At 44.5% G+C, this 71,700-nt stretch overlaps 3 protein-coding genes across 4 annotated transcripts; 2 read left to right on the forward strand and 1 right to left on the reverse strand.

The window, feature by feature from the left end:
- Positions 1-11,398: 11,398 nt before the first annotated feature.
- On the reverse strand, positions 11,399-12,035 carry LOC109941984 (uncharacterized). The gene is made up of 2 exons (XM_020543291.2): positions 11,743-12,035; positions 11,399-11,659 (listed from the first exon to the last, which is right to left on the reverse strand). Exons 1-2 carry the CDS (start codon positions 12,016-12,018, stop codon positions 11,399-11,401), a joined length of 537 nt encoding a protein of 178 aa, XP_020398880.1. The 5' UTR covers positions 12,019-12,035.
- Positions 12,036-14,883: 2,848 nt separating this feature from the next.
- LOC100286283 (uncharacterized) lies at positions 14,884-16,709 on the forward strand. The gene is made up of 4 exons (NM_001159170.1): positions 14,884-15,623; positions 15,720-15,823; positions 15,905-16,133; positions 16,228-16,709. The coding sequence occupies exons 1-4, from the start codon at positions 15,084-15,086 to the stop codon at positions 16,372-16,374; spliced, it is 1,020 nt and encodes a 339-aa protein (NP_001152642.1). The 5' UTR covers positions 14,884-15,083; the 3' UTR covers positions 16,375-16,709.
- A 1,541-nt stretch (positions 16,710-18,250) lies between these two features.
- LOC100193464 (uncharacterized) lies at positions 18,251-27,318 on the forward strand. Of its 2 annotated transcripts, NM_001138580.2 has the most exons (12): positions 18,278-18,423; positions 18,512-18,625; positions 18,733-18,882; positions 19,291-19,394; positions 19,492-19,555; positions 24,869-24,924; positions 25,176-25,256; positions 25,657-25,722; positions 25,849-25,940; positions 26,022-26,138; positions 26,846-26,989; positions 27,077-27,318. In NM_001138580.2, the coding sequence occupies exons 1-12, from the start codon at positions 18,340-18,342 to the stop codon at positions 27,094-27,096; spliced, it is 1,092 nt and encodes a 363-aa protein (NP_001132052.1). In that variant the 5' UTR covers positions 18,278-18,339; the 3' UTR covers positions 27,097-27,318. The 2 variants fall into 2 exon arrangements, with proteins under 2 accessions (XP_008654371.1, NP_001132052.1); XM_008656149.3 differs by lacking the exon at positions 25,176-25,256 and having other exon boundaries at positions 18,251-18,423; positions 27,077-27,188.
- Positions 27,319-71,700: the final 44,382 nt, after the last annotated feature.

The following is a 71,700-nucleotide window of genomic DNA, read 5'->3' on the forward strand; positions in this document are numbered from 1 at the left end:
TATTTGAGAAAGATAGGATTTGTGGCGCATGCCAAGCAGGAAAGCAACATGGAGTCCCGCATCAATCAAAGAATGTGGTCACAACAAAGAGGCCATTGGAGCTTCTTCACATGGACCTCTTCGGACCTGTGGCTCATTGGTGGTAGTAAGTATGGTTTAGTCATTGTTGATGATTTTTCTCGATTCACCTGGGTTTTCTTTTTAAGTGATAAAGGTGAAACTCAAGAGATATTGAAGAAATTCATGAGGAGAGCTCAAAATGAGTTTGAGCTCAAAATCAAGAAAGTGAGAAGTGATAATGGGACGGAATTCAAGAACACAGATGTCGAAGAATTTTTAGGCGAAGAAGGAATCAAACATGAGTTCTCAGTTCCTTACACTCCACAACAAAATGGTGTTGTGGAGAGAAAGAACCGAACTTTAATTGAAGCAGCTAGAACCATGTTGGATGAGTACAAGACACCTGTCAATTTTTGGGCAGAGGCGGTCAACACCGCCTGTCATGCAATCAACCGTCTCTATCTTCATAAGATCTACAAAAAGACTGCTTATGAGCTTCTCACTGGTAACAAACCTAAAGTTGATTATTTTAGAGTATTTGGTTGTAAGTGTTTTATTCTTAACAAGAAAGTCAAGAGCTCAAAGTTTGCTCCTAGAGTGGACGAGGGTTTCTTGCTTGGTTATGCATCAAATGCGCATGGATATCGCGTTTTCAACAATACCACCGGTCTTGTTGAAATAGCGATAGACGTGACATTTGATGAGTCTAATGGCTCGCAAGGGCATGTTTCTAATGGCACTGCAGGAAATGAAGAACTACCTTGTGAGGCCATAAAGAAACTTGCAATAGGTGAAGTGAGACCTCAAGAAAAGAATGATGAGGAAGGAACTTTGTGGATGACCAATGAGGTTGTTGATGTGAGTGCAAAGGTGGTGGGTGACAAATCCTCCACCCAAGCAAACCCATCAACCTCAAGTCATCCAAGTCTTGAAGAAAATCATCAATTCCAAAGGATGCCAACTATGGTAGAAGATGAACACGAAAGTGTGGATGGTGAAGTGCCTCTTGATCAAGTGAATGATAAGGAGGAGCAAATATAAAGACAACCATCAGTGCCTCATCCTAGAGTCCATCATACCATTCAAAGGGACCATCTGGTGGACATCATCCTGGGTAGCATCAGGAGAGGGGTAACAACTCGATCTCGTTTAGCTAATTTTTGTGAATTTTACTCGTTTGTTTCCTCTCTTGAGCCACTTAAGGTTGAAGAAGCATTGGGTGATCCGGATTGGATAATCGCCATGCAAGAGGAGTTGAACAACTTCACCCGGAATGAAGTCTGGTCCTTAGTCCAAAGACCCAAAAAAATGTGATTGGGACTAAATGGGTCTTTAGGAACAAACAAGATGAACATGGCGTAGTTACAAGAAACAAAGCACGGTTGGTTGCCCAAGGCTACACTCAAGTGGAAGGACTTGATTTTGGTGAAACATATGCGCCGATAGCAAGGTTAGAGTCAATTAGAATATTAATTGCCTATGCTACTAACCATGATTTCAAGCTATATCAAATGGATGTCAAGAGCGCATTTCTAAATGGACCACTACAAGAGAGGGTCTATGTGGAGCAACCACCGGGCTTTGAAGATCCAAAGAAGCCAAACCATGTTTATTTACTTCACAAAGCACTCTACGGGCTTAAACAAGCCCCTAGAGCCTGGTATGACTGCCTTAAAGATTTTTTTAATTAAGAATGGGTTTACAATAGGAAAAGCTGACTCTACATTATTTACTCGCAAAGTTGACAATGAATTATTTGTGTGCCAAATATATGTTGATGACATTATATTTGGTAGTACTAATGAAAAATTTTGTGAGGAGTTTAGCAAAGTAATGACAAACAGGTTTGAGATGTCTATGATGGGCGAGCTTAAATACTTCCTGGGATTTCAAGTCAAACAGCTCAAGGAGATATCGAATTGTTTCATGTGAGCACCGAAAATCAACTAGCCGATATCTTCACAAAACCCCTCGATGAGACTAGGTTTTGCTTTCTTAGGAGTGAATTAAATATCTTGGATTCTCGTAACTTAACTTGAAAAAGGACACACAGATTGTTTGATTCACTACTCTTGATTGATGATTTTAAAGCTTTGTGATGATCTTTCAAAACTTGGTGGAAATGTTAAAATTCGAATGAATTTTAGTGCTAAGATTTTTTTTTAAAAAAACTTTTCACTTGAAGCTCAACTGGCTTGGCTTTCTGAACTTTCTAGTTCAACTGGAGGAGGCCAGCTGAACTTCGGAGCTGAACTTCAGCTCGGCTGCTTTTAACCAGATTTTACCAGGACCATCCTGGTCAAAACCGGTTGAACCGGCATTGAAGACCGGTTGAACCGGTCTCTGACCGGTCTGTCCGCGCAGGTCTGTCCGCGCAGGCCTGTCCGCGCAGGCCTGTCAGCTGCAGCTTTTTCAGTTGCACAGTATTTGTCTTTGTTTTTTCCGCGCAGCAAGCCATGCAGATTTATTATTTTCTTCTCTGGCCGGTCAGAGCCGAGCAGCAGCGTCAGGCGCGCGGAATATTTTTTTGAACCGGTCGCATCCTGCAGGGCGCGCAAATTTTTTATTTAGGGCTGTCCGGTCACAGCCAGGCATGCAGTGTCACGGCGCCATGCAGAATTTTTTTTGGTCACAACCATGCTCTAGTGTCAGGGCGCGTAGTTTTTGGTTTGCCCGGTCGCATCCGGTCTGCTGCAGGGCGCGCAGAAATTGTCTTTTGGCCTGTCCGGTCGCTGTTCACTCACCTGTGTCAGCCCACGCAACAACTTTTTTTGTGACCGATCGCATCTGCACAAAGCTTTGTCAGCCCGAGCAGCAAGAATTTTTTTTTGTTTTTCTGTTCAATCACTTCCGCGCAGAAGTGGCAGGGCGGCAGGGCGCTCAGAAATTTGTTTTCTTTTGGCCTGTCCGGTCGCCTCCACGCAGCAGTCTGCTCGCACAAAATTATTTTTATTGGGGCCACGTAGCTTTTTCTTTTGCCGTCCGGTTCCATCTGCGCAGAACTTTTTGACTTATGTGGCGCATGGAATCTCTGCAGTACACTTTTTCAAAATCCTGCGTCAGAAATTTGAATTTTTTGAATTTTTGGCGTTTTCCCTCTGCCGTTTCTGGCTCTCTGACCGCACTGGTCAGAACCAGTTGAACTGGCCTATGGGGGGCGGTTGAACCGGTCCTGAGGACCAGCTCAACTGCCTATATATATTTGACACTCCCCTTCTCTTCTCTCACTCAAACCACTCTCGCCTTAGTCTCTTCGCAACATTTAGAGCCTTCCCTCTCACTCACCTAAACCGGTTCACATTTCCAAAACCTCTTCAATCATGGTGCGTCGTCGCAACCCTTCCGTGATTGAGTTTAGCAGCGACTCGGACAAGATTCAGGAGGAATCTCTCGTCCCCTCTCCTCTGCCTCGTCGCTCCCTCTCTAAGAGAGGACGTGGCTCTGGTAGGATGGATGGAGAGGGTTCTTCCATGCCCTCGCAGCTGACTAGCGGGAGACGCCAAAAGGTTGGCGCCTCTCGACCTCGTCGTAGCACGTCTTCCTCTGGGTATGCTCCCTGCCAGGAGGAGGATGGGGCTTTCGACGACTTCATCGACCTTCCGGCGCCAGATGCTCTCTACGTCACCGGACTGCACATGCATCCGGCGAACGTCACCCGCGGTCCACATGAACCTCCTGTCGACTTCTCTCTGAAGGGAATAGACACCCTTCAGCGCCTGAGGTTCACCAACCCTACTCTCACTCCTCGTCATCCTGGTGTCCAGGACCCTCGGTTCTGGAATCTTTTCCAGGCTGACTTCTACAATTCTGTCATTCTTTCTAAGAAACACCCAGTCGTCAGACATAGGTTTATAGACTGGGAGGGTTGTGAGAATATGGGAGATACTGACATGACGTCAGCTCTCCAAAACTTAGAGAGAAAGGGGTTACAAAACATTATGACCATGGAATACCCCTGGAACGACGAGGTGGTAGCTCAGTTCTATGCCACCCTCTGGATAAAGGAAGTAGATGAGGAAGCTGATGGGTATGATTACCCAGTCATGTATTTCTTCATCAAGGGTAACTGGCACAAAGTCAGTTATCGTCGTTTTGCCCATATTCTAGGCTTCTCTGATGCAGATATTCTGGGCAGCAACATGTGAGTGCATAACATTAGGCTGCCCATGCGGGAAGAGACGAAATTTATTCATGTCTCTACTGAGCGGGAGTTCTGGACGACCGCTAACATGCATAGGTACTACAGGTACCTTAATTCTTTGTCCAGGATGACCGTTCTCCCGATGGGCGGAAATCAAATGAACATCCTTGGGGAGAGTCAAGTCTTCCTCCTCCTCCTTGCTCCAAACAGTCTCGCCCGCATCAATGTGTTTGACATGATCTGGGAAGAGATCGTTCGTGCTTCCTAGTCTCCTCTCAGAGGGTGTCTTCATGCACCCTTTATCATGAAGATGATCGAAGTGGTCACCCAGACCCACTTCGAAAAACCCGTCAAACACTCCCGCTACGTACCCTACTGGGTTGATTCCTCCAACCTAGCTGCTCGTACGAAGCGGGCTCCTTCAGGGTCTGGAGGCCCTGCCTCCTCAACTGAGCCACCTCCCCAGCCTCCCCATCATCCATTTTCCTCTCGCCCCGCCGCTGCCTCGCGTCCCTCTCCTGGCCGCGGATCTCCCATGCCACGTGCTCGTGGTCGTGGTCGAGGTCGTGGCCGAGGGATGGGTGCTCGCTTGGTCCATGGGTTTGCGGCGTTTTTCTCCATGTGCCGCAACATTTCTGCTGATGTCCATGAGGTGGCACGGCGTCAGCGGGAGACTGACGACAATCTTCGTCGTCAAGCTTCCACCATGGGTATGCCATTTGTCCCTCGCTCGCCTGACGTGCCTCTCCATCCTCCTCCCCCGGAGATCAATGAGTGGCACCAGCAGGCCTACGGGGTGCCATTTATGTCTGCAGACGATGAAGAAGAAGAAGCCTATGTTGATGATCGCGAGGAGTTTGCCCCGCCTCCCTACCATGGGGATCCGGGTCAATCATCCTCTCACCCTCCGCCTCCCTACCCGGGTCCGGGACCCATTCCTGGTGACCCTAGGCCATCCGGCTCTGGTTACCATCACCACCCTCCACCTCCTCCTGATCATCGTACATCTTCGGCATCTGTTTTTTCTACGGCTGATGAGCCACCTCGGGACTCCACATTTGAGGAGGACGTGATGAGGACCCTCTTCCCTGACTACACTTCATACCCTCCATCATATCCTCCGTCATATCCTCCTCCTGGAGGATATTGATTCATGTATCCTGATCTCCCTCTTCGTTTTTGGTACTTGTTGCCAAAAAGGGGGAGAAAATCCAACTTCTAGTTTGTGGTTCCTTCGGTTTTCTTTTGGATTATTTTTTGTTTTGGCCACTGTTGTGGCTTGTATCCTTTTACCATTGTATGAAATAAAACTGTTGGGTTGTTATTCAAAGTAATATGATGGTCTTCTGGCCATCATCTTTTGCCCTATCAGTTTGTAATGATTACTTTGCTATGAAGTAAAAATGGTGTGTATTTAGAGATAGTCATGTGCATCACAACTCCTATTATGACACTCTTGCACCCCTCAGATGGTTGTATTCAGTATGGTTTTTGTCACTATCTCTAAATGTGTTGCTCACATGACATATTATGTCAAAACATTGGATTCACAATCGTGCACACATTTAGGGGGAGCCATCTACATACAATCATTCAAAAGAATTTTTCTATTGCAAATGTATATCTTTTTGACCTTAATTGTTTTGGCATCAATCACCAAAAAGGGGGGGATTGTAAGTGCAATCAACCCCAAATGAGGGTTTTGGTGATTTAATGACAAAACAGATAAGGGTACTAACAGTTTTTGTTCTCAGTGTATGATTAGAAGGAAACAAGAACTTAAGGAAGCACCAAGGACTTCATGCAACGGACGTATAAAAATTTATGTAAAATCTTGTGTTGCATGATGTAATTCTTCCTTGTTCTTTTCCGCACAGGTATAGGTGTTTGCTATAGCTCAAGTCCTCTAATTCAAAAGCTATTTTTGAAAACCAAAAATCACTTTAACATTATTTGGTTGACCATGGTTAGGGTTGAGAAACCTAGAGTGTTCTTGCTGAAAAGCAGCTGAACTTCTTCAACTGCAGCTGAGCTTTCCAGCTGAACTTAACTTCAGCTGTGATGAGCTTCTTCAGCTGCAGCTGAGCTTTTCAGCTGAGCTGGACTTCAGCTGAGTTGAACTTTCAACTCCAGCTGAACTTCAACTTCAGCTGTAGACCTCTTTGACCATACCTAGCTGAACTTGCCCCCGGGCAGCTGAGCTGGGGTTTTCTCTCCAAAACTCTCTGGTCTAGACCAGCTGAACTGGTCCTGGGGGCAGCTCAACTGGTCTCTGACCCTCTGACTTCTGATCAGCAGTCTGCCAGTCAGACTGGCAGTTAGGTCGCCAGGGGTGTCAGGGGGCGGTTCAACCGCCCTAGGGGGCGGTTCAACCGGTCCTGGCCTGACCCGCATGCAGGTCAGTCTGCCAGTCAGTCTGGCAGTCAGACTGGCAGACAGTCTGCTGACCTGTCAGGGGGCGGTTCAACCGCCCTAGGGGGCGGTTCAACCGGTTTTCAGCGGGGTTTTTGGTCAAACGGCTAGTTTTTGAGCCGTGACTATAAATAGAACCCTCTCTCTCTCTTCTTCAATACGGCTGAACACTCACTCATTTATTGCTCACCTAACTTGAGACAAAGCACTCATCTCTCCATCTCTCTCACACTTAAATCTTCCTCAAGATTCAACCTTGTTGGAGGAGCTCTTGGGTGTGAGGTTTGTGCTTGTGCTCACGATTTGGTTTTCCTCTCCCATCTCTTTTACAAAGACTTGAGCTTGTGCAAACCCCTCTTGTGCTTTCTTGGTGTTCTTGAAACCCTAGGTTTCAAGATCTTTTGAGGTTGCTTGGGAGTCTCCAAAGTTGTGGACGACCCCAAGAAGTTTGTATCACCCGCTCTTTGAGCTAAGATAAGAAGAGATTGCCTTGACCTTTGTGGTCAGCTTTTGGAGGATTAGGGTTGAAAAAGACCCGGCCCTTTGTGGGCTCCTCAACGGGGAGTAGGACACCTTTGTGGTGTGGCCGAACCTCGGATTAAATCTTGTGTCTTGTGTTCTTGCTTGTTTTAACTTGAGATATTTTTACTTGCAAGATTGACATAAAGATTTTTCCGTAGAGTTTATCTAGAAGTGAAATAGCCTTTACATATTCGTCGTTTCATCCTAACTTAGCTATATCTTACTTCTCACAAGAACTCGCGAAATACTTTTTCGAGTAGATTTTTTGTCTAAAGTTTATAAAACAGTTGGATTGGTTCAGAGTGGTTCAACTTGCACTCGTGGCTGTTGAACCGGCCTGCACCAGTCGAACTGTGTATTTAACAATCTTTCGAAGTTTGTTGTGAAAATTTTCAGATTAGCCTATTCACCCCCCCTCTAGGCTACTTTCATTATTGGTTTATTGTGAACCTTTGGCACCTGTAAAACTTATAGTCTAGAGCAAACTAGTTAGTCCAATTATTTGTGTTGGGCAATTCAACCACCAAAATCAATTAGGAAAAGGTGTAAGCCTATTTACCTTTCATATAGCCTAATAACCTACATTGTTTAATCCTAGTTTAGTTTGCTGAACTTTGTTTTCAGAAAATTTGCTCTAAACATTTTAAGATTTATGCTAGTTTGACAAATAAAAAGTAAAAATACTCTCTCAAAAGTCAAAACAAATGCAGAGTTATATTACATAATTTGTATAATTTTACGACTCATAAAATAATATAACAGTGTCTCCAGTCATATCATTTTGAATAAAGTTGTGTAAATCATCAATATTTTTATTTTTCAGATATTATTTAGAAGTTGAAAAATAGCAGACTCAAACTTTTGTATAGGGCCTTCATGTAAATTTTCGCTTGGGGCCCCCAAAATGTCAGGACCGGCCCTGCATGGCACGGTTCGTAGTGGATCGCAAGCTTAGACTGAGGTTATTTGTTCGTTTTCGTCCCTATCGCCATGCATCGTTTCTCCCTCTCCCTTTCTTGTTCGTCTTCTCTATTATCTCTTTAATGAGGGAAACACGATATGTGGGTAAAGATGTGCAACATCAACAGAGTGTAAACTGGTATATCAATTGTGCTCACGACCATGAGCGGTTCGGACCCTCACATTAGTAAATTATGGAATTAAATTTAACACGTCATGCATTGCATTGTGGGAACTGTTATTTGTGATCTCTTATTTAATTGGGTTAGTATTTACTTATACTTAGAAATTGCTCAATTTTTTTTGACCAACTTAATTAAAACAATGCTCAGCCTCGTTCATTTTCTTGGTAAGCCTTACATTGCACTTATTGAGCCCCAACCATAACTAAGCTCATACATATTTTTTCCCACACTTACTGAGCGATGATCGTATGGGAGCTCACCCTTGCTATAATCACACCAGGTCAAGAACAGGTACCACTGGAGGAGGATCACCATGAAGATGAGTTCAGAGGGGTCTAGGCCGTCGTCTCCTAGTCAACTATGGTTGTGGAGGATCGTCGTTGTCATATGGTATAATTTATTTAGTTATTTTGTACAAAAAATGTTACCATATGTGTGAAACTTGATTCTGTTACACATGTGAGATGCATCTGGATTTTCCTTAAATTCGGGTGTGACAGTGCAGTAGATATAGTGCACTGAACAGGTTACACAACGAGTGTTGCAGATAAGTTATATACTCGCCGGACATATCCGGTGAGACACTGGATACGACATCGGACAAGACTTCTAAAGATAGTTGCACATGAGTGTGAGAGGTAGGGATAGAAAAAAATAGCTCATGGCACCAGGGCCGACCCTTAGGGTGTGCATGGTATGCGATCGCTCATGGCCCCCAAAGTACGTAGAGCCCCCATTTATCCATCTTATATCCAAATACATATACGTTACAGATAAATTTCTATTCTCATTCTTTTGTTGTGTCTCTTTGATTTTCTGGCAATCATCTCTTCGAGATCGCGCAACAGTCTGCTTGATGACAAATACTAAAATTGACGTGGGAAGGATGGAAGGTGTTTTACACCTGTGCCTGTCGCGTTGCTTAATTCTAGCCTACCGGAGGGCCGACCCTAAGGCTAGCTCCAACAACGTCCTGTAAACGGTACTGAACCCTACATTTACCGCAAACTTCCTTTATACCTCCAACAAGGTCCGGTATATTGTGCTCTCAATTTTAGCGTTCAGTGATGAAGTGCTAAATGTGGCGGACGAGCTGCATCCTCTATACGCTAGTCAATCATCCTTGTGCGAGCATAGACGGATCCCGAGGAGATTTTTTTCATGGAGAAGTATTACTTTTTATGTTTTTCTGTGGATGCTCCACGCATGTGACAAAAAAACAGTAAAATAAGAAGTGTAAAAGTTTAATTTCAGTACAAACGAACGGAATTTTGTTTGCGTGTACGGTAAGTTGTCAAAAATTGTCATAGTGACCAATGTTAATTACGGTTTTTTAAATAGGTACGGTAAGTGAAATTCAAATTATATGCAAAAGGTAGAACAAATATTGTAGTTTATGGATTCTGTTAACACTGTAGATATAGAGGACCGAATTTAGGGGATGTTGCTGGAGATGAAGAAGATATAGAGAACAGAATCTTTTAGAGAGTACTGTAAAGGACAGAGAATATTCTTTTAGAGAACGGAATTTAGGGGACCTTGCTGGAGATAGCCTAATAACCTACATTGTTTAATCCTAGTTTAGTTTGCTGAACTTTGTTTTCAGAAAATTTGCTCTAAGCATTTTAAGATTTATGCTAGTTTGACAAATTAAAAGTAAAAATACTCTCTCAAAAGTCAAAACAAATGCAAAGTTATATTACATAATTTGTATAATTTTACGACTCATAAAATAATGTAACAGTGTCTCCAGTCATATCATTTTGAATAAAGTTGTGTAAATCATCAAGTTTTTTTATTTTTCAGATATTATTTAGAAGTTGAAAAAATAGCAGATTCAAACTTTTGTATAGGGCCTTCATGTAAATTTTCACTTGGGCCCCCGAAATGTCAGAACCGGCCCTGCATGCCACGGTTCGTAGTGGATCGCAAGCTTAGACTGAGCCAAACCTGTTTCTCAAGATTGCCACATGGTTGAGCTAAGCGGAGCTAGCTCGATGCCGATTGCAAGCTGAGCTCAGATTGGTCCAACAGAGGCCAAGTACCTAAGGGCGTGATTGGTTGCCGGATGAAGCCAACCTGGCTCGGCCCCCAGATCCAGGCTCATGGGAGCCTGGTTCCAGTGGTGCAAGGGGGGCGTGATTGGTTGCCGGATAAGCAGAACCAGGCTCAACCCAGCAGTTGATTGGTTGCACAGTTGCATTAGCAAATTCAAACACACAGATGCAAGTAGAGTGATTGGTTGCAGCTGCTTACAAGTGGTATGGTCACCACTGCATACAAGTGGTGAGGTTACCCAAACCAAATGATCAACAAGAGCACAACTATCAGTACAAACTGAGAGAGAATCAAACCATCTTTCCAACTGAAACCAACACGATCAGTCTTAATGACTGATTGTTTAAAAGCAGCAACAGCTTCATCTTTTGAGGAGTAGCTTTTGTAGCATGCTCCTTTGAAACCATGAACTTGAGCATGACAAGAATCCCAGGAATCAAACACACCAACTTTTCTTCCATGGTGAACAACATACCACTTCATGTTGGCTATATAGGAAGAAACAAACATCATTGACATTGCACATTTGCTCAGATCATAAGTAGTATAATGCAGCAAGTCATTGGCATATGGGCATTTGCTCAGATTAAAGAAGCAAGAAAAGCATTCAGAATAGTTCATCATGAAGACAGAAGCCAAATGGTTCATACAGGAAATGGTTCATACAACAAGCCAAAGTGCAAGTCAGCAGGATCAGGTGATCAACTGCACAAAAGAATGCTGGTTAGGAAGCTACCAGTCAGCACTACTTCCTACTTACTCAAAAGAACTAACCAGCCTCAACTCAGAACACTCTAAGTGTAGTAATGTTTGCCCAAGAAAGTCCTCATCCAGAGGACTCTATGTGAGTCAGTCATGTGCACAAATGCAGTGCCATGGTTCTTGTGATCCAGCAGATGTGAGTATGCAACAATCAAAGCTTCTTCAGTGAAGCCAGGCATAAACATAACAGCAGCATAGAGGTCAGGATGCACATCTTGTTGCTTGGTCTCCCTAATTGCTTCAGCCACATTGTTAACAGCAGCTGTCATACCACCAAAGACATGGACATCATCATCAGTTAGCACTGACCTCTTCCTTTTTTCCCAGACCCACTTCCAGAACCACCACTAACAGGCACCTCCTTCTTGCTGCCATCCTCTGCCCCCTTAACATTCTCATCAGACTTAAATGAGCTCTCAGCAAAGTCTGAAGGAGAACCCAGTGGCTCACTGGAGCCCATGGCAAACTTGCCAGTGGCCAGGCCATTGCCAAAGATGACCTCCATTTGCTTGTAGTTCTCTATTGGTTTATTAAGTAGTTCAGCATCCTTAGGGTGAGCCTAGATGGTTATGCAAGAAATGAAGTCAGAATTGTAAAGGAGGTTAGAATGAAATGCAAGTCAGGAACTTAAACCTAACAAACCTTAACATGGCCATTATAGTGTTCTTCTTCTAGGGTGATCATATGGTTGTCCTCATCAAACAGAGCCCCACTAAGCTCTCTAAGTTTGATGATCCTAACCCATCTCTGCCTCCACTTGCGCAGGTGATTATACACCTGAGTACCAGTGACATCATGCCCACTGAACTCCTTGAGGTCCTTTGCAACCTGATTAAGGTGCACCTCCTTGAACCCTTTGTCAGTCCTAATCCCAGTTGAAATCAGCTGACAGAAACGCTTAAGAACAAAAGCAGACATCACATTTGTCCATCTCATGGACTGCCTGGAGGCTGCAGGGTTTGGAACAGACTCAGTACCATCAGCCTGAGTCTCAGGGAGCAACTGGGTCATTTTGTCAGTGTAGGACACAACTAAATCATAGACATCTTGCTCAGTATCCATGTCCTAGTGCAAAAATAGCAAAGACAACTCATATATATGAAGAATAAAGCAATCATCATAGCAAATGCCCATGCCTCATGCAGAAAATGTATCATCACAGCAAATGTACAATGTCTCAGCAATGCCTCATACAGTTAAAAAAAGTGTCATCACAGCTTATGCTACCAAATGCCTCATACAACTTAAAAAAAGTATCATCATAGCTTATGCTACCAAATGCCTCATACAACTTAAAAGGGGGTTCTTCTCATGCGCAACATGTTAACACACTCCACATCATTGAAGTTGTAAATTCTATTCAAGTTTCTGTGCCTCTCTTCATCCATTGCACTCATTGGGGCATAAGTGATCCTAGGTCGTGCCATTTGACACTGGACAAGTCTAGAAACAAAATATGCATACACAGCAGCAACAAGTCCAGCTGCCCTCACTATTAACATGCGCCTCTCATCATCATCATCCATCTCTAGATGCAAAGGAACAGAGCCAAGTATCACATAACAGCTCACCAGCAGTAACATGATGCAGTACTAGATCATAGGCATGGCAACAAAATAAGCTCAGATCTAGGGACCAAATCATAGGCATGGCAACAATAAGCTCAGATTAAATGCTATAAAATCACAGGCATGGCAACTTAAGCTCAGACCATTCAAGAAATGAAGGGGGAAAGGGGAGGGGAAGGAATGGCGTCTGTTATACCGAACAGCAACAGGAAGAAGGACGAAGCACCGAGAGGAAGCAGCTACAAGGCGTGAGGAAGCAGCAATCCGAATGCCCTGTCAAGAAATCAAAAGGGGATTAGAAACCCTAGGTCGCGAAATAGAACAAAAAACGAAGCTCCAAACCTACAAAGCACGAATCCACCACGGATCTGAACAAAGAAGAAGAAATAGGGGGAGGATGGGAGGAACTCGGCACCAGTCACCGGCGGCGACAACAGAGCAGGGCGCGCGGAGGAAGGGGAAGGAGGTGGCGGTATATAACAGCGGTCACGGCGGGAAGGAGGGAGGTAACCACAGCTTTCGCGCCATCTCCCGCCATCTCCCGCGCTCACGCGCGCGCTCGCGCGCGCTCGCCCCCGCGTCCCCGCGCTGCACGCCGCCAGCCTGCATCCGGAGAAACGGCCGATTCGGCCGCATGGGGAGAGCCAGGATCGCGGCTAGGGTTTGCATCGGGAGAGCCAGGCCGGGAGGGAGGAAAACGCAACCGAACAAGTGGGCTTGTATCCCGGGAGCCTGGCCCAGGGTGGATTCGGGCAACCAATCACGCCCTAAGACATAGTCTAACTGGCATCGTGGTTGTTGTGTGTTTCTAGCTAGCCTCTAACCAACCAGTACACGTGAAATTATTGACGTACTCAGACGTGCGATCCGCGAACTTCGTCTGATGAACGCTCGGATAGATATATATATTTTATATGTTTTCGAATATTTGTTGTCCACTAGTTTATTTTTTAACTAAAATATAATGAATAATATTTTTGAATATTTGTTGTCCGCTAATTTATTTTTCAACTAAAATGTGATAAATAAAAAAAAAGAATAGACAAGATAATACAAAGTGAATAAACTAAAGCGAGGTAGCATTGGGCGTGTTCGGCAGGCTGCAAGCCGACACTGTTGCAGCTGTTTGGACTGCTGCAGCTGCAATCCATAGAGAGAAAAATACTGTAGAAGCCGCAGCCGCAGCCGGATTGCAGCCGCAGCAAGCCGCAGCGAACAAGCCGATTGTCGTGCTGCTGCGTGCGTGGGATGTCTCCTGTCTGTCCATACCAAATTACTAATATCTGAAATAAAAAATTATATATGTTGATAAGAAAAAAGGAAAAAAACTATAGTAAAATGTACTCTATGTTGAAATGTGATGCCTAGCCTCGACGACGTTCTTTCCGTGCGTGTCGTCGCTGTGGGGGCACTGCCGATGCGCGTAGATGTTCTTCTCGGGCAGTGGGTGGAGCACGGCGCTCGCCGGAGAAAACATGTTTGAGCCGTGCGTCACGCGGCGACCATGGCCCCTGGCCCTGGGAGTATGTAGTAGTATGCTTACTTGCTACGGAAACGAGCCGGTAGCCCGCCCGTGCCAGTCACGGGACTAGGGATAGCAGTGGGTAAGGTATCCAGTGGGCACATGAAGTCATACCCATATTCACTAGAAAAAAATTAATTTATACTCATACCCACTACCCATCATGATTATAAAATTACGCCATATCCATACCCATTATGGGTAGCGGGTACCCATCGGGTACCCATACCCATTAACATTACAATAAACATGATCATTTGAATCGCAAAAATAAGTACCAGTATAATAAATGTATCGAACCCAACATAATTTTATCACAGATTCAACAATATTCAACATTAAATGGCAATATCATGCCTTCAAATCACACAAAACATAGCATTGATTTTACAAAACTGTGGACAAAACATAGCATTCATTTTATATGAGACATATAAATCCGGACCCACGTGTCATATATTAGCGGGTTCCTTATCAGGTAGCGGGTATGGGGCAACAGAGAAAATAACCACACTCACCGTACCAGATAGGCATAATAAATGACCCAATAAAATACACATGGGTATCAAAATCCGCTATACCCGTGCCATAATATGATTTTTACCCATCGAGTTTCGAGTTTCGGATACCCATTGCCATCCTTACACGGACCGGGGGGTTTGCCGGGCAGCCGGCGCCGCCGTCACGCCATCCGCGCAGGCCGCGGCCCCTCTCACGCCTAGCAGCCGCTGTAGCTGCAGCAGGCCCGCCCGCCCAGTGACACGCTATTTATTCTACTATATTAGTATTACCAGGCCATCCGCGCCCCATTAGCAACTGCGCGCACCTCCTGACCTCCACTCCAGCCGTCTCCTCCCTCCGCGTCCGGCTCCCGGTTCCGTTCCGCTTCCGCGATGGGGCAGCAAGAGGGCCACAGCAACCCCCACCCCGACGAGGCGGCGCTCCCGACGACCACCGCCGCACCGTCGCCGTCGCCGTCGCCGTCGCCGTCGCCGTCCTCGTCCAGGCTCTACACGGCGTGGCTGGTGGCGTCGTGGTACGCGTCCAACATCGGCGTGCTGCTGCTCAACAAGTACCTGCTCTCCGTGTACGGCTTCCGCTTCCCGCTGCTGCTGACCGCGTGCCACATGTCCGCCTGCGCCGTCCTCTCCACGCTCGCCCAGCACGCCTCGCCCCGCCCCCGCAGCAGCTCCTCCCCGCGCTCCCACCGCCAGCTCGCTCGCGTCGCGCTCCTCGGCGCCGTCTTCTGCGCGTCCGTCGTCGCCGGGAACGTCTCGCTCCGCCACCTCCCCGTCTCCTTCAACCAGGCCGTCGGCGCCACCACGCCTTTCTTCACCGCGCTCCTCGCCTACGCCGTCGCCGCCCGCCGCGAGGCCTGCGCCACCTACGCCGCGCTCGTCCCCGTCGTCGCCGGCGTCGCCATCGCCACCGGGGTGAGGACGCTAGGCTAGTAGCAACGCGGCGGATGGGGATTAGAGTTCCTGTCGACACTGCCTCCCGATAAATTTACCTTTTTTTTCGCAATGCAGGGCGAGCCGAGCTTCCACCTCTTCGGATTCGTCATGTGCGTGGCCGCCACGGTGGGGCGCGCGCTCAAGACCGTGCTGCAGGGCATCCTGCTATCGTCCGAGGAGTGAGCACGAGCAATTTCCGTTCCCCCTTCGCTCCCCATTGTCGCTCCACTAGCCGCTGGAAACATTCCCATCCCGCGCAGGGAGAAGATGGACTCCATGGACCTCCTCCGCTACATGGCGCCGGTGGCCGTGCTGCTGCTGGTACCGGCGACGCTGGCCATGGAGCGGGACGCGTTCGGCGTGGTGGCGGGCCTCGCGCGGGAGGACCCCAGCTTCCTCTGGCTCCTGCTCTGCAACTCCTGCCTCGCCTACTTCGTCAACCTCACCAACTTCCTCGTCACAAAGCACACCAGCCCGCTCACTCTCCAGGTACGACGCCGGCCTCCACATGCCGGCCGCCGTCCTGTGACGTACGCACCGATGCCCTTTGACATCCCTCATCCCCCCCGCCCTTCGCACGCAGGTCCTCGGGAACGCCAAAGGCGCCGTCGCCGTCGTCGTCTCCATCCTCATCTTCAGGAACCCCGTCACGGTCGTGGGCATGCTGGGCTACGGGGTCACGGTCGCTGGCGTCGTCTTGTACGGCGAGGCCAAGAAGAGGAGCAAGTGAAGCGACGGACAGGCTCCTGTACCTGTACATTTGCTGTCCGGCCTTGGAATGCAACGCCGGCGGTGATAGCTAGGGAGAAGACAAGCAAGCAAAGCGACAGCTGGGGTGGTTTGTTCGTCGCATCGTTTCAGAAGGAGGTGAACCATACAATACAAGAACTCGTGTCGTAGCACAGAGAGAGAGAGTGTGTGTCGTTTAGCATTTGAACGAGCTTGCCGTCCAAAGCCTACGATTTTAATCCGGCCTGGAGAAGAAGAAAAAAAACGAAGCTAGCTAATTATCAAACCAACACCTAGCATCTGAACATATGTGCAGCAATCCAACTGGGTTTCCATATTTTAATGTTGTCGATGAATTGGTCCTTCCTAAACAACATTTCCGTTTGAACATTTACGAAGAGCCAAAGCCAACGGACTGCATTGTTCACTGAAATGTTTTTTATAGTGTACACTTTCATCCACCTTTTTCCTTAATTACTAAATTAACGGCGTCACCACAAGTTAAGAGTGAGATGCTAAAAGAGATGCCATGAATTATCACATTGTTTTATGTATAAATGTAGTGCCAATTGTGATTATACCCTTCTGGAGCATAACAATTGTGTTTCTACTTTGTGGTTTTACCCTTCTGTTTTGAAAACGAAGCTATCGTTTGTTCCTCTCTCTTCCTCTCTCTGTTAGTGAAAATAATAATTTATGATTAAAAAATAAAAAACAAAGATAAAATCACAATTATAAGTTAAGAGAAGGGTATAATTATAATTAATCTTGAAAATAATTTTGAAAATTTTATGATTAATTATGATTATACCCTCATCGCACCTTGTAATTGTGATTTTGCTCTTTAGTTTTTTTTATCACTAACTCTGATTTTCACCAATGGTGCTAAGCAGTAGGAGCAAACAACGACTTTATTTTCAAAACAAAAGAATAAAATCATAAGTTAAAAAAATGAGGGATAAAATCACAATTGTAAGGTTAAATTAATAATGGTATAATCATAATTGCCTATAAAATGTATGCGTTCACGGAAATGAAGTTATGGCTGTCTCCAGCCATACACGCTAAAGGATCTTGATGCCACTGCCAAACGACTTGTCATTCTTTATTATAGTTTGGTTCTTTATCGTACCAATGTGACCAATGATGCATAGAGAGAGTATAGATTAAAAAGAATGAGATATAAAGGATGAATTTTAAAGAATATTATTGGAGACAGAGAAAATATAGATGACAATATTTTTTTAGAATGTATTGTAAGTGACAGAGAATATCCTTTTAGTGAATGAAATTTAGATGATGTTGCTAGAGATAGTAAACCCAGAGTGCGGTTCATATAGAAAACCGGTTCAACTTAACGTGTCAAATTGGGTTGATCCTTTGCCTTGCAAATGCATTAGAGTTTCCAATGAATCAGATAACGCAAAGATCCATTAATCCTAAGATCATTTCTGAGAGCCTATTAATCGGCACTAAGATTTATCTATATGATGAATAAAGCCATAGCAATATAAGAGCAACTAACTAGTTAACAAAATTGAGTAAAATTTATTTCTGGTCCCTTAACTTGTACGAGTGTGTCAATTTGATCTATAAACTTTTAAAATGTGTCTCTTAAATTCTTAATCGTTGTTTGTCTCTCTCTTAAGTTCAAACGGATTAGAATTTCATATGCAGCCTAATCCTAAACCATTTGGATCTAAAAGAGTTCTGAATAGTGATTAAGACTTTAAAAAATACACTTTAAAAGTTTATGGACGGAGTTGACATGCACGCAAGTTTAGAGGGACCAGAAATATATTTTACTCTAATTTTTTTTGTGTGTGCCGCAAAATAAGGTAAAAATGGCTTGGCGCAGTGGCACAAAAAGCGCGCCAACAAAACATTTCGAATCCTAGCCCCCCTCAACTGCAAAAGCCCCTCGTCGAGTCGTCGCGGCCCTCCTCCATCAATCCATCGTCGATCGATGGCGAACATGCTGGTCTCGGAGATGCGGCTTCCTCTCTACCTCGCCCACCTACTCGCCGCGCGCCGCCTTGACACCGCCAAGGTCAGCGTCCCGATTCCACCGCCTCCGCTAGAACCCCACCTCCCCTAATAACCGCGCGCGCTAGTGCCTGCGCTCTGTTCCTATCCAGGACGTGCTGTCGCTGCCAGAGGTGGAGCTCATGGCCATTCTCGACGCCGGCCTTCCCACCGCACGCGCTGCCATCGCCCACGTCAGCGAGGCCGCCTGCCCGCCCTGCCAGACGGTACCTCTCATCCCCCCTTATGCTCTGCTTGCGACTCGGTGGTCGATTTGGGGTTTAGTTTGATTCTTTGGGTCGGGGTTTACGCTGCATTTACCCGCCCTGCGCAGGCGCTCTCACTTCTGGAGGAGCGCGTGAGGTTAGGAGGCGGCGGCCGGCTGGCCACCATGCTCTGCGGGTTGGACGAGGCATTGGGCGGAGGAATCCCCACGGGGAAGCTCACTGAGGTCGTTGGGCCCTCGGGGATCGGCAAAACGCAGGTGAACTGCTGTCGGAGGTCCAAAGCTTAATTTGCGCATCCCGTAGTATTAGTGGTGCTGTGGGTGCCCGTATTTACAGTGTTCAGCGTACACAAGTGCGCACCAGGTGTTTGTGAATATGTAAATGCTATGCATCTCCATGAGTTTGGTATGCAATACGGAACCAGAAGGAAATGTACCTTGTGTATATGCTTATGTGATGCTGCATCATGCACCTGCTTGTGTTGTGATTTCTTTTCCAATGATCTTGGACATTTTGATCGAATCTACCGATCAATCACCATTTCTTCGAGCCAAATGGTTATCGAGCCAGAACATTTTGGGCTAAATTTATTGGGATTACCTCATTCTGTTGCTTGCCTTGTATGTTTTTTTTTAAATTTGTTGTTATGGTTTTGCGCATCGCAGTTCTGCCTGAAGCTTGCGTTGTTAGCAGCATTGCCGGAATATTATGGAGGTTTAGACGGTCGAGTTGTGTATATTGACACGGAATTCAAGTTCTCTCCAAGGAGGTTGCTGAAGCTAATGGCTACTGTTTACTACTTCCAAGTATCTTATTTAATATTTTTCTTTATTTGAACTTCTAATGTTGCCATTGATATGTTGCAGGATGATTGAGATTGGTCAGAAAAGCTTTCCTCAAATATTTCGACAAGAAGGCTTGGCGCAGAAGGTTCTCATCCTCCACATTTTAATACTTGGTGTTGACACCTTTTCGGAGGCGCCAATCACTCAAAAGAACCAGCGGCGGTGCTCTCTGGTCAGGCGCGGACGGTCCGCGGCTTGGGGCCGGACGGTCCGCGACCTGGCGCGACGTGGCGGTGCTCTCTGGTCAGACGCGGACGGTCCGCGGCACAGGGCCGGACGGTCCGCGACCTGGTGCAGGAGCTCGGGTTCCCTGCCTGACGGCCGGACGGTCCGCGCTCTAGGGCCGGACGGTCCGCGCGTGCGCAGGGGCGGCGGAAGATCGCCGGCGGCGCCTGGATCTCGCTCCCGGGAGGGACCCCGTCGGGGAGGAGAGATCCTAGGAGTTGTCTAGGCTCGGGCCGACCGACCTAGACTCCTCTAATCGACGTAGAGTCGAGGAGAGGCAGAGAATTTGGGGATTGGAATACTAAACTAGGGCTAAACTAGAACTAGACTAGAACTACTCCTAATTGTGCTGAAAATAAATGCGAGATAGAAGTTGTATTGGTTCGATTATTGGGGGTTCAATCGGCCGTAGCCCTTCATCTATATAAAGGGGGAGGTCTGGATCCGCTTCCAACTGATTTCCGAGTTAATCCCGCGGTTTTAGGTAACAAATCCCGCGAGAAACTAGGAACCCTAACTGACTCTGCGCACGCGCGGACCGTCCGCGCCACCACCGCGGACGGTCCGGACCGCGGACCGTCCGGCCTCCGGGCTGGACCGTCCGCACGGTCATTTTGGGTTCCAACATATGCCCCCCTGCCTTTTGGTGAAGGTTGACGAACCAAAAGCATATGAACTAAACCTGATGTAAGTCACCGACTTTTCGATATGGAGATTATTCAATAAAGCACCAATATAAAGGCCGTTTCGGATTGTATCTTTCTCGGCCATGACCATTTGATCAATGGATCAAAAGGAATAGAATGGAGGTGCCCCCCAGTCTGGATAGACGAAGGGACTATACATGTACCATGGATTCATCATCGTGCCATTCCATGTTTGAACAGGATAATATACCGACGATGAGTAAATAGGTGGAAAGTACCCTGGTCTCATAGAATGAATAGGCGATGCTTGTTGTGTCGCCTTTCGGGCCGTTTTGTTTAACTTTTGTTTTAGCAGGTGGCCGGGGTTTCTTTGTTGACCGATCACGTGGAACAGTCTTTTTGCTAGCATTTTTGGAGAGCAACTGATCAAAAGTCGGATCGGCTTTGATCAGCCGATTATATGTGCTTTGACATTGCGTCTTTTTCCTTGCTTTGTGTAGAGGTTGACGCCTTTGGTCATAGGGGGACTGTCCGGCTGAGTTAGCCGGACCGTTTGTCTGAGCACCGGATCGTCCGCACGTAGGTGCCGGACCATCTACGATGCTCGGGCTAGGCTGATGTGTTTGGTTCATTAACTGTGCCTGCCCCCCAGTGTCTTTGGACTTTTTAGCCTTCTCGTCCGAAGCCTTTCGAGCAATCTCCTTTTGTGATATATCTGACATGCGGGGATCGCCAATGACGATACCCTTGCCTTTGCCTTTATCGGCCATTTCGGGCCGAACCAAGACCTTTTTGCATGTGAGTTCTATTGTATTAACAGGAAAGGGTTGTGTGTCTACTTGCATCTCCTGAAAAGCCAATCGACCCTCATTTATGGCCGATTGTATCTGTCGACGAAAAACATTACAATCATTGGTGGCATGAGAAAAGGAATTATGCCACTTACAATAAGCACGCCTCTTTAATTCATCAGGAGGAGGAATAGTATGAGTTAATTTAATGTTGCCGTTTTTCAGTAACTCGTCAAATATTTTATCGCATTTGGCAACATTAAACGTAAACTTAACTTCTTCTTGTCGATTCTTTCGAATCGACTGTAAAGCAGAACACGGTGAAGGTTTAGCCTGCCCTGGCCAAACCAGTTCGGCGGTGTATACATCCGTGGATTCATCGTTCGAGTTATCGTATCCCACTAGATGCATCTTATGGCTAGCCGATTTTGATGTTTTCTTACTTCGGCTTTCACATGTCATAGCCCGCTGGTGCAAGTGCACTAGCGAAAAGAATTGTGTGCCATTTAATTTTTCTTTTAAGTAGGGTCGCAACCCATTGAAAGCTAGCCCTGTTAGTTGTTTTTCTGCGACATGAATCTGAAAGCATCGGTTTCTAGTGTCCCGGAATCTCCGGATATAGTCATTAACCGATTCTTCAGGCCCCTGTCGGACTGAGACTAAGTCAGCCAATTCTAATTCATGTTCTCCTGAGAAGAAGTGTTCATGAAATTTTTGCTCTAATTCTTCCCAAGAATTAATAGAGTTTGGTGGCAAAGCTGCGTACCATGCAAATGCAGTATCAGTAAGGGACAACGAAAATAAGCGAACGCGGTAGGCTTCCCCATCAGCCAATTCTCCTAAGTGTGCTATGAATTGGCTAATATGTTCGTGTGTGCTTTTCCCACCTTCACCAGAAAACTTAGAGAAGTCTGGTATTCTAGTTCCCTGTGGATATGGCACGGTGTCGAATCGGTGGCTATAAGGCTTCCGATACGATTGCCCCGTACCTGACAAACTAACACCGAGTTTGTCCCTGAACATCCCGGCTACCTCGTCTCTGATCCTCTCCGCCATATCTGGCGACCATCCATTGAGTTTGTGGGTGGAAACCTCAGGTTGCCTGACATCACTCTGTCGGCTTTCCTCCCAGGGATGTTTGAGGTGTGCGCTAGGTGTCCTATTAATGTCACCAACTCCTGCCCTATACCTCTCAGGCTCTCTTGTGGCCGAACAGTATTCAGCCCTATGTCCATGAGGTGGTATGGCATGATTATAATGTGTTACTGGTGGGGCACCATAATGTTGCTGCGATGAATGCGGAAACTGTGCGTATTGCGCAGCTCTCGGCTCTGCGTATGCATATCCGGACGGTCCGGCGTAAGAGGCCGGATGGTCCGCGACCTGGCCAAATGGTCCGAAGGTATATCCGGATTGTCCAGCCGTATATGGTGCTACATGGGTAGTCTCGTACCCAGACCGTCTGTCGTAGAGAACTGGACGGTCCGCGATCGGGCCGAATGGTCCAGGGCTGTACCCGGACGGATCGGTCATATATGGTGCGACTTGAGTAGTCTGCGCGTGGACTCGTGTAGAGTCGGATGGTCCAGCGTAATACGTCGGCCGGTTCATGCCATATCCGGACGGTCCGGCGTAAGATGGCGGACGGTCCGCAACATATCCGGACGGTCCGGCGTGATGCACCGGACGGTCCGTGATGGGGCCGAAGTGTTCAGGGTTGTACCCTGATGGTCCGGCCATGTACGGTGCGACCTGAGTGTTTTGTGTGCGGGCCTGCATCTGGTCGGACGGCCCGACGAAATACGCCGGACGGTCCGCGGTATGACCGGACTGTCTGAGATGATGCTCGGACGGTCCGGTCGCGTCCAGTACCTGCCGTGTGCCTAGTGGTTGCGGCTGTGATGGTGACACGAAAGCGTGCATCGGCATACCATATGATGGCTGGGTCAAGGGTGACCTGTTTATAGCCGATGTGTTTGACGTGAGTGGCACTGTATTAGACTCTCGTGATGGAAAGTTAGGAGCAGCTGATTTCTCGTATGCACGTAAATGCATTTTAATAGATTCATCTACATATTGCTTTAACTGATCTCCTCGTTGATCCATGAAAGTCGTAAGAGATAGGTCTGGAGTACTTACAACGGGACCCTGAAGTGGCGGTAGGAGAGATTCCATATCGATCTCCCCTTGACGGACGATCTTCTGGTGGCGATCTACCGTGAAGTGTGACAAGTACTTGTCCGCCGCCTCCTTGCGCCTTTCGGAGAGTTTATGCAGCAGTTCCGCCTCTTCCTTGTCGCGTTGTTCGTTCCATTGCCGCATCACCTCCTTCTCATCGCGCATTACGAGGTCTTCAAAGGGCCTTTGGTCATCAGCCGGGAGCGCCTCCATGGCCGGCTTGATGATGTTGGTAGTGGAGATCTTGGTGGGATCCTTAGAACCGGCCATTTATGGGCCGATTTTTAGCAGATCTAGACACCTAGTCCCCAGCGGAGTCGCCAAAAAGTATGTTGACACCTTTTCGGAGGCGCCAATCACTCAAAAGAACCAGCGGCGGTGCTCTCTGGTCAGGCGCGGACGGTCCGCGGCTTGGGGCCGGACGGTCCGCGACCTGGCGCGACGTGGCGGTGCTCTCTGGTCAGACGCGGACGGTCCGCGGCACAGGGCCGGACGGTCCGCGACCTGGTGCAGGAGCTCGGGTTTCCTGCCTGACGGCCGGACGGTCTGCGCTCTAGGGCCGGACGGTCCGCGCGTGCGCAGGGGCGGTGGAAGATCGCCGGCGGCGCCTGGATCTCGCTCCCGGGAGGGACCCCGTCGGGGAGGAGAGATCCTAGGAGTTGTCTAGGCTCGGGCCGGCCGACCTAGACTCCTCTAATCGACGTAGAGTCGAGGAGAGGCAGAGAATTTGGGGATTGGAATACTAAACTAGGGCTAAACTAGAACTAGACTAGAACTACTCCTAATTGTGCTGAAAATAAATGCGAGATAGAAGTTGTATTGGTTCGATTGTTGGGGGTTCAATCGGCCGTAGCCCTTCATCTATATAAAGGGGGAGGTCTGGATCCGCTTCCAACTGATTTCCGAGTTAATCCCGCGGTTTTAGGTAACAAATCCCGCGAGAAACTAGGAACCCTAACTGACTCTGCGCACGCGCGGACCGTCCGCGCCACCACCGCGGACGGTCCGGACCGCGGACCGTCCGGCCTCCGGGCCGGACCGTCCGCACGGTCATTTTGGGTTCCAACACTTGGGAACCTTCTTCCTCACCAAGAAACAATGCTAGGGAACCTTGCTGATATTTCTTTCAGTTCTTGTAGTATTGTTCTGTGATAGGGCCTCTAGTTGAGTTGGTTAGGTGGTCTGAGTAGCACTCCTTTGGTCCTAAGTTCGAATCCTAATGTGAGCGAATTTCAGTCTAAGGTTAAAAAATGTCAATTGCTGGTTCCCCTGGTTGTGTGCACATGAGATGGACTGACCTATGGAGGGCGGATCATTGTGCAGGGTCTGAGAGGGCTCAAAGAACAAGTAAAGATCCGATCTATAGGGGGTAGACCCTCATGCTGCATGGGGGCCAGCTTTTGTGACCTTTTTTCATTCGGGGCTCCGATTGAGCTTTTTCTTAATATAACACTGTGGGGGCGGTCTTTTCCCTATTGTCTGAGTATTTTTTGTAGTACTGTTCTCATAATCCTGAAATGTCTTGCTTGTCGTTTCATATTCTTTGCTTTTTTGCAGATGGCAGGGAGGATCCTAGTAATGCGACCAACATCTTTAGCTGATTTCACCAAGAGGTATAACTGTTCTTGGTATCAGAGAACTTCATTACCAGCTCTTTGGACTGACATTTCGAGTATTTTACTTAGGCGCATGAAGGACCGAAATTCCTTAAGCTATCTTTGATATTCTAGTACCATGTTGTCGAGTGTTGAAAATTTGGCTTCTGCTCAATCTCGTGCCATTATAGTTTAGATCTTGCGCTTTAGGTTTATGCTCCTGACTAAACTTGAACAGCCCCCCACCCTCCTTTACTGTCTTTCTACAGTTTGGAAGAGATGAAGGTGACTCTTCTCCAGCATGATGTGAAGTTACTCATTGTTGATAGTGTGGCTGCTCTTATGTCGATGTAAGGGACATGGAATTCCTTAGTCTAGTTTTCAATAATTTGCTGTATATTTTAAAAGTTTGAAGTGTATCCTTGTAGACACTGTTCTACATATATATAAGTATAGTCTAGTTTTCAATAACTTGCTGTATATCTTTTGCTGGCAATCAGATCGTCAAAGTATCCAATTTCAGATTGAAGTATCAAGTATGTTTGACTATTGTTGTAGAACAAGAGCCATGGCCACTATGTATACGGACTAGTTTCTGTGCCATCTCACTGCCAGCTACACCTCCAATGCTTGCAATGTTTTGGAGCATTTCACATGTGTAGGCTTTAGGTTTTTGCATAAGCTGTTCCTGAATATTTTTGCTACCGGTTGATGGAAAACTAATCTTCTATTACATCCTGTCTGTAACAGGGAAAATGAGAAGGCTACAGCAGGTTTCAGGCAACACCCTTTAAGATGGAGCCTTTCTTTTCTTAAGTATGTCTCCCAGTCTCTTAATGCTCACATAACTTTCTCTAGATTGTTCTAGACTACTACTAGTTCACCAATATTCATCATGCTGAAATACCTTTTGTTTCCTCTCTTTCTCTTTTCATTGTGCAGGTCTATAGCAGAGTTCTCAAGAATTCCAGTTGTGGTTACAAACCAAGTACGCAGCCAGAGTAATGATGATGGTTACCATTTTTCCTTTGAAGGTTTGGACTTTCTTCCTTCAACAGCTATGTTTTAGATAATTTGTCGAACTAAACTAAAGTATCTGTCAAAATCATCTGCAGTGGACAGAAAGGATGGTAGTAACTGTGCTGAAAGGTTTGATTCTCATCTTGTTGCTGCACTAGGGATTCAGTGGGCTCATGCTGTAACTGTCCGTCTAGTCTTTGAATCCCATTCAGGTCTGTCCTGATATTTTTCTAAGCACAGAAGGGGCTTATGTTCTCTTTTCATCTGCCATTGATAGATCGCAAGTTCGCAACACTCATACCTGGATTTTGGAATTTATATCACATCAGTACCTATTATTAAGATCACATGAATGCTTGAATCCGTAGTTATGATTGCATCACGTAAGTTTTACCTTAGAATCTGACTTCTGTTTTGATGTTTGATTGAAGAGTGCAGAAGCACAACTAAATGCGAGCGGCATTTAAAAACACATCATTTTTTTTTATCTTGCAACATAGCACTACAGCAGTGAGTAACATTTAGTGCTGCGTCATTTATATGGCAACTTTGGCATCACTTGGTAAAAGTTGGCAGGATTTGAATAGCAATGAAAGAAAAATACAAGTATGTTTAGGACTAGTTTGGCAACTATATTTTTCCAAGAGATTCCCATTTTCCCAAGAGAAAATAAATTAATTTTCCTTGAGAAAATAGAAAATCCTTTGGAAAAATGGGGTTGCCAAACTAGCCCTTAGGAGGCTTGCTCTGACAGTAAAATATTTATATGAGTTGCTGAAGATGTGCATTTTGGCTTATTAAAATACTCCCTTTTTGCTATCATGTTTAGTCACTTGCTATTTTACTAACCAAATAGCAATTTCACATTTATCCATTGTATTATTTTAGACGAAATAATTATAAATTGCATTCTCCATAGGCCACAGGTTCATTAAGGTGGCAAAATCACCTATGTCTCCGGCAGTAGCATTTCCATTCGCTGTTGAGTCATCAGGTATTACATTACTAAGTGACGAGAGCATTGATGTGACAGGTCCTGATATCACCTCAATTCGTTGTCAAGGTACAATCTATGTTTGTTCTGCAGATAATGGGCTTAAGCTTGCAGTCTTCTCTTGTTATTGTCCTTCTAACACAGATATTTCTCCAGGGCAAAACGTTCTGGCCTGATAACAATTTGAATGCTACTGTGGCTACTGAAAAAGTGTAATCTTGCTCTTTGTTGTCTACTGGACAATATGAATATATTTAATTTAATTTCAGCGCACTCTCCTCAAAGTTCAGTAGTAGTCTTGCTTCTGTATCCTGTTTTCTCCACACAGTGTAGCATGTAAAAGATACAAGATCATTTTAGCATTGCTGTGACTATAAAAGGGATTAAGTGCTTTGCAATTGTTTGGTTGGGGCTATTAAGGGGATGAAAATGCTTTTGACTGGAAACTGTGGGGTCAGTTACCCACATGACATATTTTTTTTCATCAAATAAAAGGAAATATACAAGGGAGTTTCATGGGCTGGAGGCCCATTAAAAGCGAAAAAGGAAAGAAGCATCATGAGAAACTACTAAGCCAATTACTAAGAAAATGCACATCTGAAGGTTTTACTCTAAGTAAACCTTAACAAATTCAACTTTGAATTGTCTGTTTCATCTTGAAGGTAATATTGGATCATTACCACTCTGTACGTGCCTAGCCTTAAGTGATAACATAGAAGTTGCCAGTCCTAAATATCTTGACCCTAGGTGCTCTTTTGTGTTGCAATTGTGACCTGTAGGTATAGTTCCATCCTGTATAGTTCTGGTACCAATATGACTAACTACAGTGATGATCTGGTTCGTTATTTTGCACTATGAGATGTATAGGAATAAGGCTCACCTGCGTGGATCAAACTGGCTGATGTCAAATCTGGTTCGTTATTTTGCACTATGAGCTGTATAGGAATAAGGCTCACCTGCGTGGATCAAACTGGTTGATGTCAAATCTGGTTACTGTGGGTGGTATGGTCTCTTTTCTGTTCAGTGAGTGGGAAGGGTATTCCTGCTGCTGCCTGCTTTATTCTGCATTAAAAAAACACGAAAACTATGTCAATCTTCTCAGTTACGTTTCTGTGAAACTTCCCTCCTGCAACCGTCCAACTAATTTGAAAAGATCAACTCTCTTCCTTTGAAAGTCTGCAGGTCTCTATCCTTTGACAACAAGTTCTGCTCGAGTGTAACGATTGAGGGTTCCTTCGTTCCACGAGGGCCGAGGAAGATTGAAGTAGCTGGTATTCGGTTGTTGTTTCTTCCCAAGTACTATCCTTTTGTGATAACCTAGCAAATTGATGCAGTTTCGTGTAACTCATGTAGAAAGGTCAAAGCAACAGTTTTTGTTTTTACTGAATTGATTTATTTTGCCTTTGTATGAACTCTGGACTTGTAGGTTTCTTCGCCCTATCTGTACTTGATGATGACACCTGCCGTTTCCGTCTGCCTCAACAAAACACGCGGTACGGCAACTTTTACTCGCGAGCTCTGAGCTAAATTGATGCAGAAAATATGATTTAGTCTCAATCTGTCCCTGTTTTTGTTACGCGTGCGTGACTCTGGTGCCTGATCCGTTACTGTCATTAGATAATGCATAAAAATCTCATAGAATCCCTGATTGGAGCACGTCGTTTTTAAGTGGAGGTGATGTCTGACCTGCGGGTTTAATTGGGTATGGAGGACTAGTGGACTTTCTAAGAATGGACACCAATCCTCCACGTCCCGCGATAGCGTTTTTTATTTATGCCTCGATAACCTCGTATGGTGTGTGTGCGGCACATCATCACGTTTCCGCTTTCCGTTTTTTCCACCCACGGAAAAGAACAACAGGAATTGCTGTCACACCTTGTGGCACCAGCACCAGATGGTCCAAATCCTTTGAATACTTTGTAGGCTTTTTTTTTTGTTCACTCCAATCTAGGACTTGCTCTTCTCGTCTCTTCGGCCGCCCTTCCTGCGTAGAATGGGCAGACTTGTTCGGTAACAAGAGATAAAATTATACCATAGATTTAATCCGGATCTAGATTAGATGAATCTATATTTTACACCTAATCTCATAGTAGGATTAAATCCATCATTTAATCAATATATCTTTCAAAGCTAATTATTCTTTTGATCCATGAATTCTAATATAAACTTGTGCAATATCGTCATGGATTTGTATCGTAACTAATGAGTTATAGATAGAATCAATACCTTTCATAGTTAAAAAACCTTTCCAAACCCTTGGGTTATAATTAATGAGGAGGCTTTGTTCGGTTATTCCTATCTTATGTAGATTGAATGAGATTGAAAAAAAATTATAAAAGATTTTGATTTTGTTTGGGAATTAAACTCACTCAATCCCATCCAATCCACATGTATTGAGAACAAAACGAACAATCCCTGATGTGTTTAACCGAATAAAATAATTTGAATAGACATGGATTATTTTGGGATATGGATTGTGGTATGAATTTAATTCCAATTTATACTAATCCACAGCTGGATTGGTATAAAACGAACAAGGCCGGCGAAGCAACTGAGCTGACTTGTTAGTAGACAGGAAGAATCACTTTTACGGGCGAGGGCCTCTGCCGGTCGCTCGGCAATTATATAAATAATAAATAGAGATCTATATAAACAAAAAGCTCGATGCTTCCTTTCGTGCGATTTGGACGGAACGCTGTCGAGCAGCAGGGCCACTTTGGTGGGTTTATCCTGATTGGACGAAATGGGTATGTCTCTAGAAGCAACATATTTTGATGCGTGATGGGACTCATCATCGACAGGATTATATATGCACGGGGAACAAGCACACCACACCAGTTGCGACTGCAAAGACCTAATTAACATGCCCTGGAAAAAGATAGCAGGGAAATATCCACCACATATATATTTGTATACTACTATGTTAGTAGTGCGTTTCCTCATTTGGCGATAAGCTATTTTTTTTTAAAATTAAAAAAATAGCAACCTGGCCAGTGCTAGCTATTCTGAGTATATGCATGAGATAAAGCATTTAACTGGGGGGCATCTGAATAAACATGAAGACCGGATTCTGTCTAGAAGCAGCAACTTTAATTGTTCCTACTAAAGGGCAGCTGATTCTCATTGTAATCGCACCGCCGTCTCGTCTAGCTAGCTAGGCCTGGTTATTTGTGTAGATGGAATTAGGTATTTGACCTGGAAGTTGGCCGGGGTTGCTCGAGTCAGCTAACCAGAGTTGCCTATTAGCGAAACCTGATTGATTGGGAGGAAGGAAGCGAAACCTGAACCGATCTGATTGATTGGGAGGAAGGAAGCGACCGGGCTGGGGAGGAACCTAGAATAGAATAGGACGAGTAGGACAATCCCCATCTTCCGTAGTAGTAGCAGTAGGCAATTGAACTCCTTTGGGGCATGTTCGGTTACACCAATGTATAATGGGATTGGAGATTAAATCCCTTCATAGTCACTATGAGGACTAGTTTGGAAACTCGAATTCCCTTCGGGATTGAAGAGAATTGAGAGGAAATTAGTTTATTTCCACCTTAGGGCTTGTTCGTTTTGTTCTCAATCCATGTGGATTGGGTGGGATTGGATAGGTTTCAATCCCAAATAAGTCAAAATCTTTCATAATTTTTTTCAATCCCATCCAATCCACACGGGATAGGAATAACCGAACAAGCCCTTAATCCCCTCCAATCCTGAAGGGGATTTGAGGTTCCCAAAGTAGCCCTGAGGGGATTTAATCTCCTACAATCCCCTTCTGAATTGGTGTAACCGAACAAGCCTTTGGGGAGGGGCTTAGTAATAGCGCACACAGGCAACAGCTAGGATCATATCGTGTAGGGACACAAAGTAACCAGTACCGTATCGCTACGATCAATCCAATTCAGTTCTGGACGATAGGAGCCATCCGTTTTCCTTTTCATTCGTTTCTCCCTCTCCCTTTCTTGTTCGTCTTCTCTATTATCTCTTTAAAGAGGGAGTAATACATTTAAATTCAAAAGAGGTAGTACCTTTAAAAAGAGAGAGTAAGAGTATGTTTGGTAGGACTTTGGCTCTTCTAAAAATGGTTCTGACTCCCGCTCCTCTGCAGAGTAGCAGCTCCACAGGAGTCCGTGCTTTTTAACCAATCATTTGGTGAAACGGTGTGGGCATCTAACCTCTCAGTAGTGCCTTGGTAATTAATGACAAATATGTGTGGACTGACGATTTCTCTGATAAAGTAAGGTTGCAGGTTGGTCCATGTACTACATCTAGTCTTCAAATGCTTGATGTTTTGGACATGATCTTGTATATATACCAAGGAACTATTAAATAGGGTTGTTGTTTCTATAATATTTAAATACAAGATGTTAGCTTAGATGGTTGCAACGCTGGCTGTAAAAATTGACACACTGGGTTTTGAGGTCGAGCTCTAGTGTCTTTTTTTTTTTGCAATCGTTCGGGACTGACTGAGCTCTAGCCTCTAGGTGTGCCTTTTTTTCCCGACCTGATCGATTGCACTCGTAGGTTTTTTCACGGTTTCAATGCATGCACACATGTAGTGGGAAGAGGAAGCGTGTCTCTGAGTAATTTGTCATGCCTAGGAGAATATGTGGACCACCTAGATCAAGGGTATCCTAGTCTAAAATGAGCTTCAAATGCTTAAACATAAAGTATTTACATCCAAAGTGAAGACCCCTTAAAGTATTTGAAGACTGGATGGAATACATGTGAGCTACTTAGAGTCTTGAACGACTTTGGTGGAAACCGTTAATACAACTCAAGGCAAGGTAAACAATGGATTTTTCATTTTGCCGGTGATTAGAGAAGTAAATTGATCATGTCAGTAGGCTACATAGTCCTACTATATCAAGAGGCAAACAAACAACACAAATTATTAGGTGGATTATTATATAATCTTGATAACTAGATATCATTATATGATTATATAATCTATAAGGTGGATTATATAATCCTGGAAGTCAACAAATTGTGTCTTAAGCTAAGGCCGTGCGCTCCACATAGTGGACGACCTATGTTATTAGGTAGATGACGTCCAAAATGATTAACCAGAGAACCAATGAAAAATAACAAAATCATATATTATTATTATTATTTGCTCGAAAATAGATTCCGGGGAAGATAATTCCTTTTCTGGATTTGGAAAGAAATAAAGAATCCGGTCTTTATGTAGCACCTTTATTTATTTATTTCCTTACCATCTCTGTAGACAACAACAACAACAAAGAAAAAAAAAGATGAGATCGATATATTCCCGCGCGCGTTCCTTTCTTTATTTGCTGTTTTTTTTTTGTTTTTGGCAAAGTGTCACTGTACCTTTGGCCGCCGCGGAAGGCACTGTCGTTTGACTGGTAGTACATCTGATACTACTACCTACCGGTCCGGACAGAATAATGACACACGCACTGCCGCACTGGCACTGCACTTGCGCGGGAAAGGGAGGGGGCCCCACGTACCTGCGTGCTTTCCATTTCTAGCAGTAGCAGAGGCCGTCCGATCCATTGGCGGCGGCGTTGGTCCTGTGGGCTGCTGCCTGCACCGGCACGGCGGCTGGCCAGTGGCCACCATACCAGTATACCACCGCCCCCCGCCCCGTTTGTGTGGCGGGAAAAACGTACAGTGCGACCACGTCGCCGTCTTCTCTTCCTGTTGGACACGGCAGCTAGCAACGTCGTCATGGCCGCAAGCCCACAACACTGTTGCCTCTTGGCCGTCTCAAGGGACAAGTTGTACCAGCTCCCTCTGCTCACAGCCCGGATAATAATAATAATACTTGTTGTAAACAAAGCTAATAATAATGAAAAATAACATATATATATAAATCTTGATGCCCTTTCCAGAAAAAGCGGGTGCAGGTATGAAAGGTCGTCAAAAGGAGCAGGAGAGGAGATGCGTTGGCGATGAGCTTCCTGCCTTTCCCGTTACGTTTGCCTACCTTCACACATTCTACATTTGTAGAAGATGCCTGAAGTGGAAGGTGCCTAGGCCTAGGTTCACATGTTTATTTATGGAAAGCGACATTTGACAAAGAACGCGATTCCGATAGTGCTCTCACAGTCTCACTTCACATCCATTCCATCCATGTATCATGCGTTGTAGTGACGATAAGCCGCCGGTCGTAGGAGTGATCTACATAGATTTATATGACATACATGTATGTCACGGTACAATGCATGTCTTACATGCACGTACGTACGTAGTTATTGCCGGCGGTAACAGTGTACCTTTGCTACTTTGCCTTTGTCTTGCTTCGTCTCGACGCAAGCTTCACAATGATGCCATGTGTCATTTCTGCTTCTTCTTGCTCCAACATCAACCAGATTCAAAGGTCCAAACTCGAAACCCGTCCGCTTATGGTTTTGATGCCCAAACCACTTGACGTCTCTTTCTGTGCGAGAGTAGTGTATCTGATATATTCTTTCCATGATGTTTGCCAAATAAAACTAGTTCTATTGAGGGATGGGGAATTCCCACTAGTTTAGGTGGTCACGAGGTTAAATACAGCTTCCTCAATTTTGCTTTAACAATATAGTCTTTGTAGATTAATCTTTTTACACCAAGTAAGGACAAATTTAAGAGCGATGTTACGTGTACGTAGATGCACGAGAACTATATATAATATAAGTAATTTTTGGACACAAAGCGATATAATATAGTTTCTGGTTCGTCTAACAAACTAATTAAACGCTAGCTCGGTATCGTCGTTTTATGACGATGATGGATTTGACGTTAATTGCTTCTTTGTGGGGAATTCATCGGATCGTACATTCGTATTCATGTCGAGGAGAGGTGCAAGTGGACTCGATGGATGGGAATGCGCACAGTCTGCCTCAGCTAGAAAAATCGTAGATTTCTACTCCCTCCGCTCCAATTTATAAATTCGTTTAATTTTTACACCAAATTTGACATACTTGTCTTATTCAAAATTTTGCAAAAATATATAAAAAAATCAAAGCTACACTTAAAGTATATTATATGCTAAACGGTATCACACTAAAAAAATTAAATAAATTGTAAATTGAAATGGAGGGACTAGCATTTAAAATCTCGAACTGGAACTGATGATCTAAATAGACTAGCTTTCGTTATCCTGTCTACTACAGGAATGATATTTAGTACCGGTTGAAGGTAAACACTATTATTTTTTAGTATCTTACTTTTTAAATGTCTAGATATGTCTAATTCGGGTCTATTTGGTTGGTTCTCAGAAATTCAATTAAACAAACTAAATCTATTAATTATAGCAAACACTTTGATAATTGTGTAAAATTGAATATGTATGTCTATATACTGCAGAAAAAACGTCACAAAGAGTTTGGTATAGAAAAAAGAAAAAGAAACAAATATTCTTTATCGAGTGTTGAGGGAAGACACTCCGTAAAGTATACTTTTGCCGAGGGTTTGCCAGGTTACAATCGACAAAAAGAAGATAATTCCCAAGTGTCAACGTTTGACACTCGGGAAAGTTAATGGCCGTCAACAATAGACGACTCTTGACGACCCTTACCGAGTGTCGCATTTTGCCGAGAGCTTGGCATTCGGTAAAACCTCTTTTGCCGAGTGTTTTTCTATGTCGAGTGTTCCGCTCTCGACATACGAGATCTGTCCCGAGAGCCTTATTAGTTCGCCGAGAGTGACACTCGACAAAGAATGCTTTGCCGAGTGTCCGATTAATTACACTCGGTAAAGTGCTGAGCACTCATTCGAATTCCGATAGTGATGTCTGATTCGGCTCTCTAGGAAAGTGGCTTGGTCCAAACAGTGGCATAGGGTTTGCTTGACTCGCAGGCAAGTGCCATGCCAGGTCTCCAACCAAAAGAGCCTCTTGCCTGATTTTTTCATCAGGAAGCTCAATCTTAATTCTACACATTCATAAATCGACTGTAAAGATCGTTATCTAAAAAACATAGTATAACATATTTCAGGCATTTAAAATATAGCAAATGAGCAAATCCATGTTTGATATGTGGCCGGCCAGCCAGCCAGCCAGGATGATCCCAGTGATGGGCAAGCCCGATCTTGGCGATAAATGCGTGCGAGCGGCCAATCAAAGCGTACGAGAGAGGTGGAGTGTGTGTGGAGTACACGTACGCGTTTGACGTCCTGTTCATACCTTGCCAAACCTGCACGTACACAGGACTAGAGAGTAGAGAGAGACTCTATCTGTATAATCCATATAAATCATTTTATTAATAAAAAATACCGTTAAAATATTTATATCTTCAAAATAAATTTATTACTAGTCGGTTGCCCGTGCGTTACGACTTACAATAATATCCATGTAAACTATCCACAAAAAAATTTCAAATTTTTTTATTGATTGTATTCGCTCTCCGTATAATATTTTTTGATTTGGCTAACTGATGTTATTGTTTACTCCATCCAATATGTCTTGGTACTAGTTGGTTGTCCGTGCGTTGCGACGGTTTACAACAATAACCACGTAAATTGTCTACTAAAAATTTTCAAATTTTTTTATTGATTGTCTCTGCTCTCCGTATAATATTTTTTTTGATTTGGCTAACTGATGTTATTGTTTACTCCATGCAATATGTCTTGGTACAACACGGTAAATAAAGTGAGCGATTAGAAGAGAGTTCACAACGAGTGACTGAACGAACAGAGATAATAAAATGACATAATTCCACCATACAAATACCAAATAAGAGAAAGTTTGTGAGCTCAAGTTTCAAAAATAAGTCACATGAACTCAAACTTATAGATCAAAATATGGAGTGATTGATAAAGTCAGTCATCAATAAAACTGGATGGGCTCCATATAAATTATGCTACTTTGTAGTAATTTACTGACGTTTAAAACCAACAAATAACCTTTCATTTTTTACTGTTAGTGTGACAAATCATTGTTGCTCCATCCAATTCAGCAACCTCAAACACCATGGAGTCCATTGCGCCAATGTGGTCTCATAAACGACCAAATACTTGCAAGAGCCAAGAACGTCGTGCCGTGCTTGGACTGTAGCCTCGGTCCGTAGTGTTGGCCTGACACGATTTTTTTTTTCAAAAAAAACATATATACATATATACAATTTATATTATGTGGTCTCAGAAACGACCTAATGCTTGTAAGAGCCAAAAACGTTGTGTCGTACTTGGACTGTAGCCTCGGCCCGACACGATTATATATTTTTTTTATTAAAAAGCGTATATACATATATACAATTTATATTTAATATTAAAAATATTTGAACATAATGTTCTACTGGTTAGACAGCTTCATCCAGTGTCTCTCGCCCTTTTTCTATTAGGGCATGGGTTCAAACTCCACATTCTACATTGTTTTTTACATTTTATGTTGATTTAATCAAATGAGCCGATGGGCTAATAGGCTGGCCCGACACAGTCAGCAGGCCGGCATGACGTATCTGTGCCAAAGTTATGGCCCGCGGGCATCTGGTCCGTGTCGGGCCGCCGTTTGACCATCTATAGGCGTGCAACGAATTAATTTGAAATAGCTGTGAGGGGTTATTTGTAAAAAGATGACACGTGACGACCGTTGAAACTGGTGCTTTAAGTATAGTATAGATAACACGGTCAATGAAGTGATCAATTAAAAGAGAGTTCACAACGACTGACTGAAAGAACAAAGATTATAAAATGACATAATTCCACCATACAGAGACCAAATAAAAGAAAGTTTGTGAGCTCAAGTTTCTAAAATAAGTCACATGAACTCAAACTTATAAAAAAGATAGATCAAAATATGGAGTGATTGCTAAAGTCAGGCATCAATAAAAATTGAACGTGCTCCATATAAATTATGCTTCTTCATAGCAATTACTAACGTTTAAAACCAACAAATAACCTTTCATTTTATTGTTAGTGTGACAAATCATTGTTGCTCCATCCAACTCAGCAACCTCAAACACCATGGAGTCCATTGCGTCTCAGAAACGACATAATGCTTGCAAGAGCCAAGAACGTCGTACCGTGCTTGGGCTGTAGCCTCGGCCTGTAGTGCTGGCCCGTCCCTACACGATTATATTTTTTATTTTACAAAAAAACGTATATACATATATATAATTTATATTCAATATTAAAAATATCTGAGCATGATGTTCTACTGGTTAGACAGCTTCACCTAGTGTCTTCTGTCCTTCTTCCATCAGGGCATGGGTCCAAACCCGACCTTTTGCACTATTTTTAACATTTTACGCTGATTTAATTAAATGGCCCACGGGCTAACGGGCTGGTCCGACACAGTCAGCAGGTCGGCATGACGTGTCTGGCCAGAGTTGTGGCCCACGGGCGTCTGGTCCGTGCCGGGCCGCCGTTTGGCCATCTATAGACGTGTAGGTTAATTTGAAATAGCTGTGAGATGTTATTTGTAAAAAAGAATAACACGGGACGACCGTTGAAACTGGTATTTTAAGTATAATACAGATAAAAGATATTTAATATTTAAATCTAATGATATTTATTACGTACACAGGACACACAACGGAAGGACCTTTTTACTTGTTATATATACATGTATACTAGTTAGGTACCATGTGAAAGTCGCCTAGAGGGGGGTGAATAGGGCGAATCTGAAATTTACAAACTTAATCACAACTACAAGCCGGGTTAGCGTTAGAAATATAATTGAGTCCGAGAGAGAGGGTGCAAAACAAATCGCAAGCGAATAAAGAGTGTCATTCTTGCAAACCTACTCCCCGTTGAGGTGGTCACAAAGACCGGGTTTCTTTCAACCCTTTCCCTCTCTCAAACGGTCCCTCGGACCGAGTGAGCTTCTCTTTTCAAATCAATTGGGAACCAAACTTCCCGCAAGGACCACCACACAATTGGTGTCTCTTGCCTTGTTTACAATTGAGATGATCTTAAGAACGAATGAGAAAAAGAAGCAATCCAAGCACAAGAGCTCAAAAGAACACAACAAATCTCTCACACTTAACACTAAAGCTTTTGTGGAATTGGGAGAGGATTTGATCACTTGGGTGTGTCTTGTATTGAATGCCTAGCTCTTGTAAGTAGTTGGAAGGTGGAAAACTTGGATAACTTGAATGTGGGGTGGTTTGGGGTATTTATAGCCCCAACCACCAAACTAGCCGTTTGGTGGAGGCTGCTGTCGCATGGCGCACCAGACAGTGTCCGGTGCGCCAGCCACGTCACCTGGCCGTTGGGTTCCGACCGTTAGAGCTCTGACTTGTGGGCCCGCCTGGCTATCCGGTGGTGCACCGAACAAGTCCTGTAGACTGTCCGGTGTGCCACCCGCGCGTGCTCTGTCCTCTGCGCGCGCTGGCGCGCATTTAATGCGTTGCAGTCGACCGTTGCGCGCGATGTAGTCGTTGCTCCGCTGGCTCACCGGACAGTCCGGTGTGCACCAGACATTTCCGGTGAATTATAGCGGAGCGGAAATCCGAAGCTGGCGAGTTCAGAGTTGCTCTCCTCTGGGGCACCGGACACTGTCCGGTGGTGCACCGGACAGTCCGGTGAATTATAGCGGAGCGCCTCTGCGTTTTCCCGAAGGTGAAGAGTTCAGCTTGGAGTCCCCTGGTGCACCGGACACTGTCCGGTGGCACACCGGACAGTCCGGTGCGCCAGACCAGGGCAGCCTTCGGTTGTCCCTTGCTCTCTTGGTAGAACCCATTTCTTGGTCTTTTTATTGGCTAAGTGTGAACCTTTGGCACATGTATAACTTATAGACTAGAGCAAACTAGTTAGTCCAATTATTTGTGTTGGGCAATTCAACCACCAAAATCTTTTTAGGAAATATGTGTAAGCCTAATTCCCTTTCAATCTCCCCCTTTTTGGTGATTGATGCCAACACAAACCAAAGCAAGTATAGAAGTGTATAATTGAACTAGTTTGCATAATGTAAGTGCAGAGGTTACTTGGAATTGAGCCAATATGAATACTTATAAGATATGCATGGATTGTTTCTTTAATTTTAACATTTTGGACCACACTTGCACCACATGTTTTGTTTTTGCAAATTCTTTTGTGAATCCTTTTCAAAGTTCTTTTGCAAATAGTCAAAGGTAAATGAATAAGATTTTGCAAAGCATTTTCAAGATTTGAAATTTTCTCCCCCTGTTTCAAATGTTTTTCCTTTGACTAAACAAAACTCCCCCTTAATGAAATCCTCCTCTTAGTGTTCAAGAGGGTTTTAAGATGTCAATTTTGAAAATACTACTTTCTCCCCCTTTTGAATACAATAAGATACCAATTTGAAATTTACCAACTGAAAATCATTAGTTTTTAAAATTAGGTAATGGTGCGGTCCTTTTGCTTTGGGCTAATACTTTCTCCCCCTTTGGCATGAATCGCCAAAAACGGATACTTAGAATGAAATATAAGCCCTTTTAACACTACTTTCTCCCCTTTGGCAAATAAAACATGAGTGAAGATTATACCAAAGACGGAGAGTTGCTCGGAGCGACGCCGAAGGATGAGTTATGGAGTGGAAGCCTTTGTCTTCGCCGAAGACACCAATTCCCTTTCAATACACCTATGACTTGGTTTGAAATTCACTTGAGAGCACATTAGTCATAGCATATAAAAGAGACATGATCAAAGGTATACTTATGAGCTATATGTGCAAGACATCAAAAGAAATTCCTAGAATCAAGAATATTTAGCTCATGCCTAAGTTTGTTAAAAGTTTGTTCATCAAGTGGCTTGGTAAAGATATCGGCTAGTTGATCTTTAGTATTAATGTATGCAATCTCGATATCTCCCTTTTGTTGGTGATCCCTTAGAAAATGATACCGAATGGCTATGTGTTTAGTGCGACTATGTTCAATGGGATTATCCGCCATGCGGATTGCACTCTCATTATCACATAGAAGAGGAACTTTGGTTAATTTGTAACCGTAGTCCCTAAGGGTTTGCCTCATCCAAAGTAGTTGCACGCAATAATGACCTGTGACAATGTACTCGGCTTCGGCGGTAGAAAGAGCTACGGAATTTTGCTTCTTTGAAGCCCAAGACACGAAGGATCTTCCCAAGAACTGGCAAGTCCCCGATGTGCTCTTTCTGTTAATCTTACACCCCGCCCAATCGGCATCCGAATAACCAATTAAATAAAAAGTGGATCCCCTAGGATACCAAAGCCCAAACTTAGGAGTATAAACTAAATATCTTAAGATTCGTTTTACGGCCGTAAGGTGAGCTTCCTTAGGGTCGGCTTGGAATCTTGCACACATACATATGGAAAGCATAATATCCGGTCGAGATGCACATAGATAGAGTAAAGAGCCTATCATCGACCGGTATACCTTTTGATCGACGGATTTACCTTCCGTGTCGAGGTCGAGATGCCCATTGGTTCCCATGGGTGTCTTGATGGGTTTGGCATCCTTCATTCCAAACTTGCTTAGAATATCTTGAGTATACTTTGTTTGGCTAATGAAGGTGCCCTCTTGGAGTTGCTTTACTTGAAATCCCAAGAAATACTTCAACTCCCCCATCATAGACATCTCGAATTTTTGTGTCATGATCCTACTAAACTCTTCACATGTAGATTCGTTAGTAGACCCAAATATAATATCATCAACATAAATTTGGCATACAAACAAATCATTTTCAAGTGTTTTGGTAAAGAGTGTAGGATCGACCTTTCCGACTTTGAATCCATTAGTGATAAGGAAATCTCTAAGGCATTCATACCATGCTCTTGGGGCTTGCTTGAGCCCATAAAGCACCTTAGAGAGTTTATAAACATGGTTAGGGTACTCACTATCTTCAAAGCCGAGAGGTTGCTCAACACAGACCTCTTCCTTGATTGGTCCATTGAGGAAGGCACTCTTCACGTCCATTTGATAAAGCTTGAAGCCATGGTAAGTAGCATAGGCCAATAATATACGAATTGACTCAAGCCTAGCTACGGGTGCATAGGTTTCACTGAAATCCAAACCTTCGACTTGGGAGTATCCCTTGGCCACAAGTCGGGCTCTGTTCCTTGTCACCACACCATGTTCATCTTGCGTGTTGTGGAAAACCCACTTGGTTCCTACAACATTTTGATTAGGACGTAGAACCAAATGCCATACCTCATTCCTAGTGAAGTTGTTGAGCTCCTCTTGCATCGCCACCACCCAATCCGAATCTTGTAGTGCTTCCTCTACCCTGTGTGGCTCAATAGAGGAAACACAAGAGTAATGCTCACAAAAATGTGCAACACGAGATCTAGTGGTTACCCCCTTATGAATGTCGCCGAGGATGGTGTCGACGGGGTGATCTCGTTGGATTGCTTGGTGGACTCTTGGGTGTGGCGGCCTTGGTTCTTCATCCTCCTTGTCTTGATTATTTGCATCTTCCCCTTGATCATTGCCGTCATCTTGAGGTGGCTCATCTCTTTGATCTTCTCCTTCATCAACTTGAGCCTCATCCTCATTTTGAGTTGGTGGAGATGCTTGCGTGGAGGAGGATGGTTGATCTTGTGCATTTGGAGGCTCTTCGGATTCCTTAGGACACACATCCCCAATGGACATGTTCCTTAGCGCGATGCACGGAGCCTCTTCACCTATCTCATCAAGATCAACTTGCTCTACTTGAGAGCCGTTAGTCTCATCAAACACAACGTCACAAGAAACTTCAACTTGTCCAGAGGACTTGTTAAAGACTCTATATGCCCTTGTGTTTGAATCATATCCTAGTAAAAAGCCTTCTACAGTCTTAGGAGCAAATTTAGATTTTCTACCTCTTTTAACAAGAATAAAGCATTTGCTACCAAAGACTCTAAAATATGAAATATTGGGCTTTTTACCGGTTAGGAGTTCGTATGATGTCTTCTTGAGGATTCGGTGTAGATATAACCGGTTGATGGCGTAGCAGGCGGTGTTGACCGCCTCGGCCCAAAACCGATCCGAAGTCTTGTACTCATCAAGCATGGTTCTTGCCATGTCCAATAGAGTTCTATTCTTCCTCTCCACTACTCCATTTTGTTGTGGGGTGTAGGGAGAAGAGAACTCATGCTTGATTCCCTCATCCTCAAGGAAGCCTTCAATTTGAGAGTTCTTGAACTCCGTCCCGTTGTCGCTTCTAATTTTCTTGATCCTTAAGCCGAACTCATTTTGAGCCCGTCTCAAGAATCCCTTTAAGGTTTCTTGGGTATAAGATTTTTCCTGCAAAAAGAATACCCAAGTGAAGCGAGAATAATCATCCACAATAACTAGACAGTACTTACTCCCGCCGATGCTTATGTAAGCTATCGGGCCGAATAGGTCCATGTGTAGGAGTTCCAGTGGCCTCTCAGTCGTCATGATGTTCTTATGTGGATGATGAGCACCAACTTGCTTCCCTGCTTAGCATGCGCTACAAATCCTGTCTTTCTCAAAATGAACATTTGTTAATCCTAAAATGTGCTCTCCCTTTAGAAGCTTATGAAGATTCTTCATCCCAACATGGGCTAGTCGGCGGTGCTAGAGCCAACCCATGTTAGTCTTAGCAATTAAGCAAGTGTTGAGTTCAGCTCTATCAAAATCTACCAAGTATAGCTGACCTTCTAACACTCCCTTAAATGCTATTGAATCATCACTTCTTCTAAAGACAGTGACACCTACATCAGTAAATAGACAGTTGTAGCCCATTTGACATAATTGAGAAACGGAAAGCAAATTGTAATCTAAAGAATCTACAAGAAAAATATTGGAAATAGAATGGTTAGGAGATATAGCAATTTTACCCAATCCTTTGACCAAACCTTGATTTCCATCCCCGAATGTGATAGCTCGTTGGGGATCTTGGTTTTTCTCGTAGGAGGAGAACATCTTCTTCTCCCCTGTCATGTGGTTTGTGCACCCGCTATCGATGATCCAACTTGAGCCCCCGGATACATAAACCTACAAAACAATTTTAGTTCTTGACTTTAGGTACCCAAATGGTTTTGGGTCCTTTGGCATTAGACACAAGAACTTTGGGTACCCAAACACAAGTCTTTGACCCCTTGTGCTTGCCCCCAACATATTTGGCAACTACCTTGCCGGATTTGTTAGTTAAGACATAAGAGGCATCAAAAGTTTTAAATGAAATGCTATGGTCATTTGATGCACTAGGAGTTTTCTTCTTAGGCAACTTAGCATGGGTTGGTTGCCTAGAACTAGATGTCTCACCCTTATACATAAAAGCATGATTAGGGCCATGGTGAGACTTCTTAGAATGAATTCTCCTAATTTTGCTCTCGGGATAACCGGTAGGGTATAAAATATAACCCTCGTTATCCTGAGGCATGGGAGCCTTGCCCTTAACAAAGTTGGACAATTTCTTAGGAGGGGCATTAAGTTTGACATTGCCTCCCTGTTGGAAGCCAATGCCATCCTTGATGCCAGGGCATCTCCCATTATAAAGCATACTACGAGCAAACTTAAATTTTTCATTTTCTAGTTCATGCTCGGCAATTTTAGCATCTAATTTAGCTATATGATCATTTTGTTGTTTAATTAAAGCCATGTGATCATGAATAGCATTAACATCAACATCTCTACATCTAGTGCAAATAGTGACATGCTCAGTGGTAGATGTAGAGGGTTTGCAATAATTAAGTTCAACAATCTTAGCACGCAATATATCATTTTTATCTCTAAGATCGGAAATTGTAATATTGCAAACATCTAGTTCTTTAGCCTTAGCAAGCAATTTTTTATTCTCAATCCTAATGCTAGCAAGAGATTTGTTAAATTCTTCAATCTTAGCAAGCAAATCAACATTATCATCTCTAAGATTGGGAATTGAAACATTACAAGCATTTGATTCAACCTTAGCAATTAAACTAGCATTTTCATTTCTAAGGTTGTCAATAGTCTCATGGCAAGTGCTTAGCTCACTAGAAAGTTTTTCACATTTCTCTACTTCTAGAGCGTAAGCATTTTTAACCTTAACATGCTTCTTATTTTCTTTAATAAGGAAGTCCTCTTGGGTGTCCAAGAGATCATCCTTCTCATGGATAGCACTAATCAATTCATTTAGTTTCTCTTTTTGTTGCATGTTGAGGTTGGCAAAAAGAATGCGTAAGTTATCCTCCTCATTGCTAGCATTATCCTCATCACTAGAGGTTTCATATTTTGTGGAGGATCTTGATTTTACCTTCTTCCTTTTGCCGTCCTTTGCCATGAGGCACTTGTGGCCGACGTTGGGGAAGAGAAGTCCCTTGGTGACGGCGATGTTTGCGGCGTCCTCGTCGGAGGAGGAGTCGGTGGAGCTCTCGTCGGAGTCCCACTCCCGACAAACATGGGCATCACCGCCCTTCTTCTTGTAGTACTTCTTCTTCTCCTTTATTCTCCCCTTCTTGTCGTCGCCCCTGTCACTGTCACTAGAAATAGGACATTTTGCTATAAAGTGACCGGGCTTACCACACTTGTAGCAAACCTTCTTGGAGCGGGGCTTGTAATCTTTCCCCCTCCTTTGCTTGAGGATTTGGCGGAAGCTCTTGATGACGAGCGCCATTTCCTCGTTGTCGAGCTTGGAGGCGTCGATGGGTGTTCTACTCGATGTAGACTCCTCCTTCTTCTCCTCCGTCGCCTTAAATGCGACCGGTTGTGCTTCGAACATGGAGGCACCGTCAAGCTCGTTGATCTTCTTTGAGCCTTTGATCATAAACTCAAAACTCACAAAATTTCTGATTACTTCCTCGGGAGTCATTAGTGTATATCTAGGATTGCCACAAATTAATTGGACTTGAGTAGGGTTAAGGAAAACAAGTTATCTTAGAATAACCTTAACCATTTCGTGGTCATCCCATTTTTTGCTCCCGAGGTTGCGCAATTGATTCACCAAGGTTTTGAGCCGGTTGTACATGTCTTGTGGCTCCTCCCCTTGGCGAAGACGGAAGCGACCGAGCTCCCCCTCGATCGTCTCCCGCTTGGTGATCTTGGTTAGCTCATCTCCCTCGTGCGCGGTCTTGAGCACATCCCAAACTTCCTTGGCGCTCTTTAATCCTTGCACCTTGTTGTACTCCTCTCTACTTAGAGAGGCGAGGAGTATAGTTGTGGCTTGGGAGTTGAAGTGCTCGATTTGGGCCACTTCATCCTCATCATAATCTTCATCCCCTACGGATGGTACCTGTACACCAAACTCAACTACATCCCATATACTTTTGTGGAGTGAGGTTAGATGAAATCGCATTAAATCACTCCACCTAGCATAATCTTCACCATCAAACGTTGGTGGTTTGCCTAATGGGACGGAAAGTAAAGGCGTATGTTTAGGAATGCGAGGATAGCATAAGGGGATCTTACTAAACTTCTTGCGCTCATGGCGCTTAGAAGTAATGGATGGCGTGTCGGAGCCGGAGGTGGAAGGTGATGAAGTGTCGGTCTCGTAGTAGACCACCTTCCTCATCTTCTTTTCTTGTCCCCACTCCGATGCGACTTGTGGGAAGAGGGTTTCTTCTCCTTCCCCTTCCCTTTGTTGCGGGACTCTTCCGATGAAGCCTTCCTGTGGCTTGTAGTGGGCTTGTCACCGGTCTCCATCTCCTTCTTGGCGTGAATTCCCGACATCACTTTGAGCGGTTAGGCTCTAATGAAGCACCGGGCTTTGATACCAATTGAAAGTCGCCTAGAGGGGGGGGGGGTGAATAGGGCGAATCTGAAATTTACAAACTTAATCACAACTACAAGCCGGGTTAGCGTTAGAAATATAATCGAGTCCGAGAGAGAGGGTGCAAAACAAATCGCAAGCGAATAAAGAGTGTGACACGCGGATTTGTTTTACCGAGGTTCGGTTCTTGCAAACCTACTCCCCGTTGAGGTGGTCACAAAGACCAGGTCTCTTTCAACCCTTTCCCTCTCTCAAACGGTCCCTCGGACCGAGTGAGCTTCTCTTCTCAAATCAATTGGGAACCAAACTTCCCGCAAGGACCACCACACAATTGGTGTCTCTTGCCTTGTTTACAATTGAGATGATCTTAAGAACGAATGAGAAAAAGAAGCAATCCAAGCGCAAGAGCTCAAAAGAACACAACAAATCTCTCTCACTTAACACTAAAGCTTTTGTGGAATTGGGAGAGGATTTGATCACTTGGGTGTGTCTTGTATTGAATGCCTAGCTCTTGTAAGTAGTTGGAAGGTGGAAAACTTGGATAACTTGAATGTGGGGTGGTTGGGGGTATTTATAGCCCCAACCACCAAACTAGCCGTTTGGTGGAGGCTGCTGTCGCATGGCGCACCGGACAGTCCGGTGCGCCACCGGACAGTGTCCGGTGCGCCAGCCACGTCACCTGGCCGTTGGGTTCCGACCGTTGGAGCTCTGACTTGTGGGCCCGCCTGGCTGTCCGGTGGTGCACCGGACAAGTCCTGTAGACTGTCCGGTGTGCCACCCGCGCGTGCTCTGTCCTCTGCGCGCGCTGGTGTGCATTTATTGAGTTGCAGTCGATCGTTGCGCGCGATGTAGTCGTTGCTCCGCTGGCTCACCGGACAGTCCGGTGTGCACCGGACATGTCCGGTGAATTATAGCGGAGCGGAAATCCGAAGCTGGCGAGTTCAGAGTTGCTCTCCTCTGGGGCACCGGACACTGTCCGGTGGTGCACCGGACAGTCCGGTGAATTATAGCGGAGCACCTCTGCGTTTTCCCGAAGGTGAAGAGTTCAACTTGGAGTCCCCTGGTGCACCGGACACTGTCCGGTGGCACACCGGACAGTCTGGTGCGCCAGACCAGGGCAACCTTCGGTTGTCCCTTGCTCTCTTGGTAGAACCCATTTCTTGGTCTTTTTATTGGCTAAGTGTGAACCTTTGGCACATGTATAACTTATAGACTAGAGCAAACTAGTTAGTACAATTATTTGTGTTGGACAACTCAACCACCAAAATCTTTTTAGGAAATAGGTGTAAGCCTAATTTCCTTTCACCATGCATGCTACGAAATCTATATACATCAAATAATTAGATCTTGTTTGAATAGAATAGATGCACGTTCTAAATATTTCTTTACAATAATGTGTATTCTATTTGATCTGGTCACTTTGCCCGTTCTACCATGTAATCACAATTCCAATCCATGTACCGTCTCTTGTGAGGTGGCTCGGATGACACCAAACCCTAGCCACTGCCACCGCCTCATCTTCCTCCCCTATCCATCTTGCCGCCACCAGAGTAAGCAGTCAAAAGTCCAAAGCGACTCGGGAGGATGGTGGCTGCGGGGTCATTCTAGCGTGGCTCAGCACGGTTTAGCCCGGTCCAACCATCGTGTCTTGTCTATGCCTTAGGTGCGGCACGACGGACGAGACCCGACATGGTCTGGTTTATGTTTTTCCTATTTTCATAAAAATATCTATATTATATTTAGGGTTTAGAGTTTTATCGGGAACATGATTCTTAGGCCCCCGGGGCCCACTATTCAATAGAAGGACATGGAAAAGATCCACCTAGGAAGGGCCCGCCCCGGATAAACCCAAGGCAACGAGCCAAGGGTCCGGCGAGGTGGAGATGCAAGGGGGTTGGGCGGATCAAGGGGAAGTCACTCGAGTGATTCCACATAACTGACCACTGTGCCGCAATAACTGCGCCTGGCACGAGCCATAGATGGTGAGTCGGTCCACTTTCCACTCGTGACCTACGAGCTCCTAGGCATGCGACCCACTCATGACCTATCGAGCCTAAGCCCGAGCGCGATGGCCGCCTGCAGGCCTCACAACACGATGAGACCTAGATTATGGTGGCTAGGGGCCGGTGCAGCACAGGGACGACAACAATGGTGCTGGGGCTCCTCGCCGCCCGCCATAAAGACCAAGAGTAGGGACACCTGGGTGACCAAGGCATATACGGACAAACGCAGCCTTACCAGGGTAGAACACTCAGTTTTACCACAACAAAGTAGCTCCTTCTCAAGGAAGCTATCGGTGGCCGACCCCCATCTTGGCATATATAAGGAGGAGGTTAGCCAGGAGACTAGGGAGATACACACTCGACAAGACCAGAAGACCTAGATGTGCGGGATGGATATCCCCTGGGTCACCACGGAACAAATACACTTCATAGGCCGCCTATAAGGCCCATGATGGATCGCCTATCGGACGAGTCGTGGGCCTCAATAGGGTGCAACCAAAGCTGAGTAAAGCGATCACGCACTGAGTCAAGGAGATCCTCGAAAGCGTGTCGCATGCATGCAGTCGTGTGCAAGCCTCATGGGGAACCAACCGAACACTAAAAGACGCAACACGTCTGTAGCGGAAGTGGTTAGACGCGTAAAGGACTCTGATTCGTATAGGGTTATCTCTTCAGCCAACCATATAAGGCTGAGGTATGCCTACAAAAACATTAGACTCCATTAGACCTGTCAGAGAAAAAAACTCCAGCCGAGTGGCAAAGTTCACCCACCTAATTCTTTGTACAGGGAGAGCCTAGGGTTTGCCTGCCGAGTCAGATGAACACAAAAACACACAAGGGTTTTGAGAGTGGTTCATGCCACCGTAACGTAATACCCTACTCTACTTGTTAGTTGTATTGCTGAGAGCTTGTGAAAACCTAGAATTGATTGGAGATGCCTCCTAGGGATTCAAAAGCGTGTGTGTGCCTATGAGCTCTCTCGGCCTGAACAACTTCAGGTGGGTCTGCTTTCTACCGAGTGCACCCTCCCTTTTATACCCTAAGGGAGGGGCCTACATGGCACCTGAGCCCCGACAAGTGGGCCTAGGGATACAAAGAGATCACATAGTAATGCTAGTGGATCGAGGTCTTCTCCGTTCGGTCTTGTTCTCAGCCCTGTCTTATTAGCGTGTGGGCAAAGGTTGCGGCATAGGTGAGTGTAAGGAGAATACAAACGGTGTCGTCCCGTCCCCTCATGCTTCGTTAACACATGAGGAATGGTGGATGTCATAATGAAGGGCACCCAAGCCACGCATTGAGTCAATGGTCTTGCTTTGGTAACGCGTGGGTTTCTGACGTGGCACGGGACTTACAGGCCGCGCATGCCACCTATCACCGGCGTGAACAGTCGCGCGCTCTGCCCACCTTAAACGCTGGTGGCCCCCTGCTAGAGGCTTACGTCAGGTTCTTCCCGATGGCTTACGTCACACGCCATAAGACATGTGGCAGCACCGAGTCTTCACACGAGCAGCGAGCGACCAGCCATGAGTGTATATAGACATGGTACATCCGGACCACCACTTGTTGGGGTGTGGAAGGTGCTCGAAGGAGTCTAGGACCCTCTGGCATGGGTCTGGACGACATGTGGCAGTATTGGACTTCTTTAAGTCGAAGCTACATGTAGCATACGTGAGAACACCTAGAGGGGGGGGGGTTGAATAGGTGATCCTGCAAAACTCAACTCTAAACAACACAAACTTGATTTGTAATGAGTGTTAGTGGAAGCTAAAACCAAGTTGGTATCAGTAGAGATGGAGAGAGGAGAACTCTTCACTTGATTGCTCCTTTGAAATCTGTATCAAACTTAGGAGCAATAATACAAGTGAATATGAGAACTCAAGAAGACGATAATCGCAATAAAGTAAATGGACAAGAGACACAACGATTTTATCCCATGGTTGGACACATGCCTACTCCACATTGTGGTGAACTCCTTCGGTCAAGGGTTTCACTCAACCCATCTCAAGTGATCCAAAGATCAAACTTGAGTACCACAGTTGTCTTCCTTATATCAATTCCCGGTTGTGAGAAATCTCCACAAATTAGAGTCTCTCATGCCTTACATAATTGATCTTAATCAAACCCGGACTAAGGATGGGAGTAGAAACACACACAAGAACACAATCGCAACAACACACACACAAGCCAAGAAGAGAGCGTAAGAATCAAAACAGGAGAGTCACAACTCAAGAATGTGCTCAAATATCTATCTAATGAATTAATTGCGTGGTCGCTTGTGTACCGCTCCATGGCACCTAGGGGGTCTTTTATATCCCAAAGGGACCTAGGAGCCATTGGAACTCAATTTGTAAGGCTCTGGTTGCCTTCTGTCTGCGGGTGCATTGGACTGTCCGGTGCACACCAGACATTGAACAGTGGCCAATTTATTTCCATGTTTGGTTGAGCTGACCGTTCAGTCAGCCGTTGGAGCCTTCGATCGCCTGGCACACCAAACTATCCGGTTCACACTGGACTGTCCGGTGGTGCCTCTCGAACCTTGTCCCAGTAGACCTGGCCGCCACATGGTCGCCATTGATCGCGCGCCGAGCGTTGGCTCTGGCGAGGGCGCTGCCCGCCTGGCGCACCGGACATGTCCGATGCACATCAAACTGTTCGGTGAATTATAGCTGGAGAGCCTCGTTGTCTTCCTGAGAGCGACCTGTTTGGCCAGCCGAAGACTGGCCAATCAGCCTAGGCACCGGACTATCCGGTGCACACCAGATTGTGCGGTGAGGCCCAGACTAGTCCAACTTTGGCCTAAATTAGCTAGTATCCTCCACTTCAATTTGTATTAACTTGGAGAGTTTCCTAGCACTTGGATGAACATTGCTAGCCACTCAAATAATTTTCTAAGTGCTAGAACCTTACCTTTGTTCTTTCCATATGATTTGCAATATACACACATATGCACTTTTCCCATGTTTCTCAATTTTTCTTTCAAATACATGTTCTTATGCTCATACATCAAGATGTTAGCTAAGATAATGTGTTGAGCATTTAATCACCAAAACAAAATAGAAATGACCCAAGGGAACATTCCCCTTTCAATACACAGGTGTCCGGGACCATTCATAAGGGGTTCGACCCCCCGAGACAACTGAAGGGATTCCCCATACTTGGAGCACATGGTGGTTTCGGAGCCCCACTACTAGAGATCCGGAGAGCCCTATGTGGAAGCTTCCCCCACTTGAGGCCAATGGCCTCGTCGGATGGGCCCTTATTTTGAGCTAGGGTGGACCATCTGCGGCTATGCGACCAGAGATAGTCACAAGGGTCCCGCCTTGGTCTAGCAGGAGTGGATATGGCCTCGTCGAACAGGCCCTTATTTTGAGCTAGGGTGGACCATCTGCGGCTATGCGACCAGGGATAGTCACAAGGGTCCCGCCTTGGTCCAGCAGGAGTGGATACCCTAGTCTTGAGGTACCAAAAGTGGCCCCTGGTCGACCTCGAGTGAGGCGGTGAACTCGCAGGTGGGGCCATCTCTGTATCTTGTTCCCAATGTGCTGACGACAAGTATACATTTGGAACGTACTAGGAAGCTCAGTAGGTTAGGTTTTTCGGGGACATAACCCTACTAGACTAGACCTTGTTGCCTGCTGTAAAAGCAAGTTTTTACTCTATCGAGACCTAGTTATCCAGACCGTCCGAGAGTAATATTGTACCAGTGGCCGACCTAGGTATCGCTCAAGGTCGGTGTATAGTAGCGCACCCTCGGGACCCTTACTTCTATTGTATTCAATCCATTGAATCATGCATCTAAGTCTTGCTGAACCTGGTTTTGGGACCAACCCTTGAATCAGTACGAGGTTTAGACTTCTAGGTACCTGGTCCAGAAAGTACTAAGTCAACTATTCTAGGGTGGTGGAAGATGTAGGCTTACAGTACGGGACCAGGCTAAGCGACTACCTAGCTCCGGATCACCGTGAGAATGTGGACTTTTCCCTTAGACCAAGTTCCTAGTAATCCAATCCTCATTCATCATCAAGTCGGGTCCAAAACCAAGTGTAAGGCTAGATACATGACTCCGATTTCATGATTGCAACATAAGTCTAGACCCACAGAAGGGGTAGAGAAAAACAACATGTGTAAACAGGAAAATAAATCGATGGATGAGAACAAATTCTTCCTTTATAACTAAATACATGAGATCTATGCAGTAAATACCTATGACCGGGTTTATAAGGGCTGTCCTCGCTGGGCTGGTCCACAAATGGTGCCAGTGGCTGAGCTTATGAGGGTCGGACCTTACCGGTTGGGCCACAAATAAATGCTATCCTATTCTAGAGGAACAATACATTCTCTTGCTTTTTTAGACAGAAGGTATGTGGCTGACCTATGATGCATGAGCATTGCCTACCCTTAGACACGAAGGGGAAGCAACACCCCGTTCTGCCTTGGCGATAGCCGAAGGCAGTGCTTCACGGTGGTCATTAGCAGCTACCTCAAACGCCATGGAGCTCGGTCTACTGGTCGACGCAGCAAACCCCGAATGCCATGGGCTTGTGCCATGGCCGACGAGTTGGGTCTAGCGCCACGAAGTCCTGTAGTAGGTTAGGTCTTGGCGCTGCCCTTGAAAACCTACCAGTGCGCGTGGTGGGCCCCTAGGCCCCCACGGCTGGTAGGCCACCTCTAGCGTGATGAAGTTGACAAAGGCGTAGCCCTTGTTGGCCTGCCTTCTAAAATCCATTAGCAGGTAGAGGAAATCACGGCACGACTTCCCATATCTAGCCAAATCATTCCAGGAAGGAGGGCCAACATAGGTTAGGTGACGAGAAGCACCCGCCTCACCCTCACCAGTTGTTGGAGGGAGAATTTCATCACCTAGTTAGGAGAATCATCTTCGAGATTCTCCCTACCAGAACGAGGAAATGACTCTTAGAGGAAAACATCTCTAGTTCCCCCATCCCTCTAGTGTAAAATGTCAGAGACGTAGACTCCGGACGGGTGATGGAATGCACCAGCTGGAGGCGCTAGAGGGAGGGCGCAAGAACTTACTAGGGCTTAGCATCCCCTACCTGCATGCCAATGTCGGAGAGAAAACTCCAGACGGGTAAGGAACTTCAGCTTAGAGTTTGGCGCTAGAAGGAGGGTGACTCTCATGAACACTAAGAGATTTTTCAAGATGGATGGAGATGCCTTGGGTGTTTCCCCTATGGAGTCGTCTTGACCTAAATAACTTTAGGTCGGTCTACTTTCTACCGAGTGCACCCTCCCTTTTATAGCATAAGGGAGGGGCCTACATGGTGCCTGAGCCCCAATAAGTGGGCCAAGGGATACAAAGAGATCATACAGTAATGCTAGTGGACCGAGGTTTTCTCAATCCGGTCTTGTTCTCTGCCCGGTGTTGTTGGCATGTGGGCAAAGGCTACGACATAGCTTGCGACATAGGTGAGCATAGGGATAATACAGACAGTGTCATCCTGTCCCCTCCGCCTATTCTCTCATACCTCGGTAACGCGCGAGAAAAGTGGTGGTCATAATGAAGGGAACCCAAGCGACGCATTGAGTCAATGGTCTTGCCTTGGTAACACGTGGGTTTTTGATGCAGTGCAGGCCTTGCAGGGTGTGTGCCACCTATCACTGACGTGAGAACAGTCGTGCACTCTGCCTCACCTTAAATGTAGGTGCCCCTGCTTGGGGCTTACGTTAGGTTCTTCCCGACGACTTACGTCACACGCCATAAGACACGTGGCAGCACCAGGTCTTCACCCCAAAAGGGATCGACTAACCATGAGTGTATGTATACATGGCCTAGCTAGACTCGTAGGCCACTTTCATCTTCTACCTTCAACAATCGCCTGTAATCCTCAAACTCAGAGCAATACAACCACTAGAAACTCACAGGACGTAGGGCATCACGTATCTAGGTGGCTCGAACCTGTATAATCCGTTGTGTTCCATCGTGCCTGGCACGAACAATCGATTTGAGATCAATGCCACCATCCTCCCAAAAGCACGATATGGTATACCCCGTAGTGCACCGTCGGCACCAAACACCGACAGCTGGCGCACCATGTAGGGGGTGCAACGTCGATTCACAAAAGCTCCATGCCCATCATCTTCAACATCGTCTTCAACTTCGCCACCGGGGGTCTTCCACTCCGAACCCCTCTCATACGTTGCTGGCCGAAGGGGCGCTCTGCACCGCATAGCGAACATGGAGAAGGACGCCCTGAGTTCCCACATCGCCACCTCCATGGAAAGGAGGCCACCACCGAGATCTGGGACAGCCCGAGTGACGGTCGTGACTAAACCTCGGTTGGTAACGGCTCAACCCACGCTGACACATCATCGGACCCTAGGGCCCCGATTTAACCGTGTTGTATCAGGCCACCTCCGACTGGCAAAAAAGTGCTTGGTCCCCTTAGCACCTCCGCCTCGGCCAGTCGTTACGTCGTTCCTAACGTGGTGGACCCTATTATCCACCTCACCGACCCAGTCCTAGACCAGGATCATTCCGAAGAAGGACGGGAATAAGGTCTATGCCGCCCCTAGGGCCGGCAAAGCGCGACCGGCTGAAGTCACAATCACCCGACCCTAGGACGTAGGGTATTACACTACTAATATATTAAAGCTAAGTTAAAGTAGTAATCATGAAAAAATATCGTGTTAAAGTCTCGTACCAATGAAAACTAAAAATATACTTAAAATTATATTCATATTAGTGACAACAATTTTATGTAAGTTGTTACTTTAGATAATTTTATATTTTTAAATGAAACATTAGGATATATCTATATTGATAGCATAACTATAAATACTAATTTTCATATATCACCCTAGTAGTACTGTATAGTTTTTCTGATAAGAAAATCTAACATCTTATACAATGAAGTATATGAAACGTTCAATTCAGACTACATGTGATCTGTTGGACCGAGCTATATAGACTAGCATGAGCCACGACCATTTTAGCATAACACGACACGATAATAACCGTACCCGGCCGACACGAGGCCCATCATAGATCATGCTTGGTCTTGCGCACAAGGCCAAGCACGACCTGTTTGTAGTTGTGGCCCATTTAACTGGATGCTAGGCACAGATAGCCCATCAAATCGAGCACGAGTGCGACCCATTTGTGGGCCGACCTTACTTGCTCCAATCTAGCCCACCATATATACAACGATGACCGACTCAACCCCATGTTTGAGCTATTTTCGAGCTCTATTACAAAAAAACGGAGAAAATGAACAAAAAAATAGAGAAAATAAATTATTTTTGAACTCTATTACAAGACAGGCTCTAAGCTGTCCGACACGGTAGCACGACACGACCCATTTAAAACTAGTCACTACTGGAGAAGGCTTCTTTGCCGAGTGTCATAAACACTCGGCAAGGCCTCAAAAGCACTCACCATGAATATCATTTCTACATTCATTGTTTTCCATTTTTTGTGTGACATACAGTTCAAATTTGAATTATCCAAAAAAATCAACTAAATGAACTAAATGAAATAGGTATAGCAAACACTTTGATAAATGTGCTAAAATTGAACATGTAGGTGCAGAGATTAGAGACTGTAGGAACACAATAGAACATTTTTTGGGAAAAAAAGAAAATAAACAAATAAACTTTCCCGAGTGTCAAGAAAGACACTCGGCAAAAAGAATTCTTTGCAGAGTGTTTGTTTGTGCCACTCGGCAAAGACTTGCTTTGTCGAGTGTCTTCTGTAGGCACTCGACATAGTTAACGTTGGTTGCTGGTGGCGCTTTGCTAAGTGTCCTATATATGTTACCGAGAGTTGAACACTCGAGTGTATTTTTATACCGAGTGTTCAGTTCTTGACAAACATGTTATTTGCCGAGCGTGTTTGTTTGCTGAGCGTTGTACTGGATAAAGTATATCTTTGTCGAGTGCCCGTGTATAGACACTCGACAAACCACCTAACACTCAAACCCACTATTTATCTGTACCGTGTCTTGGGTCCGATTAAATTGGCATGACTCATGACGGGCTCGAGCTGTGGCGGACCTATTGGACGAAAGTGTTATGCCCTCACGAATGTGCTCCAAAGTCAGAAGTTCTGACACGGTCGGAAGAAGTTTCGACATAGCAAAACTCGTAAGAAACCTAAAAAACCTTCCTTGGTGCCTCGGATTGTCCCCACTCCCCAGTGGGATAAAACTGTCGGAGTTTTGACAGAAGTCGAGACTTCTCACGAAGCTAAAAAAAGACCTTATTCAGACCGGCCTGCCTGATCTGTTGGATTTTGATCCTAATTATTTTATACTCATGAAAATATGTCTTGAAAAGGTTTTCTATCGCGATAAGGCCACCTCTTTTATATACACTAAAGAATCATGACCCATTGAGTAATCTAACGTCCAATCCCTCTTTTTTCCGCCTATTAGGCTCAGCCCAGCAGAGTTCCTATTTATATTCGCATGCGTAAAATAGGTAAAGAATGACTATTGTTTACCGTTCCAACAGAGCTCGTATCCGTCTTTGCAAATTGCGAGGGGCTCGCGACGCTTCCCTTTTCTGCGCTTCCTCTCTCCTCCCCCTAAATCCAAATCAAACAACCGTCCCATAGTACGGCTGTCTCGCCCCTCTTCTGTCTGCAGCGGCAGTTGCAAATGCGAGTTGGAATAGGAAGAGCCGCTGGAGATAAATAAATAGATAGGAAGAGTTTTGTGTGGATCCTACGTACTGTACCTCCTAAAATAGAAATGCGAATCCGATATCTACTAGAGTCGGTCTTACTTCTTTTGCCCTAGTCTCTTCCACCCGCTATATGTTGTTATTCATCGCTTGATCTAACGATCAAGAATATAATCCAATGATGTCCTTGTCCCGATGGGACAACCTCATATATATATAAACTCTTTGTGAAACGAAACTATATTTTTGGATAAATCTAGAGCTCACTAATTAATCATTGGGCCCACACGTCGTTTATGTATATCTTGCATTGCTATATGCTATAGCTACGCACGCACGCAAGCTAAGGTCGAAAGCAATTGATCCGCGACCATCATGCACTCATGGTTGGTTAATAATAACTTGACCATCATGCATATATATATATATATATATATATATATATATATATATATATATATATATATATATATATATATATATATATATATATATATATATATATATATATATATATATATATATATATATATATATTAAGGGTCACGTGCACTGTTCACGTGTCCTATTCTCGTCCGCTTCATTCATTGGCAAATTAGACTACCTACCTAGCTGCCAGCTAGTTTATTCATCGTAATTAATATATCTAATACTTACGTAGTATGTATATAATACTCCTATATATGTAGTATAATATATGAGAGGCCGATCGATCCTCTGGCAAAATTAAAAGAAGAAGATAACTGATGGATCGAGCTGGTGAGTGATCGATCTCGACGTCGGACCTAGCACTACTAGCATGGCCGCCCAGGCACGACTGATCGATCTCCGATCCGCCGGCGGCGAGAAACCTAGGCAGGCAGCACCAAATAGACGTTTGGATTGGATGGAAGAAAAGGAGAAGGCGGCATCATATTGCATGTGAACCGGTGCGCCCAGCGAGGCGCGTGCGTCTCGTGCTCCATTACAAAACAAATCTAGGACCCAGCGCAACTGTACCGCCCACATCGGGGAACAATTAAAAAAACTGCATAAAATGTGCAGATGATGGCGAGCCACGTCGTTGGTCGGTCGTCCTTGTGGATCGTTTGGCTTTAATCTATACTACCGGTTTCTAAAAATGTTTGTACATTATTTTTTTATCTTTATGAATCACAGCTGTTGCAGTACGTAGTCTATACTATACTTAAAGCACCAGTTTCAACGGTCGTCGTGCGTCATTTTTTTGCAAAAAAACCCTTATACTTCTTTCAAATGAACCCGCCATCCAATCTTTCTCATCCCATCTCTAAATGACCTAAAACCTAAACCCGTCCTTGCCACAGCCGCCACCCCCTCCTATCCCATTCACCGTCGCCACCTCCCTTCCCACCGCCGACTCCGCCCCTCCACTGGAGGCCGAAGCGCATATTCTCCCTTACTGCATCCACCCCCATCCTCACGACACGAATCTGCAATGAACCCCTCTCTAGGGTTCCTTCCTGCCACCTTGCCCCACGCCATCCAGAGGTTGTAAGGCTTGGGCGTCCACGCGTGGCTACTTCTTCCGTGGCGGCGGGAAGCACGACAAGGTGCCGTCGACTTGCTCCGCTCCCACGCATCCCTCGACCACGTGCTCGCCCGCGACGACAACAGTGTCGCCGCCGCAAGCACCTCAGGAAGGGTCCCATTGTGCACTTCCTCCTTGCCATCAATTTACATATCCCCTCTCCCTCTCGCAGGTCCCTCGCGACTAAGGCGTCACAGATCAAGGAGTAGTTCGACTGGCTGGACGCATTCTTCGATGGTGATGTTGCCTGCAAGTTGGTTAGGAGTGTGTATTAGATGAAGCTGCTCCTGCTAATTCGTTTTCGCCGCGGAGTGGCTGCTCCGCCCCGCCAGCGTCGACTGGCTCTGCTCCCACGTGCTCGCCCGTGGCGACAACCGCGTCGCCGCCACCTTCTGTCGCGCGCGCCTATGGAAGGACCCAACTGTGCACTTCCTCCTTGCTGTTAATCTCCAGGTGCGACCCCACCGCTTGGCCCTAATCGCATCACATCTAGATTCCACCCTGGGATAAGGAAGCACGTGGGGCCCATGAGCAGTGAAAAGAGATTCGTTTTTTTCTTTTGTGTGTCCGGATGACCATGCTTCTGATTCTGCAGGTGTGAGGCCATCTGGGCGCGTACAATGTTGTGTTCTACCGCTTCATCCACGGTGATGACGCGTACCACAACGCGTGCTTCAAGATCGCCAACCTGAGACGACGAGCCGGGATGGGTTTCAGGGTAAGCTCCGTGAAGGTGGACAACCATAGCCAACAACAAGACCATGTCAGCGACTAGGTGGGCAGGTTGATGAGTTGCCCGCAGCGAGACAGTGGGGATGAACACTTCAAACATAGTTTTGCAGTTAGCTTTACCACAAACTATCTGGTGGCCACGTATGCCAATAATCATGTTTCTAGCATATGCCAGCTCGTGATGACAAGTTCTTGTTTATGTAGCACATGGTCACATGCTCATCTTTTAGTTTTTGGCATGCCACTAACTGGTGTCTCAAGGTGGACTGGATTGTTAAGTGGAGCAGTTGAGTCTTACAACAAGCCATGAGAAGCAATGGCCTATACATCTGGTCAGTTTTTCTATACTATCTTGTTCTTTTTACCACTATGATTTGTCAACTAAAGCTAATTCTTTCCTAGGTTGATCTTCCCAGGCACATTGATTTGAATTGCATAGGCAACTAGGTTGTTGAGTCTGTTGTCAAGAAGAAGCTTAAGTAGGAACCTTTTCCTTGCCATTCCTCACTGCATGCTAATTTCCTCAGATGAATAATGTAGGTTTCAATGTTGAAATGCAGGTTTCAATGTTGGACTGTAGATAGGGGTGTTAACGGACCGTGATCCAATTGTTTCTTCACAATTTGTTAGGGCACTAGATTAATTTTAGTTCAAAAATAAATAGAAATAGAGCCGATCCTAATCTGATCTGATCCTTAAATTTTATATTGTAAAATTTAGAGACCATTGTCACCCCTAACTGTAGAGTACAAGAACATTAGCTTCACTGTCTGGGGTGTGAGGGGTCAGGACAAGGCATGATCCCAACATCATTTTGTATTACCATTTACATTATATAATGTTATCTAATTTCTTGTTCTTACATAATCCAAGAGCCATCATTCTTTTTAATTTTGTATTTGGTTTCTTAGACCGTGATCTGATTGTTAACAAATTACATTATGGCATCACATGAATAATGTAGCATGCTTCAGAGACTTGCATAGATCATGGAGCAGACTTGGTTATGAGCTCGAAAAAGTGATGACCTGGATGTGTTGTTCATGCAACAATGAGAAACTCAATGCCTCCACAAATGCCTACCAACTTGGGTAACTGAATATTTCACTTTTTCATTCTAGAACATCAAACCTCAGTTGCTTAAATGAGCTTATGTTTGTCATTTGGCTTCTATCAAAAGGTTGTTTTGTAAGTACTTTGTTTCAGCTATGATCTGTGAGGTAGTTTATTATTCTAAACGATTGCAGTTGGTGCTTTGGTTCAACTGATTAATGATCGGATGCTATCTCATTTAATGTCCTTTTCTGAGATAAACTGATTATATTGGTGACTTGCAGGTAGTTGCCAATTGCGTACATGCATTGCAACAGATCTGGGCTCTAGAAGCTGCTAACTTGGAAGCAGAGAGATTGAGGCATTGCATAGCAAACCATTGGTATTTTAATTTTACCTATTAAACAAATGAGTTTCAATCTGGCCTGGAGCCTTTTCTATTAAATAATGCCAATGCGAATTTTCTTGAGTTCTCTATTTTTATCTGCGGGATCAAAGAGTTTAGTGAATGGCCACAGTGCATGTTCTTGAGTTGGCATCAAAGTTCCTTCCATATAATAATAACAAAATATTTGACATAATGAATCTGTTGGAGGATAGACTTCAACATGCAAATGGAGCCGTTGTTTTGGCAACAATTAAAGTTTTTCTCCATTCCCATGACCGTTGTTCATCAACAGGTGCGCATGTTACTCCTAGAGGGGTGGTCTGGATCATGCTGCATTGTTGCTATTACTTCTCAAAAGCATTTCTTTCTTGTTCTAGAATATGAGATTTAGTATATGAGCACCTTCTGGTGAATGGTGATGCATAAAAACAAAATCTTATTAAGATTAAGATCCCATAACGGACTAGCACATGACATCACAACAACAACACACTTGGTCCATAGATAATGTTGTATTTGGAGGTTATTTTACCTGATTTTTTTAATTCCATGGACTCTTTATCTCTGTGGATTTCTTGGTTAATTTTTGTCTTATTTTTGTGTTTGATTTATCTCATCAACCTTTGGTGGAAGATCCATCAAATCTTTTTTAGCTCCTCAGTTTTTGGTTTATAAACGTATTAAAGCACCCTTGCTTACTCTGGTGGGTACTGGCAGTCCTAAATAGTCATAGTCTGTGCTATGCCATCTGCATCTTCTGGTGGAAGCGCATGCAACAAGGTTGTTTCAAAGATCAAGCAGAAGCTGTTAGCAGCAAACAAGATGTTTCAAACATTGGAGAATGCACTGAATACCACATTTTCCATGGACCATGGCTACATATGAGGAACAAAGTCTAAGAGAAAGCTTTACGTATTTATTTTATTCATGTTGGTAATGCAAAACTGGATTTAAACAAAATTGTACCGCTAAAAATATGCAATCCCTATCTGTTATATGTACATGGAATTACTACAGTTTTCACGTCCATGGTTCCACAGTCATCGTGTGACATCATCCTTTTCTTTCACTCTTTATATAAAAATAAGGTAAAATTATGTATAAATGAGGCTTAAACTTTGATTATGTTTCATATTCACCTAACAAATAGAACACATACTTATCTTTCATTAAAATAAAGTCTATTAATGTGATATATCGAAACCGTAGCAATGCACGGGCATTTGACTAGTTTAAATAGATAGCCGACTTTAATCTAAAGTGAACAGTCCTTCGTCGTCGACACGCCACATGATTTCTTTTTTTATTTTTTTGCAACCTGAAAAATATTTTCAATCAACAAGCACACTATTAAGGTCTCCTTTTTGGTAGGGGGTTTAGTGGTCCCTAAAAAATAGTCTTGGCTCTATCAAAATTAAAGCTGCTTTTTTTTTCTAGCGGGGCTAAGAGCATCTCCAATAGTTATGTAAACAAATCCCTAAATATGAATTTAACAAGTTTTCAAGAAAAACTCTTCTCCAACAGTTATGTAAATCAGTTCCCTAAATTTACAAACTCCCTACAAAACCCAATTTCATCCCTACATTTACCAACCTTGTTGGGACTCCCTAAATCAATGTTGGTAATAAATCCATCGTGAAAATCACACTTTTGCCATTGTTTTGCGTTGTCCCACTGTCCTGTTGACCACAAATCCATCTGGAGCGCCCAGATGTCTTGATGTCGTCACTGCTACACAACCTCTTACGTCGAGGCGTCGTCAGAGCACATCCTGTGATGTCTTCATGCCATCACAGTGACGGTCTGATCTCTCATCGGTAACTTCGACCTCTCAAGACATCAGAAAAGGTTGTTGATATTGATTTCTACCGCCGACTCAGTTAAAAATAGAAAGCATGCTCGCTTATTTTATGTTGATATAGACAACTTTTAAATTAGCAACTAATAAATAGGGAACTGTTGAAGCACATACATTTTTCTACTTCTTAAAGTATTTTAGCAACTTCTTAAATCTATAATTTAGGGTGCTAAATTTATATAACTATTGGAGATACTCTAAATATATAAAATAATGAGCGTACGTACGTACGACGTACGACTCGACTCAAGTGATATACTAATGTACGATCGGAATTATCTAATGGTTCATTACTTATTATTTCATAACAAAAGGCAATTGCCAGTTATAGATTAATGTTGGTCGTACTTCAATCGTACTACTGAGTCGATCGTACGTGTGAAGTACTTCTCATTTTTTTTTTTGCAAAACGACTTTTATGCTGATTGTTTTTACCAATAAAAACCCTGTCCGCTTACATTAGTAATATACTCAGTCCAAACTATAAGTCGTTGCACGTCTATGAACAGGGGAAAAAAATCTAACAACCGTAGGAGGGTCTATTTTTGTAAAATGTAACGATGGTGAGAAGAACACTTTGTAAAATGTACTGAGCTAAAGCTGGACAAGGCAGTTTTTTAGCTTACCTTTTCTAACGCAAACGAGAGAAGTGCTTTATTAAAATTGGTAGCTATTTGGTAGGGCTTCACTAAATATTAATAAAAACCAGAGCAGAATTCACATGTAAGAGCATCTCCATTAGTTATATAAATTTAGCGTCCTAAATTATAGATTTAGGGAGTTGCTAAAACACTTTAAGGAGTAAAACATGCATGTTTGTGCTCCAACAATTTTCTAATTATTCATTTCTAATTATTTAAGTTGTCCATGTTAAATTTTTTTTGCCTACTTTCTATTTTTGGTTGAGCTAACCATAGAAATGTGTATCAACAAGCTTTCTTAATGTTTTGGAGGTCGGATATGTGGATGGAAGGTCGGACGATCTCGGCGACAGGCACACACCATCCACAGAGGTTCTCACAGCGACACCGTAGAGGGAGCACATGAGGTGCTCTAGCGACACCTCAGCATAAGAGGAGCATAAGAGGTTGCCTGGCGGTAGCAGCGTCAAGGCGTGCTTGTCTGGTGCCTCAGCGTCAAATTGTTTGGGGTATTGGAGATGGATTTATGGTCATGGGTACGGTGGGACGGCGCAAACGGTGGTTGAAGTATGCTTTTCACGATAGATTTAGTACCAACATTGATTTAGAGCATTTCCAAGAAGGGCCTAAATAAAGTTGTATTTTTGAAATTTAGGGCTTGGGACCATAAAACGTCCTCCAATAGTGGCCCTATTTTATAAAAAAATCATCAAAAAATTATAAGGCTCGGTCTCTCGTGTCCTAAATATAATAACCTATATATACGAGTTGTATCCTCGTTTTCTTTTAATCTACAACTATTTATTTTCTAATAACATGATTTATTTCCTAAATAGCATTATCTAAGGCCTCATTGTTCAAGTAAAAGTTCTTTTGAGACCCTGAATACTTTAAATGTGGTCTTATTACAATTTTTAGGGCTTTATTTTAGAGTTCCTTGTTGGAGATGCTTATAAAAGTACATTCAGACCATTTGGCCTAACACGACCCAAGCTTGAAAAGGCCCATCACGATTGAATTTTGGGTCGTTTTGGCCTGAAATTATTATGGGTCGTGCTGGGCCGGCCCATGGTAAAACATGTCGGGCTCATTTTGGACAGCCTAAAATAATAAAAGCCTGAAATTCAATTTCTCGCCCGAAATTCACACATAACCCAAAATTTATATCAAAGCCTGAAATTCAAAACACATCTATCATTTAGTAGATATTAACATTTCAAGCTTTATAATTGAAAAAAATCAAAGAACACAAAATCAATAGTTGGTTGACACCTCATCTCCATGACTAGACATACGACTGGTCAAATTAAAGCGAATACTTTTCATGATTAGAAGAAGATGATGTTGCCTATAAATGGGCTATTTCGTGCCTACGTAAACGGGTCGTGCCCATGCCCGTCCGTGGGCTACGACCTCGCCCTAAGCATGGTCCGTACATAATTTCGGGTCGGTTCGACCCGAAATTATTTCGAGTCGTGTCGTGCTTGGGTCATGTTTTTTTCGTGCTTCGGATCAGCCCACCAGGTCTGGCCTAAATGTACATCTCTAGAGATGCTCTTAGGGGGTACCAACAAGGTGGGTAAATGTAGGGATAAAATTTAGTTTTATATGAAGTTTATAAATTTAGGAGCGTGCTTTACATAACTCTTTACAAAACTGTTGGGGAAGATTTTTTTAAATTTCTTAAATTTATATTTAGATTGTTTACATACCTACTGCGTATGGTCTAACCGTCCTAAAATTTCCCAAAGGCCCTGTTTGTTTCCCGTCATTATGAGAAATTGGAATCTAAATAATGGAGTAGACTATTTTTTAGAATATGACATTACATAACTTTCCAAAGTTAATATATAAGTCTATTTTAAATTCATGGGATGAGAGGCGGAAATTGATTCTATAGATTTGCATGCTACTTTTCTAATGTACAACTTATATCATACTTTTGTACTAGCTTCTCTATATCATAAATGTAGTGTATAACTATCTCTCTCGTATGATTTAGAATAATATATAAATTTATTACATATATAAATATATTAACTTAATTAGTTTGTGTTTAAATTATGATTATTAAAATGGAATTCAATTCTAACGAAACAAACAGGGCCTAAATCTTTTCTACCATATATGCAGATGCGGGAGTATAAATAATTTTCCTATACGGAGATACGCACACTAATAAACCGTAGGCAGGCAGGGGAAGCTCAGCTAGAATATAGATATCAATGGGGACCCAGTACTAATAACTCTTGAGGAATTTTTCTACTAAGGTTAGAATATAAGACAAAAAAATATCCTCATAGGTATAGACATGCAGTGGCGGAGGAACCATTATGGCTTAGTATGACATCAACCATACCTAAAATTTCAAAACCTTTATATCTTCTATTATTACCATAAACAGAAATGTGGGGCAATGGATAGGCTACTATGATCTAAGCAGCAGGCAGTGAATTCGATTTGTGTTGCCTGTGTATTTCTTTTTTCCCAGCCATACCTAATTTTTGTTTTGTCCTCCGCTACTGTAGACATGGGACAAAATACACAATCATTGGGTAAGCGGAGAGTTTGGAAACAATCATCCAAACTCGATTACCCATGGATAATATTCACCCGGTAAAATTAGTTGTGCAGCCTAATAGGCAATGAGCCCAACAACTAACCCAACCTCTTCTAACCCTTTTAAGCACTCATCCACCCAACCTAGTTGGTCAACCACCTACCGCTCCGTCCACCAGTCCATGTGTCACTTTGTGTTTTGTTATTTTATATGGTTAAAGAATGTTTTTTGTTACATGCCAGATTTATTGGTAATGTATTGTTGTTGGTTGTCTTGTGGTTGTTAATGTGTAACACCTTAGAATTAGGGGTATAAAATTTCTTTGCTGATATCCACAAATTTTAGGGTGTTACAACTCTCTTAGTTATCTTTCCCCTTTACTTTAGAAGGTGGGTTATTTTCTTTGGAGATGTAAGTATATCCTAGTAGATAAAATCCCAAGGGAGTGTGAAATGTTGCATCATGCTGAACCTCAAATCTTACCTTTGTTTGATGCATAAGCTTGAGGTGCTCTTCTTTTGAACTTGTGGCACACTTTTGAATTTGAATCCAAGGAAAAAAGGAAAAATAAAAACGGAAACAAAATTCAGAACAAAAGAAAAAGATAAAGAAGCATGCGCCCCTCCCAAGACAGCCTTTCGACCCAATTCTGGCCCACCCGGGCAGCCTGCCGCTCACCCACGCCCTGTCGCTGCCCCACTGGCCACAACCGTCAGTCGCACCCCACGCGCGCCTGCACCCGCCAAGCATCACACTGACCTGGACCCGCACGTCAGCCCCCTCCTATTTCAAAACCACCCTGAGGCCCACTCGTCGGCTTCATTTTCTCCGCCTTAACTACTGCCCCACTCTCTCCCCTGCTCGACGCGCCCACGTCGTGCGACGGATCCTGAACCATCCCGTGTGCCGGGCCCCCTTTTGAACCCCCTAACATGCCCGTTCTTGCCCCTCGCCTCATTCCTCACCTCACACCCGCCCCACCTCGCCCCGCTTGGAACCACCCGCGCTCGCACTCGCCAAGACCCCGCGCCGGAGCCCGTTGAGCCGCCGTGTTGCGCCCACCGTCGAGCGCGCCAATCCTCGACACACCCGGAGCACCGCCACGACGTCCATGCTCGAGCTTCACCGTGCTCGCCGTCGAGGGTGAGCGTCTAACCCCCACCCTCTCTTCTCGTCTACTCCCCTCCTACTCCTCTCTCTCGTCATGGCTGCCAGACCAAGCGGCCATGCCACTCGTCGTGCCCCGACATGGGCCAGCGCTCCGTCGGGGGCTTCCCTACCCCACATGCACGCGAGGCCGGGGGTAGACTGTGACCCTGATAGCTAGGGCCTGGCTGGCCATCTCCCCACACAAAACCCCTCCCCCCTCTTTGGGTCGTTGACCGGTGGACCCCACTCGTCATTGTAGTCCATGTGCCACGCTTGCGCCACCGCGCCTGCACCTGCCCCTGCCCCTGTGCCGCTGACCGAAGGGCTTGACCGTGCTGAGGCCCCACCTGCAACCCCCCGCACCAAAACCCCCTCCTTTTGTCCGTGCACTCCTGACCGGTGGGCCCTCCCGGTCCCACACGTCAATCGTCCACTTACCTCCGCGCGCGCAGCAATCGCACGGGATACTGTGGGATTCGTCCGCCCTCAGCCACGTGATCCACCGTGTGGTCGGCTCTAGCCGGTGGCCAGCCGCCACATGTCTGGGCTAGGGGTGGGCACTTTTTTACCATAAACCGAAAACCGAACCGAAATTTAGGTTTTTCGGTAGTTCGGTTCGGTTTCGATTTTTGTATCTAAGAAGTTCGGTTTTCGGTATCATAATCAATTTTCACTGTATACCAGACTGAAATACCAAAAAAACCGAATACCAAACTTTATCAATTCTCAGATTTGACTATTTGATTATGTGAACTAAATGTGTGATGTAATTAAATTGTTATTCACTTATTTGTATGTGATGTATGATGTAACTCTAAATATTTGTACCTATATAATTTTTAATTCTTAAAATTATTTGTAATCTATCATGTAAACTTGTTGTATTTATTGCCTTGAGTATCACTTTAGTATTTAGTTTTTACCGAAAAACCGAAACCGAACTTCTCGGTTTTTCATTTTCTAGAAAACCGATCAATTTCTAATGTCTGGAAAACCGAAGTTTTATAAAACTGAAATAGCGAACTGAAGTTTAAAAAACTGAATGCCTAGCCCTAATCCGGGCCACGCGCACCCGCCCTTATCGATCCGAGTCGCCCATGTCTAATCCAACGGCTGAGAGGCCTTGATACCCTTTTGCGCGACATTTTTGTTAAAGAGGCTCTCGTTTTCTGAGATTCAACCCACCGTCCTTCCACTTTTCAACCGAGCCCCTGGTAAATTGCGAATAGGTCCTCGAATCCTTTATATTAACCATAAATTCATTTTTAAAATATGTTTTAGGCCTAAAACTTGTAAAATTCATAAATTCATCATGTGAACTCCAAATCAAGTGATTCAAATTGCATAATTTTCATTATGTTTTTGTCTACCTGCTAGTAGTATGATCATCTACTGTTTTAATGTTTCAATTAATGGATAACTCCTAGTTTGAAAATAAACTGATTAGAGCCTTAGTTAAAATAATTCAAGGATAGAAAACTCTAGCAAATGTCCTAGTCTTGGGACCTAGCACCATCTAGTGATTAATACATCAATAAATTAACTCTATTTGAACGATATTATAGTGACATAGACTTGGTTAATGAGTAGTAAAGTAAGAAATAACCTTGTCTAGTGATCTACCCAAAACTTAGGGAAACTCCACAAATAATGTTACCATTTCTGTTAAACCTGTGAATATTCTGTTGCATATGTTTGGTGTATTGTTCTTTTGCTATTCCCAAAGTGTGTTGAATGGATGATTGTCTTTGTGTAGACAACGAGCAGTCTGTGTTTCCCGAAGGAGTTGCAGGAGAAGTCCCTCAGAAACAGCTTGGTGAAGGCAAGTGTCCTCTGACCTAATGATGTCCTATTCACATAATAATTCATTTCCCCGCATTACATAATTGAAACATAAGGATTGACTAGCTTTTCATTTACCTTGTCTTTGATAACCTTTTGGGCTATTATGGTTAGCTTTATGCTATCACTCGACTTTAATTAATGAACATGATGAGACTACTTTATGATACAATGTGTTTATTTTGGATATGATGATGAGGTTGTAACACTAAAGGAGGCTCGGGCTATTTTACGAGTAGTTGTCTGTAAGGACCTGTTCGTTGGATGACCACCCGATAAAACAGTGCAACCATGTGGGTGGTATGGGATGGCTTTAGCTAATTGAAAGTCGCCTAGAGAGGGGTGGATAGGCGGAAACTAAAATTTACAACTTTAAACACACTACAAGTCGGGGTTAGCGTTAGAATAAAATCCGAGTCCGGGAGAGAGGGGAAAACAAATCAACCAAGAAAATAAAGCGGATGACACAATGATTTGTTTTACTGAGGTTCGGTTCTATAGAACCTAGTCCCCGTTGAGGTGGTCACAAAGACCGGGTCTCTTTCAACCCTTTCCCTCTCTCAAACGGCCACTTAGACCGAGTGAGGCTTCTTCCTTAATCTCACGGGTCACTTAGACCCCGCAAGGATCACCACACAATTGGTGTCTCTTGCCTCGCTTACAAAGCACTTGAGAGTAAGAAGTGAGAAAGAAAAGAAAGCCAAGCCAAGCAAACAAGAGCAACAAGAAACACAAGTGATCCTCTCACAAGTCCTAATGAACTAGATTTGAATTGGGGACTTTGATCGGATCAGTGGTTTTGATTGGTGTCTTGGAGTGTTGCACTTTGCTCTTGTATTGAATGAGGAGTAGTGAATGCTTGGATGGTTGGAGTGGAGGTGGTTGGGGGTATTTATATCCCTCAACCACCAAAACAACCGTTGGGGGTGGCTGCTGTCGATGGGCGCACCAGACAGTCCGGTGCGCCACCGGACACTATCCGGTGCGCCAGCCACGTCACCCAATTGTTAGGGTCCTAGCGGTTTCGACCGTTGGAGCTTTGTCTTCTTATGGCACCGGACAGTCCGGTGCCGCACCGGACAGGTATTGTTCATTGTCCGGTACGCCTCTGACGGCTGCTCTGACTTCTGTGCAAACTGTCCACACACTATAGCGCTTTGCAGGTGTCCGTTGCAGTCGACCGTTGCGCTGGGAGCTGTTGCTCCGCTGGTGCACCGGACAGTCCGGTGGCACACCGGACAGTCCGGTGAATTATAGCGGAGCGGCGCTGGAGAAACCCGAAGGTGAAGGGTTCATCTTTTTGAACCCTAACTTGATCTTTTTATTGGTTTGTGTTGAACCTTTAGCACTTGTAGAATATATAATCTAGAGCAAACTAGTTAGTCCAAATATTTGTGTTGGGAATCCAACCACCAAAATTATTTATAGGAAAAGGTTAAACCCTATTTCCCTTTCACTAATTAATTGGAAGAACTTGAGATGTAGTCTTCTTCGTCGTCGTGCCGTTAATGGGGTCCTAGCACAGTACTTGCTATACCGAGGTTGGTACCAAGGTTCTTTTGTTTTGCTTTTGTTGGACACCCCATGTGGGGAGGGGTACTATGTTTATCAAACTGTAGAAACCTAATAGGCGACTTTGACCTCTGGAGAATCTTTGTAAATGCTACATAGTGAAACCTTGTTGACTCACCATGGGAGTGTTTAAGGGTTTGATCAACTTATGGCAAAAAGGGGTCACGACTCATGAGTAAAGTGTACGACCTTTGCATAGGGTTAGAAACTGATATATCAGTCATGCTCACAATTAAGAACAGCCTTGGGAGCTCCTTTGATTAGAGATACTGTAAATACATTCATGATGATGGTTTGATGATGGTGCCTCTAATTATGATTTCTGGTATTTTCTCTACGAGGAGGTACTCTTTGGGATAATAAGCTAGGTTTTAAGATAAAATTTGGCTTATATTAATGATTAAAACCTGATAAAGTAAAAGCAACATGCTATCAGCTTAACTCCACATAAAGCTAGTCCATTTTAGCCAAACAAGATATTTGCTAAGTACGTTGATGTGTGCAAAATGGAGAACTTTTATCTTAAAACACCAGGTTGTCCACACTACAACCATTGCTCAAGCGAGGATGAAGGCAACATGAAGAACTTTCAGGAGTTTCTAGACTTCAAGGAGTTTTAAACTAGATTAGTGGTAAACCCCAGTCAGCTGTCTCTGAAGGCCTTATCTTTACTTTGTTCCGCGTTAGCACTTTGATTACTTGTTAAGTTGATGGATACATCATGTTGTAATTGAGAGCACCTAGAGGGGGGGGTGAATAGGTGATCCTGTAAAATTAAACACTAAATAGCCACAAAACTTAGTTATAAAAGTGTTAGTGTGGCTAAGTAGTTGAGAGGCGAGTTCTTGTGGACAAAACAATCACAGAGAAAGCAATCACAAGAGACACACGATTTTATCCCGTGGTTTGGCCAAGTAACACTTGCCTACTTCCATATTGTGGCGTCTTAATGGACGAGGGTTGCACTCAAACCCTTTCAAGTGATCCGATGATCAACTTGAATACCACGTCTTTTCCTTTAGAGTATCTTCCCGATTGTGAGGAATCTCCACAGTTTGGAGTCTCTCGCCCTTATAATTAGGATCACAAAGAAAGCACAGAGTAAGGTCGGGAGAAGCAATGCACACACAACACAATTTTGTAGCACACACACGCACACAAGCCAAGACTTGAGCTCGAAAAGTAGCACAAAGAGTTCACAACTCGAACGTAGCTCAAATCACTAACACAATCGATCAAATGCGCGGAGGCGGAGTGTGGGAGTCTTAGAATGCTTAGTGAATGCTTAGATGTTTCCTCCATGCGTCTAGGGGTCCCTTTTATAGCCCCAAGGCAGCTAGGAGCCGTTGGAGATCAACATGGAAGGCTATCCTTGCCTTCTATCGAGTGGCGCACCAGACAGTCCGGTGTGCCACCGGACAGGTCCTGTAGACTGTCCGGTGCGTGATCTCCTTCCAAATTTGGCATATCCGACTGTTGCTCCTCTGGGCTAATTGGCGCACCAGACAGTTCGATGCACCAGCTGACCGTTGGAGCAGTCCACGTGTCGCGCAAAGATTGTGCGGCCGACCGTTGCTCAGGCAACCGTTGGCTCACCGGATAGTCCGGTGAATTATAGCCGTACGCCGCCGTCGAAACCCGAGAGCGGCGAGTTCACCGCGGACCAGCCTGGCGCACCACCGGACAGTCCGGTGTGCCAGACTGAGCACAAGATTGGCTGCACAGAGCCAAGCTTTTCCCTTTTTCTCCCTTCTTCTTTAGTCACTGTTTCTAGCACTTGGATAACCATGATAGTACATAAAACAATTCACCAAGTCTAGAAACATACCTTTTGCCTTGATTTTCACTTCTCACTTTATTTGGCACATAAGAAATTAATAAAACGTGTTGGGCACTTAATCACCAAAACATTATCGAAATGGCCCAAAGGCACATTTCCCTTTCAATCTCCCCCTTTTTGGTGATTTATGCCAACACAACCAAAAGCAACCAAAAGAAGTGCAACATCAATGCAATTAAGGACCAAATTGTTTTTGAATATAATTTGGCATATTTGGATTGCTCTTTGCCACCACTTGGTTTGTTTTTGCAAATCAAATTCATTTTCCTATCTCTAAGTCAAACACGCTTGTTTGGGCACAAAGAGAGATATTCCAACAGAAAAATTGATCAAGTGTCAAAAACTCCCCCTTTTCCCATAATCAAAATTCTCTCCCACAAGAGACCAAATTTTGCAATAAGAATATTTTGGACACATCAAAAGTTCTAAATCTATTGTTTTCAAAATTC

The sequence above is a fragment of the Zea mays genome, chromosome 8 (assembly GCF_902167145.1).
Source record: "Zea mays cultivar B73 chromosome 8, Zm-B73-REFERENCE-NAM-5.0, whole genome shotgun sequence".
Classification (NCBI taxonomy): domain Eukaryota; kingdom Viridiplantae; phylum Streptophyta; class Magnoliopsida; order Poales; family Poaceae; genus Zea; species Zea mays.

What these genes read in the sequence shown, in the direction of transcription:
- LOC109941984 (XM_020543291.2), bottom strand. Translation starts at nt 12,018, where the DNA reads ATGTCTGCTTTTGTTCTTAAGCGTTTCTGTCAGCTGATTTCAACTGGG. An exon ending in ACTATAATGGCCATGTTAAG is followed by an intron (nt 11,660 to 11,742) that starts GTTTGTTAGGTT and finishes ATAACCATCTAG; the next exon opens with GCTCACCCTAAGGATGCTGA.
- LOC100286283 (NM_001159170.1), top strand. Translation starts at nt 15,084, where the DNA reads ATGGGGCAGCAAGAGGGCCACAGCAACCCCCACCCCGACGAGGCGGCG. An exon ending in ATCCTGCTATCGTCCGAGGA is followed by an intron (nt 15,824 to 15,904) that starts GTGAGCACGAGC and finishes CATCCCGCGCAG; the next exon opens with GGAGAAGATGGACTCCATGG. An exon ending in CCAGCCCGCTCACTCTCCAG is followed by an intron (nt 16,134 to 16,227) that starts GTACGACGCCGG and finishes CTTCGCACGCAG; the next exon opens with GTCCTCGGGAACGCCAAAGG.
- LOC100193464 (NM_001138580.2), top strand. Translation starts at nt 18,340, where the DNA reads ATGGCGAACATGCTGGTCTCGGAGATGCGGCTTCCTCTCTACCTCGCC. An exon ending in GTGGCTGCTCTTATGTCGAT is followed by an intron (nt 25,257 to 25,656) that starts GTAAGGGACATG and finishes TGTCTGTAACAG; the next exon opens with GGAAAATGAGAAGGCTACAG. An exon ending in CACCTCAATTCGTTGTCAAG is followed by an intron (nt 26,990 to 27,076) that starts GTACAATCTATG and finishes ATATTTCTCCAG; the next exon opens with GGCAAAACGTTCTGGCCTGA.